Source organism: Poromitra crassiceps (assembly GCF_964638095.1).
Source record: "Poromitra crassiceps genome assembly, chromosome: 21".
NCBI classification, from domain to species: domain Eukaryota; kingdom Metazoa; phylum Chordata; class Actinopteri; order Beryciformes; family Melamphaidae; genus Poromitra; species Poromitra crassiceps.
In genome coordinates this window covers 23,189,729-23,242,228 of record NC_139638.1, presented here as the reverse complement: position 1 = coordinate 23,242,228, position 52,500 = coordinate 23,189,729, and the positions used below count along the sequence as shown (strand labels likewise).

General features: G+C 43.1%; 1 protein-coding gene across 1 annotated transcript; it reads left to right on the top strand.

The window, feature by feature from the left end:
* Positions 1 to 12,008: 12,008 nt before the first annotated feature.
* On the top strand, positions 12,009 to 24,891 carry lhx3 (LIM homeobox 3; the record flags this gene model as incomplete). Its single annotated transcript, XM_083657608.1, has 6 exons — positions 12,009 to 12,078; positions 18,860 to 19,031; positions 19,251 to 19,453; positions 22,362 to 22,513; positions 23,841 to 24,012; positions 24,452 to 24,891. The coding sequence occupies 6 exons, from the start codon at positions 12,009 to 12,011 to the stop codon at positions 24,889 to 24,891; spliced, it is 1,209 nt and encodes a 402-aa protein (XP_083513734.1).
* Between the last annotated feature and the right edge of the window lie 27,609 nt (positions 24,892 to 52,500).

Sequence of the window (52,500 nt, the reverse complement as noted above, 5' to 3'; positions counted from 1 at the left end):
GTGTATGTGGTGTGTATGTGGTGTGTATGTGGTGTGTATGTGGGGTGTATGTGGGGTGTATTGTGGTGTGTATGTGGTGTGTATTGTGGTGTGTATTGTGGTGTGTATGTGGTGTGTATGTGGTGTGTATGTGGTGTGTATTGTGGTGTGTATGTGGTGTGTATGTGGTGTGTATTGTGGTGTGTATGTGGTGTGTATGTGGTGTGTATGTGGTGTGTATGTGGTGTGTGTATGTGGTGTGTATGTGGTGTGTATGTGGTGTGTATGTGGTGTGTATGTGGTGTGTATTGTGGTGTGCGCGGGGAGATGTCTTCAACAACAACAAACAGCTCAGAATGAGGATAAATGGATAAAAGAAAAGAATAAAGATGTATGTGATATGATCAGATCAATGTGTCAGTGTGACACATTGACACATGTGCTGACCTATTTGCCCTGTGACACGTGTCAAGATGTCGCTCATTATGTTTTCAAGGGATAAGATGGAATAAAAGAGACGTTTCATTCGCTTTGTTTTGGTGGATGATCTTTGCTTAAGTCACTGCTTTAATTAATGGCTTAGATCCTCGTTCATTCATTTTGGTCTCAACCTTTCCCAGTTCAGGCGACAAAGACAGACTCTTTACATGATTATTATTATTATATATCATTGTTACTCTTTACATTCAGAGGAAGCATCATGAGCCATGTGACTGGTGTCTGTCTGACAACATGGCCACCACGCTGGTATGAGTTCTAACTGAGTGTGTGGTCATATGTACCAGTCTGTCCCTTTGATAGTCTCTCCATGGAAAGATTCTCTAATTTGACTCTTCCAGGTAAAAACAAACAAACATGCACCTAATCTGTTAAACTTTACAGTGACATTTTGTTTTTTTCTCAAAATACTATAATATGCCTGTGGAATATAAAAAACAACAGGTGAAGGAGGTCGCAATGTAACATTCAACATTTTTCCTAAAACTGAAAAATATGTAATTATTTACTTACACTCATGCCAGTCAAAACACCAGTGACTTTTTGTATGTCCACACACACACACGCCCACACGCATGCACGCACGCACACACACATACACACACACACACACACACACACACACACACACGCACACACACACACACACACACACACACACACACACACACAGTTAGCTATCTTTTTTATTAGAATTGGCTAATGTTGTCTGTGGTGGCGGTGTCAGTCACGATTGTGATGTCATCAGTGATGTCACTTGAGAAATGTGACGTCATCAGTGATGTTACTCGAGGAACTGTGATTGCCCAACTGTGATGTCACTCAGGCAGTTGTGATGTCATCAGTGATGTCACTCGAGCAACTGTGATGTAGTATGAGCCGATGGCGCACAGTTGCACAATGGCGCCTAGGTGGGTGGGCGGTGTCTGTCTGTCTGTCTGTCAGTCACGATTTTTGGGAGCCCACGGAGCGGGGGAGTTCCATAACTGCAGCCATGGCGCATCCAGAGTCTCCACCCGCACAACGCACGAGAATCCTAGTAAGCTAAATTATATGGAATTATTCCAAACAACGCATCATGCATCATAATACAAGTGTAGACATAAGCATGAACACTTTCTAAAAGAAACACTTTTTAATGAAGACTTGTGCTACATACTGCTGTAAATGTAGGTCTTTTGGACTCACAGTGCAATAGTTTGGTTTGAGAAGTTGGGTTATTCTGTACAAGCTGTTTAGAGTAATAAAATTTTTATGGAATACTACAAATATACTCTGATGGCAGACATGGTGTTGAGCTGCACCAGCTAACTCTCTGTGTACTGTCTACTGTGTGTGGCCTTACAAACGTCACCAGTGACTGACATGAGGGTAATGGGCAGGGGGGAAAGATTGGGGTGAACTGTTTCTTTAAGAGGCAAACTGGCAAAATGATTTATTCGATGCAATGATAAGAGCATCAGTTTGAGGTATTAATGATGTCCCTGATCTTATGTGGCTTGCAAAAGACTTGGGAGGTGTCTGTCCTCCTCCTTTGTCTTGAGAGGGTGGGTGGGTGGGGGTTCCTCCACCCACCCCTCCACCCACCCTGCCTTCTGGAGCCTCCTCCTGGCTCCATCACGCTCCTCCAAGAAAGTGGGTCATGAGTCTGAGACTAGATGGGGATTAGCCACCGTCAGGCAGTCGTGTGCCGGGCGGCCTCTTAGCCATAATATTTAACCCCCCCCCCCCCACACACACACACACACACACACACTAGAAAAGAACGAGAAAAAACATGGCCTCCAGCATACGCGCATGCACACACACATACACACACACACACACACACACACACACACACACACACACACGTCCATCCATATTCACAAAATTCCCAGTTGACCCCCAAATCACCCCTGCACCCCTACCCTAACTTTGTCACGCAGAATAAATCACAAACTCACAGTGATGGTATAGGCAAGGAACTGTCCCCCACTATGTTGCAACTGGTACTGTAACATTCCAGGAAGTCATTAACGTAGTAGATATTTATCAGATGATCAGATCAACATGTATTATTATTGAAAGAATGTAGGGCAAATAGAAACAAAGTAAAAGAAAATGCTAAACATGCACCCAGCAACTATCTCTTCCCCCCTGCCAGAATGTGTGATTTGACGAGTATCGTCGATTAATTGTTTCTCTAATTTACCAAATCCAGGCCAGCTCAGCAGTAATGACATCTAATGGTGACACCGTGATAAATGCCAGCTATTAAACAGCTGACCCGCGTGATCCTGACGGCCGGCTGGTGGTCTGCTCTGCTCTGACACGGAGTATGATTCATCAGCAAATAAATGACTAATAATAAATACATTCATTTTGTCGCAGAATGATGGCATCCATCATTTGAGAGCAGTGTCGCCCTGTACACTTACTCAACAATGTCCCAACGCAAAACCATCTCCACCTTTCTCCCACCCAGGGTTCAAGAGAGGGGTATGGCCAGTGAGGGAGAGTGGAGACAGAAGAGAGAGGTTAAAGGGACAGCTCACCCTAAAATCCAAAATACATATTTTCCCTCTCACCTGTAGTGCTATTTATCCATCTATATCGTTTTGTGTTGGTTGCCTGAGTTTTGGAGATATCGGCCGCAGAGTTTCTGCCTTCTCTCCAATACAATGGAACTGGATGGCACTCGGCTTGTGGTGCTCAAAGTGCCAAAGAAATACATTTGATAAACTCAACAACAGCAATGTCTCTTTCCAGAAATCACGACCCCGTTACTCAAGATAATCCACAGACCTTGTTATGAGCAGTTTCATGGAGGAACTATATTTTCTTTTGACCGAACTACATCCGCTAGCTGCTAGCTAGTTCCTACATGAGTCTGCAAGAGAAAATAGTTCCTACATGAAACTGCTCACAACAAAGTCTGTGCATCATCTTGAGTAACCGGGTCATGATTTCTGGAAAGAGACAACAATGCTGTTGAGTGTTTCAAATGTATTGTTTTGGTGCTTCGAGCGCTACAAGCCGAGTGCCATCCAGTTCCATTGTATTCAAGAGAAGGCAGACATCTCTGCGGCCGATATCTCCAAAACTCAGGCAATTATCCCAAAATGATATAGATGGATAAATAGCACTACAGGTGAGAGGAAAAATAGGTATTTTGGATTTTAGGATGAGCTGTCCCTTTAAGTTAAGAAACGTTGAGTAAAAGCTGGATACTGAGGGTAAATTGTGGGGGGTTAAGGGAGACTGGTTTAAAGAGGACATGAACCATTTGTTCATGTGACTCTAGTTAATTTACATTTCATATCAGATAAGACAGGGCACTGCTTTCAAGTCTGAAATTTACCTCGAGTCAAAACAACCACAATCCAATGCAGAAACACAACAGCATATATATGCTGTGAGCCTGTTAGAATTCATGGCGAAAAGCTGGAATGTTGTTCTATCAAATCTAGGTAAATTTCAAGACTTGAAAGCAGTGTCCTGTCTTGTCTGAGGTGAAATGCAAATGAAGTAGAGTCACATGATCAAATGCTGATCAAATATGATCCAATCAAAAAGGTGATCATTTGTAGCAAAACCCAACGAGGAAATAGTTTCTTGTTTCAAAATCAGGGCTCTTTAATGTTGCAGACAGGCATCAGTCATGCCCTCATCTGGTTGTTTGGGAGCAGATTGGGAGGCTGGCTGACTCTGTGTCTGAGAGGCTTCATTACACACACAAGGGCAGGACAAAGATTTCAATTACAATTCAATTAAAATCAGCCCCTGCCAGCCACCACCTCCGTGAATTTCTCTAGCAACTGGTGTCAGATTCTTGCCATAGAAATTCCAGTGCTTTGCTTATGATGACTCGACAACTGTCTGATTAGGTTACATCTTCTAAGTATGTTGATAATGACCAATGATATAGCAGCTTACAATACTATATAATGGTACATAATATGATCAAAGGCGACAGGTTGAAATTATCCTTCTTTTCTATAATTTGATATGAAGGTTCAGTTGCAGCGTGCAACATGATTTGGGGCAGTAGTAATTCCAATCAGAATCAGAATCAGAATCAGAATCACTTGTATTGCCACAGTATGCAAGTTACATACGAGGAATTTGTCTTAGTGTCTGTATGCAGCGTAGCGGTCACATCAATATACACAGATAAGAAGTAGGAAGATAACTAAAGACAATCACAAAGTTGCAAGTGCAATCAAATCGAGTAAATATATACAATATGTACATGAGTGGTGAAGTGTTTGAATGTGAGTCAAAGGGGCAGAACTGTTTTATTATATGCTAAGCTAAACTAACATGATAGCTGCTAACCTGCTTCTTCACCTTTTTTCTCAGCTTCAGCTATCCTGATAACATCTGATGCCTCTGCTCCATCGCTTATTGTATACATGAGAAATATGGCCATTGCCTCCCTCCCTCCCTTCGTTTCCCCCCGTGATTTCTTTTTTCAGTGAGCTTCCTGATTATGATTTAAGTTGGTCATTTTTAGATCATATTATAGCCTATACATCTTGCCTACTACCAGCATTAACGACGTAGCTGGGTCGTCAGGATAATTAATAGCATCGATCATATATTGATCAATTAAGTTAGGAGAGCTCTTGGCTAAGTCTTCTACGAAAAACTACCGCCTACAAGCCAGGCAGACCTCACATGATGCAGGTCCGCATCTGTAAGGAACACGCTATAGCTAGGCCGCGAGCAGCACTGCCTGAAAGCTTTGAACTCTAACCTCCGGCGCATTGTGTCTGGCTCTCCGGTGGCTTATCAGCGCTCTAAAAAGCTGATACTTCCCAGCCGGAACAAAAGCCGGGTCAAACGCAACATAGCAAAGCCCCACTCCCCCAGACGGTCCGTCACGGCTACCGAGCGGGGCGGCCCCCCGGCCCCCCCGTAAAAAGGATGGTCAGTTGTTGGCCTTTTTTTGTCTCGAGCGTGAAACTAGGGACACATGTTGGGTTGTAAAAGTGTCAGGGCCTGACTGAAGGGCCATTGTGCCGGTGTCCAGCGGAGGCAGCGACGCTTTGTTCCCTGTGTTGTTCGTCGTTAGCATATCAATATTCAAAGGGGAGGGTCCTGGGCAGAGGTGGCAGCCTCCTGAAAGGCCGGAGTGCACCCTCGCACACAAGCCATGAAATCTGCATTGAGCTCTGGAGGGCCAGCTGTTGAGTTAAACACAGATAGAGATCATTGATAAGAAGACACGAGTGTGATGGAAGAATGGATGACTTTACAAAGATGAAGCTGAGGTTGAATCGTGGCTCTATGTAGCGCCGTTTGTCCACGCTCTGATTCCCGCTCTCATCGTTTTCTCTTTTTAAAAATATACGAAGAATATTTCAAATCTGTGTTACAGTGGCATGTTCGGGAACACTTTTGACCCATTTCTACAATTTGGGCCTTTCTTAAGTGCCGCCCCTTTTTGCGCTGTGCTCCAATAACAGTTGGGCAAGCTTGTAGCAGCCTATGGAGCCACTATTCATAGTATTCCCATGATGTCACAAGCCTTTTTCCTACCAATATGGCGCTACAATACACACAGCTCATTGGCTGTTAAGTGTCACTTGATTGTAATCACCTGTTAATTGATCACAATCACCTGTTGTTTTCCTACCAAAATGGCCGTGTGGTGATGTAACAGAATACTATCAATAGAGTGTGTGATGTCACATTTCAATCTAGCAGACTTTCCAGGGTGCACTCTTTTTTGCTAAATTCACACATTTTAAAACAGGGACAGTTCACACAACTTGAACACTATACACATATACATCAAACCCTTCAGCTACTACAATACAATACAATGTATATTTTTTAATATAGTAACGTTTTTTTGACACTCAAGTGTTTGACTGTCAGCTGTAAGCTAAAAGTACAGTTGGGGGGCGGGACTTAGGATTGGTCACTTCTCTACCCCCTGGTCCTCTTGGGGGTAACAAAGGGTTATAAATGGTGTCACTCGTTTTGCCCCACACCACCCCTCCACACCCCCCCCCCCCCCCCCCCTTCCCCTGCTCAAGCCAGCTGACCCCCTAGACTGGCAGGCCGGGGGACAGTTAGCCGCTTGTGTGTGTGTGTGTGTGTGTGTGTGTGTTTGAGGGGCAAAGCCAGCAGAAAGTGTCGGTTACTCCGAGGGCCAAGCGGAAAAGCGGTTGGGCAGTTTAGCCAGCTGCTGGGGGAGCTCCTAGGCCTGGTCAGTGAAACCTCGCACAGATGGAGTCATTTCAAAACAATGAGAGAGATGTACGCTCTGGTTGCAAACTGGAAGCTGTTTGCTCAGCGACTGCAGAGCGTGCGCCACTATTTACACAAGAGTCCATTTAGAGGTGTTCAATGAGGTACTTTGATGGCAATTATTGTTGATGTTAAGTGGCTATTGAGATTTATTTCGTAAGGTTGTTACATCGACTCTTAGGAATTTTAGTTTCAGACAGGCCTGAGATACTTTCTGTTTCCCAATATTAGTCTAACCCCATTGTTGACTTGCTATGAGCCACCTATCTTAAACCAACAGCAGCTGTTTAAGACCTGTCGGAAGATTAATATATCTGAATAATGGTAGCAAGTGTGCTTTTGTCCTCTGCTCTTTTACATATTCACTCCAAGGGGTGATGGGTCACTGGTATGGTATCTCTGCTATACCTCCGCCCATCTTTGAGCCATGTTTACATTCTCTCTCTCTCTGTCTCTCTGTGTCTCTCTGTGTCTCTCTCTCTCTCTCTCTCTCTGTCTCTCTGTGTCTCTCTCTCTCTCTCTCTGTCTCTCTGTGTCTCTCTCTCTCTCTCTCTCTCTCTCTCTCTCTCTCTGTGTCTCTCTCTCTCTCTCTCTCTCTCTCTCTCTCTCCAGACAGCAACAGGCCGAGGTGTCCTGGGACTACTCTGCGAGGAGTAACCAAGCCTGGGTAATGAGGCGTGTGATTGGTCCCCTCCCTCCTGGACAAGGCGAGTCTTTGGAGGACATGATTGATCGTGACAGGCGCACAATGGCAGCCTGGTGTCAGAGGGGTGGCATGGGTGCACATGGACCCCCCGCAGCCGCACTGAGTTGCCCAACTCAGCTGTGCATCAGCAGTTACATACTTAAAACACGCACATACATGTACACACATGCACACACATACACATACACACATGCATGCACATACACACATGCACGCACATACACGTACACACATGCATGCACATACACATACACACATGCACACACATACACACATGCACGCACATACACACATGCACGCACATACACACATGCACACACATACACACATACACACACATACGCGTACACACATGCATGCACATACACATACACACATGCACACACATACACACATGCACGCGCATACACGTACACACATGCACACATACACGTACACACACATACACGGACACACATGCACGCACATACACACATGCACGCACATACACACATGCACACACATACACGTACACACATACACACATGCACACACATACACCCATACACATGCACACACATACACACATGCACACACATACACATGCACACACATACACACATGCACGCACATACACATGCACACATGCACACACATGCACGCACATAAACGTACACACATGCACACACATACAAATACACACATGCACACACATACACATACACACACACACACATACAAATACACACATGCACACACATACAGAAAGAAAAGGCACATGCTGAAATATGCACGTTAATATTCAGCAGTGGTTCTCAACGTGGGGTCCGGGGACCACCAGTGGTCCTCGAGGGGGTTCCAGGGGGTCCCCAGCAAATTGATGCTTTGTTCAACTTTCCTTAGTTATGACGGTTAAAGAATGTAGAAAGAATGAAAATCATATCTGACTATGTAAATATTCTCAGATGTGGGTCCGAGAGACGGAATCTCATCAAATGAGGGTCTGAATAAGTTAGGGTCCTTGATTTAAAAAAACGATGTAGCTTACCTACAGTATATCATGCACAAAAGTAATCACATGATGATACCATACACACCAGTTTAATGTTTAACAGTAGACACTCATTGATATTTAGACTGAGTTGTGCAAATGAACACAGACCAAAACAAAGGCCGATACATTGCAACCTGTTCTTTCAAAATAAATTCAAATTGGCACTATACTAGCTTTGTCCATATTCATTTGACATATATATGCGCCAACTTTTTACAAGACAGCAATGATTTTATTGCCGCAAAACACTTTCAAATTAACTTCTTCTACGAGAACCTCTGCCATCATAGGTAAATAATTCTGTGACATCACCAAAAAGACCTGCCAACTGGCGCAACCTATAAGAGAGATCGTCCAGCGTTTTCCCATGAGGGAAGCAGAATGGATGGAAATACATTAGCAGGTCTCAAGGTCTCCGTTGAAAGAGCGTTCCTCTAAATGCTTCAGCCTCCTGCCTGCACTTTGGCTGTTTAACTCAGGTGTTTAGTAGCAATTGGTTTGTGGTCCTATAACTGCTAATGGCCTATATGTTTTTGCTGACTAATTCAAAAATGCTGCATCGGAATTATATGTCCATTTTTGCAAACTCACTGGAAATGTATATAGCTTCAAGAATTCATAGTGCTGTTTTCCAAAGAAAAAAAAACGTTGCCACCCCCCCCCCCCCCACACACACACACACACACACACATTATATAGAACTGTTGTGTTAAACAATTGGCAGAATGGACATTAACCCTGCCACTTTCACTTTGTTATGGTACGGTGTATCAGGTTTGAGGGATCCATAAACCAGGGGAGATGAAGATCAATGCATCTTGAAGGGAAAAGGTTTCATATGCAACAAATGTATTGTTCTTTTAAAGTGCGCCTCGCCTTTGAGGGATACGACTTGTCTAATCCAAACAGCTCTTGTGGGTCTCTTGAATCTTCACACATGTCAGGTCCAGATTCAAGATCTAACCATCTATATTCCAAGATCTAACCATCTATATTTCAAGTTCTAACCATCTATATTTAGTGCAAAGGCCAGGCTCTTTATGGAGGGCCATTAAAGGTTGATTGTGCAGCTCTCTCAAGTGGGACCCAGGTGTACGAACACTTTGCCAATCTGCTATGATGATACTCTATGGTCAGAGAACGAACAAAACAGGATATGTTGCATAGGGGCTTGAGCCCCATGGAATTCATGCCAGGGAGCTGAGGCTGCCAAGAACACAAAGGGGTCTTTATAGCACGGTCTTTCTCATTCTTATTTCTGTTTGTCTTCAGTACTTCCTCCTCCACCTTTCTTTACACCATCCATGTAATGTCAATTTGTTATTATATATCCATGCTAATACTGATTCTAATACCACGGATACAACAACAATAATAATAATAATAATAATAATAATAATAATAATAATAATAATAATAATACATTAATAATAATAATAATAATAATAATAATAATAATAATAATAATAATAATACATTGTTTTAAAAAACAATAATAATTATACATTATATAATAATTCGGGTGGCATAATGTCCATTTATTTATTTATTTATTCAAAACATTCTTCCTTGAGCTACAATTAGGAACATGCATTTATTTAAATAAATAATGTATAAATCGTTAGAAAAATCATCTTCACTAATGACCGATGACACTCGGGGTTACAGGGGAACAGCAGAGAGAGTCTGAAAAGGATCTCGTCTCATGGTGAAAGGAAAAAGAAAACAGTTGTGCTGTTGTGCTGGGAGCATATATACAGTAAGCTCCTTTGAGGCTGCGCTGGCTTATGTTTGTGCAAGGCTCCTTCCAGATTTACAACAGTTTCTTCCTTAATCTGCATTACGCATCAGACCGACTTGTTGACCGGAGATTTAGTCATGGCATCAAAACCCAACCTTGGACATTGATCAAAACAAGCGTCCACTATAGGCTACTTGATATAAACTCAATTGACAATTATATGTATGGGAATTGATGGATGGAGGGAGGAGGGGAGCGTTTAAGGTAAAATGAGAAATGGAAAGCAGTTGATTTCTTTTCAAGTTTCCGAGGTCTTAATTGCCCTGAGTGGACTAATGAATAGCTAGGCCTAATTGGCTTAGACCACTTATGGGCTGGCCTGCTGGGCGAGTAAAATTGAATCAAAGCTGTATAGCACCACCATGTACGTCAGAGTAGTAATGTGCGTTATGGTGATAATTGGCACAAGGTCAAAGGCATGGCACTCGGCCGAGCAGCCCAATAATATAGCCTACAAGCAGGGCAGTAAAAACTGAATCTATAGGAGGAAAGTGCATAGCAAAAAATATTCTTGAGTATCAGTATCAGTTTCACTCACTATAATTTATCAATGTAAACCATTAGGCTTACGTAAACCCAAAATCAGTTGATGAAAGAGCTTTGCCATATTTTTCTGAAAACATTTTTCTTCAAATGTCTTCATTGCAAACACTGCCGGCAGTGCCGACATCAACAGTAACAAAATCATGTTTTGTTGTCACGCAAAAAAACTCATTTAAAACGAGGGAAAGTGCATGCCTTCATTCGTGAGACGATGTTTATTCTTATTATAAGTAGACAGTATAGCAGCAGTAGTAGTAGTAATTTAGTAGCCTATTATTATTATTATTATTATTATTATTATTATTATTATCATTATCATCTTGCTTTTTATATGAATGGTCTTAATTTATTCTGCTAGATTCACTCATTAAAAGTTTGGAAGTCTCGTTTCAATGTGACAGAAAATGTGTAAATTAATTAAGGTGTAATCGCGTCTTCACCACGTCCATCTTTTTTTCGTTAACGTAACACAACGGAACGCAGACGCTCCTTCCACCTGTATCCATTGATGCGCTCAGACAAAAGAGCTACAACACAGCAATGGAACAACAACGTCCAACTGCCCCATTGTGCGCATTGACAGACAGACGCGTGCACCTCTATATACGTGTGCGTGTGCGTGTGCGTGTGCGTGTGCGTGTGCGTGTGCGTGTGCGTGTGTGTGTGTGTGTGTGTGTGTGTGTGTGTGTGTGTGTTAATATAGGGCGCTCGCCGCCACACGCGCGCCTCCCCTGGCTTTCAGCACCCTGGACAGAGGCAGCGCTCGCGCAGCATCTCCACTCGAGTCTCGAGCTGACATTGTTATGCTAAAACTATAGCGGTTGTCTCATTGTGAGGTCAGCTGACACTGCTAATGGTCAGACATCATTGCACTGCACTGTTGTCACCCGCCCCTCGTCTCCTCCTCATCTCCAAGCCTGCCGACACGGAATCAAACAGCAACTTGGCTGCTCCAAACTTCCCGTGCTGCTCGGCGGCCGACGCATGCAGGTCCAGGACAGTTCGAAACGCAGCCATTCACCCTTTCAGCTCAACGTGCGTGGTGTCTCCAGAGGATAAACCACTATAGGACGATACGGCTTTGATTGTATTTCTCATAGCGTTGTTGTTAACATATAGCCTAAATCATATAGGCGCGCTATCTTTCTGCGTTGTCTTCTTCCGTCGCTGATTTCAGCAACGTTGGACGAGCATCTTCTTGCACGATGTTGCTTGAACACCCGGGTTCAAGCTGTCAAAATTCCGGAAATTTCTCCCGATACAGTTCTGGACAAGGTAAGAGCTCGATTTAATCATTCGATTCTTAATATGCATAACGGTTCTTTTTTGTATTTATTTATTTATTTATTTATTTATTTATTTGTTTGTTTGTTTATTTATTTATTTATTTATTTATTTATTTATCTATTTATTTATTTATTTATTTATTTTGTTCTCCCTGGGGAGGAAGACAGTGAGTGAAAAATAGGCTACAGGTTCACGTGCTGCCTTTTTGTCCCCTGAGGTCGGTTAATGGGTCATAATTAGGCGTGAAATAGGGGATAATGGAGCAGATCAGCACAGCAAGAAGAGGGGGCTCGCGGTTGTAGGCTACTGTGAAGTTCAACAAGCCTTAAATGGGCCTTGGTGTCCGAAACAACTCAAAATATAGTTTCAAAGATGTTTCAATATAGTTATGACAATTCTGGGGTTAAAATTTGTTCGAACCTGATGATAGGCGCTACAAAAAAAGTGAATGTGTAAAGACATGGCATAGACCTATCCATCATCCAGCAAAAAAGTTGATCCGGGTTGCGTTTAAAATGCACGTCGAAGCTTTTAATTATTTTCACCAGCAAATCAGCAAGATAGGTAAATTTTTGTCCGGGCTGTTTTGAGGCGTTTACTTCTTTGCGTTGCGTGTGGGAGACGTTATGAATCCGTAATGAGCCTCTCATTGTTGGAGAAGCATATACGAACAGATGTTATGCGCGTGTTGTCATTTCACACCGCGCCGCCCGTGGCTGTCAGTGACTGTTGCCTGTCACGGCAACGTGTTCCGTCTGCAGAGTCTCAAGACACCTGTCACAGGAGAGAGGCACCGGCTTGTATGGAGACCCCTGTCAGAGTAGGCTTACTAGGCCTATAGGGGTTTTCAAAGTCTGTGACTGTGGGCCTCCCCTCAGACCAAGCTTGGAAAGCCATAGCCACAGCACGATTCAACATTGCATTGAGCCAAGATAGCCTGCTGTTGGACATACTTCTAATGCATATCTGTCCGAAGGCATTTTATTTCTTCCATCCTGAGCCTCCCTTGAAACTGTTTGGAGACCCCCTGGAGTATGTAGCCAGCCGTACCCTGTGGAGGCCCGCCTCCCACTTTGAAAACCTCTGCGGCTATAGCCATAGAGTCTGTGGGAGTCTGCGGAGAGAGCCCAGCTCTGTGCGGCCGCGGCAGCCTGTGCGGGGAGAGACCATTGAGGAGAGACTCGAGAGAGACAGCCTGGCAGCAGCACCGAGCTGCTGCTCCCAGTCTGCCCACGCAAAGGTGTCACGTTCCCTGCCTGACAGCTGGGACACCTGAGGTCACTCGGGGAGGTATATGACGGACCCCAAACCAATGGACGCATTCATCCTCTTCAATATGAGCAGAGTGTAATCAGTGGCTCGTCATGGGCCTTCAAAGAGTGGATGATGCATTTTTAACTTGCATACTGGTTTATTACTGTTCACCGTCCATAAACTGTTCCATCGTGTGATGATGGCCTTTTTCTGGCATCACATTTTTATTGACTAAAGGCGACATTGATTGTGTCGATATGGGGCGTCCCTTATTAACGCCACTGCAACAGGAAACTTGTATTTTTTGTTTTATTTAAACCCTTTTGCGATTTAATTATGCCCATGCGCAACACCGACTACACATAAAATAACTTTTCGGATCATGCCATAAGAATAAATAACTAAATAAATCCTACAATTTATGATAACGATAACAACAACAACAACAACAACAACAACAACAACAACAACAACAACCTAAACAGATGACAATTATTTAGCATCAGACTTTCTCCGACTGACCATTACGTTGATGGTCATTTTATCGCTGTGTTGTCATATTACTGTCGAGCTCACCCTTAAAAATTGAGCGATCAATAAGACATAAAAAATTATTACAAAGCTGAAATCTAAGGGGGCACCCGTGGACCCCCACACCTTTCTCCAAAACGTCTTTCATATAGGCCTATACCTTTGAAATACAGGCAAATAGGTCATTGATTTTAGATTGATCAGTGGTGCAGGCGCGGTGGCACTAGCCGTGATTTCCCCAGGCGCTCCTTTGTGCCAAAGATCAGTGTCAATACAATTCATCGGGGTGTTGGCCCGATCAACATGTTATTGAGCAGCCAATCGCTCCCCTAAATAAACACTTGTCTTTGGCCAGTCAACACACTTATATGAAGTGTGTATGTGTGTGTGTGCACACGTGTGTGTGTGTGTGTGTGTGTGTGTGTGTGTGTGTGTGCGTGTGCGTGTGTGTGTGCGTGTGTGTGTGTGTGTGTGTGTGTGTGTGTGTGTGTGTGTGTGTGTGTGTGTGCTTGTGTGTATCATGTAGGCTACATGCGTGTGTGTATCATGCACATGCGTGTGTGCCAACTGGTTCTGAAGAAATCTGATGCAAAAGCGTGAGATTATATCCATGGATTTAATTTAAAACACATTGCTGTAAATTAATAATTGATACAGCTTTGCATACTTTGATTTATTTCAATGTTGTGTCGAATATAGGCTAGGGCATGTCCCTTGTAAAAAGTGACGTTCATCTATAGAATAGTATAGGCTTATATGTCATCCTACTATTCTTTTTTTGAAGGAAGCGTGACAATACTTGGAAAGAGCACACACATTTTACAAATAACCGTTTTCTTTTAGGCTAAAAGAAAATATACAAACATATTTTCAGTACAATGTCATTTATAGTTCCATGACAGAAAAATGTAATCTTATAAATAAATAAATAAATAAATAAATAAATAAATAAATAAATAAATAAATAAATAAATAAATAAAGTCTCCACTCATCAGCCTATATAATTGCTACGCAGTAATATTTTGTTGAACTCGTCGTTGTATAGCCTATTCTCTCTTATCTGCAAAAAAAGAAAGAAAGAAAAACGAAAAAACAAATATCTCTTTGTGCATGGTGGCCAAATTATGTTCATGCAATAATAGGCTATATTCTACTCAACGTTTTCTTTCGGTGAACCAGTGGTGGGAATATATATAAGTGATATAAGATATAAAGTGATATTTTCACTTGGAGAAAATCAACTTTTCTTGTTAAGAGGTTTGAGGAAAATAGGCTAAAGGCATATTTGTGATATAGCCTGGCCTACCACTGAAATTGAAAGAGTAAATTGCTAGCCTACACATTTTTTTAAAGAAGAAAATAACTGCCAACTGTGTACGAGTCACCAGGCCCGACGTTGTATGGGGCCTGACCGGGCCGGCCCCCCCCATTCCCCAAACTGGCCCCATTATTATTATTATTATTATTTTGTGTGTGTGGCTAAAAACGTTTTTCCGTTTTTCTGTTTTAAAGTTTAAAACGGAATCTGGCTGTCATTAGGCATTGATTAACTGCATGCTATTGCTAACTGTTACTTTGAACATCCATTTGCAATGATTCTGGCTGGATATTAACTATTGTAAATTTGTCACAATGAATGCAATTTGTGCACAATGTGTGAATACATTTAATATTAATTGTTTAGGTCTAATTATTTGTAAAGTCACAACACATTAGAGATGTGTGTAGTTCTTCATAGATTTAGCCTCTTCATTTTGCTCTCAAATGCACCAGGTTGACGAATTTTACTTTAAAATGTACAAAATCTTCTTCCGGGGGAGAATCCCCCTGGACCCCCTTTAGGTAGCTTGGCCCCCCCAAGCTAGGGGCAGGCCCCCTCTGTAATTTGGGTCTGGAGCCGGGCCTGCGCGTCACTGATACCCAACAAGAAACTCTGGGCTTCTCCTCTCACCCTGCCATTACTTCTTCTTCCGGGTACTTGGTATAGGTGATGTTAATCTATCTGCCCGTCGCCAAGGTAACGGCGCAGCGTAATCCTGCACACACTGACGGAGAAAAGCAAACTCCGCCGCGCGCACAGGCGTCTGCGTGTTCGCGTTTGGGCTCGTGCTGCTGCACATATTTGCCTGTTTCGCTAGGCTACATGCGTGTAGGTCACAAATAAGATCTGTTGCATTAATAAGCGTAAATCATGAGCAATGGATGGACATAGTCAGCGCAATTCTCCAAAAGGGGCACCGGAGATGCTCCTTACATTGCTGGCGCACAGTGAGGAACTACGGAAAGGTAATTATTCACGTGAAAGGATAATTAATTTGTTCGTTTTGCACTGTTAATTGATGTGCATAATATGCTATATGTAGGCTACTTTTATGGGGAGGGGTCAGGGGGGCTATCTAGCTACATAGGCCTATGTGGGACATTTGTTGACAAGAACTCCCGATTAAATCAATCCATAGCTGCGATGTAAATATAGGCTTTATCAATTTATAATAAAAAACGCATCGTGCTCAAGCCAATGACACGTGCTCCAACAGGACGCCTTCACCAGTCGTTTAGGTTACTTTTTGGATAAGTCTCTTGTCTCTCCAATGATACAGCTGTCGTGGCTACACCTGAGACGGGTGATCGAGTCTCAAAACGTGAATCTGCGAAATGACATGTTGCTCCGCAAAGCAACTTTTATGCAGCCGGTTTAACCTGGATTTGTTTGCTTAAAACGTTGGTATCACTATCACTATAGTGTTAGTGTAGCATCCTGAAGGAGAATGAAAGGGGGAAGCTAATGATGTTCTAAAAACGCGTTTATTTATTTATGTATGTATTTATGTATTTATTTATTTACTTATTTACTTGTTTATTTTTGTCTGCCTCATGAAGATCACTTGAAGCACAGTTTCCCCACCTTTTTATTTGCCACACTGTCCAATTTTAAAAATTGGAAGGAGGATTTATGGGTGCAGTGATGTGGTCTCTAACCCCAGTTAGGCACTTTGAATTTATGTAAGGGAGTTCAATTGGGCCTCTCAGCGGGCAACTATAATTGTAATATTCCAAGTAAGCCTATAAGGTGAGCAAATTGGTTGGACACCTTGGGTTGTGTCGTGAGACTGTGCTGCTGCTTTCTAGTTTTACAGAGCGCGTTGAATTAGTAATGACTCGGGCACACCTGTTCTTCACTTGTGCATGCTTGCCGGCGGTGATGCCAGAAGAAATGTCTCGTTAATGTTTCATAAGTCGCCCACAACAGAACAATAGGAATGCGATTCCTTGGACGGATGGAATATGAAGTGGTTGGACCTTTTTAAATTAGTAATAACGTGAATCGATCTGGCCTATTTAGGCTACGTCGTCATCGTCTTTTGTCGCTATGTCCTTAAATAATAATCGAGTTATTTCTTCGTTGTGCGTTAGGGTAGGTTAAAGGCCTACCTGAAATGTGGAGCTTTATTATGTAGCTATACCTGAAACATGTAAACGTATAAGGCCTGGTTAAATATGGCTATACAGGCAAAAATAACAAATGTATATTCGATTGGGATGAGCATGCTAATTAAGTTGATGGTGTGCCTTAGCCTTCATAAGCATGATTTCATTCAAGATGAAAATATCATATCGCACTTACGTCTGCAGTTGTGTTCTGGTCAGGACCTCCATCACGCCGTGCCTCCTCAATCTTTTATTGAATATCAAATTTGTATGACAGCATATAGCCTATACGTTCAAATTATAATATAGTCGTGGTAACTATTATTTGTTTGTTTACGCATCCGCTACAGAAAGCATGCTAATACAGTTTAATGCTTTAATTCTAAACCAAATTCTAAATCTAAATAAGAGAACGTATAACAACTTGATTCTTATTAATTCCATAATGCCTGCATTCTTATTCTATTATTTAATCCTTATATTTCATGGTTTCAGATCGAATTGTAGGCTACTTAATTTCATGCGTAAAAAGCAGCAGAACATCCTCTCAGCGTCTGATTGTCGCTGTTGTCAGTCTGAGTTATAAACCTCATTCCCACAATACGGGCTGGGCTGAACTCCTCCGTCAGACGTGATTTTACGAATGTAAATAACACAATATATTTAATTATTATTATTACTATTATCTTAAGAGCTTTATGATTTGTGCCACAGCGCATTCATGAGAAATAAGACTTTCATTAAGATAGAGATGCAGGGATGGATATCAAGAAACTTTGGTAAAGTCTCTGCATCGAATATCATTTTCTGCCAAACAAAAACGGCAGAGAGGACATGTAGGCCACGTGGGTGGTCGCTGTGATAAATTATTAGACATTGCCATTGGTCACCAAGCAATTTGCACAGACGAACAGAAGCTTCAATGGTCCTCAATGTCCCACCTGTGTGGGGGGGGATGATAGAGTTCTGTCAGGGATGTTTGAAATCGACGATGACAACAACGATGATGATGATGATGATGCTTGTGATTGTGTAAAAGTTGGTGAAGATCTGGCAGGCCTACTATTTGGGCCTATAGCCTACCTGAGATTATGATCATCTTTTTATCGTGGAATTGTTTTAGAAAACAAAAATTAATTAATTCATGGCATGCGAGAAAATACGTTTTTATTTCGTTCTGGCGAAACAAAGGGCAAAATGCTATTTAAAATGGCATATTCAGAAACTACACCGTTTATCACTTGAATGCAGTGCAGTTGATATTTCCTAACGCCCATTATTTGTGCTTATTTCTATTTTCAGTTATAACGCGTGTATAGTGTCTGTCGTTTTTACATAATCATGAAAATATAGGCTTTAACTCACTTTTCAGGTGGACAACAACAACAAAAATATATAGGCTATTATGGCTACTGCTTCATTAACGTTTATTAAAAAGGGGTAAAAATGTGTTCCCATGCTGAATATTTAAGGAGAGGGCTTTTTAAATAACGATATTCGTCTGTTTGTGTGAATAATTGGCGTGACTGAGTTCTTCCACCATGTGTCCTCCAGAGATCCCAGTATGTGCGGGCTGCAATCAACACATCGTGGACCGCTTCATCCTCAAAGTGCTGGATCGCCACTGGCACAGCAAGTGCCTGAAATGCAGCGACTGCCAGGCACAACTGGCCGAGAAGTGCTTCAGTAGAGGCGACAGCGTCTACTGCAAAGAGGATTTCTTCAAGTGAGTAGCCTTCAATAAAATGACAGTTATTTTAAATGCCTATATATGGGCCGCCTAGGTCTAACATATTTTTCGTTGGCCTGTTTTCTCTTTTTTTGAAGATCTTGTGGGGGGGGGGGGGGGGGGGGGTGGGTCTCGTTGCTAAAGCCGCATGATGTTTAGGCTAGAAAAAGAGATTAAGTTCCAAATATTGATGGTAAACTTCTGATTTCCAAAAAGGAGATTCGGGACCAAATGCGCCGCCTGTCAGCAGGGGATCCCGCCCACACAGGTGGTGAGGAGAGCGCAGGACTTCGTCTACCACCTGCACTGTTTTGCCTGCATTGTCTGCAAGAGGCAACTGGCCACGGGCGACGAGTACTACCTGATGGAGGACAGCAGGCTCGTGTGCAAGGCCGACTACGAGACCGCCAAACAGCGAGGTGAGCAGTGATGTTGAGTATTAGTTAATAAGTAACTCGTTACTGTAACTTGACTTATTTTTGCAGTAACTAATCTAACTAATTAGGCTACTTCAAATTTAGTAACACGATTACAATTACTGAAATAGTAACTGACTGTTAGTTACAGTTTTCGGACTTGGATCCGGTTTCTGCTCATCATAGTCCAGGAAGAGACGCCGCCTCCCTGACCTTGACCTTGCTTGATATTCTCCCCAATAGGCAATAAGCAGCATTATGTTCAATCAGGTACAATGCTGGCTATACAATTTGACAGTCTTTGTGTTGTATTAATTGTATTAACTTGCATTAATAAGACAATCGAAGCAGAGTTTTAAAAGTAACGCATACTTTCCCCAATTCCTTTGAAGTAACTAGTAACTTTAAATTAATTAAATTACTTTTTGAGAGAAGTAACTATAGTAACTGTAACTAATTACAAATTTTCAGTAACTTGCCCAACACTGGATGAGCATTATGTACAATTTTGCAAGTCTGTTCAAAATAGGCTAAAGGTGGCCTAGAAATGGCACCAACCAAGTTTTGTGCTTCTCGACTTCAACTGCTTTGAGGTCACCCATAAACTTTGACCCACCTGTGCTAATTGCATCGTAGCCCGCAACCCAATCGATAGCAAGCTGCATAAAATGGTGTGTGTGTGTGTGTGTGTGTGTGTGTGTGCATATGCGTGCAAGCACATACACGGGCAGAGAGAGAGGGGAAGGGAGGGGTGGTGGGGTATTGGAATTAAAATAAAATTTAATTGTTTAAGATTTATGTACTGCGAACTATTACCATATCAAATTTATGCAGCCTTGTTTAGTGCTTGAATACTAAAGGATATTCAGGCAGTGTTAGGAAGAATATAGTTGAAATACTAAATTTCTTAGTTTAAATTAACATCTTAGCATAGATAGGGGTCTATGTTAGCCTTACTTGTTTTAATGTGGATTTTGTAGCCTATAGTTATATGTACATCTGTCCTTAAGAGGGAATACAATTATGCAAGGATGAACAATAATACCTCCTATTTTATGCATTGTTTACAAACATGAGAATGAAATGAATGCATATAGTTATAGGCGAATATACCAGGTTGTCTTGCATTTCTCTCTCCCAATTCTGTCTGTTGCTACATTTTTTCAATCCAGCCTTCAGCCATTCTGCCCTCATTTTTTCTAAGCTATATAAAACCATTCATTGATTCAGTCATTAATTGTGTATAATATTTTGCTTACATCAGTCATTTTCATTTGAAAACTGCCCCGTTTAAGTGGTAAACCCCTCACTTTTGCACCCCTGAAAATGATATATAAGCCAAAAGGACAGTGGGGTTCTGAATAGGTGAATTTGCAGTATCTTAAGAAAGCTTAAAGAGAGCTCATAAAGTAAGAAGCACAACATCATTTTGTTTAGGCCTTTGTTTACACTTGTCAGTTCCATATTACCTTTATAAAAAATAACTATTGTAATAATTTTTTAGAAGGATATAGGTCACAGCAAAACTATAAAGTATAGATAACAGGAACATTTTATGATTATTATAGAGATGCCATTGGTGATTAAAAAATACAACTAGCTTACGATGATGTCATATAGTGGTTTCTTATTACTACAGCCTATTGAGTGACTTGTTGTCAGACAAGGGCATTTGGTTTTCACATGGATGTTTACAACTGGCTGAGTTTTGGTTTCACTATTATATTTACACAGTTTGCTGCAGGTTGAAGTGCTTACAAACGCAATTGAACTTGTTTCACTGTGAGTTTCCCCAACACAGTTTTATATGCTATAGAGCCAGCAGACCTCCATACACCGTTTATATCAATAAAAAGTCTCCTAACGCCTTAATAGCTTCAGTGTAAATCCCTGTAGGCTCAGATGGTGATAGCACAGCCTGGGCCTTGGTCAAGCATTATTTCCCCCCATCTGTTTGTTTGAATTTACTACCAGGTGCTGATTTACGCAGGAGTTACCGTGAGTTTTCACGAAAAACACACACGTTTATTTTACTAATGAGAGGGCGCAATTACTTAGGCACGATCCATTTGGATGATGGCGTTGTATTTTCTTATGTAGTTGCAGGCACGGCCCACATGCACAGACAGGATGCACAGCAGGGCCAAATATACAAGTTTGATTTATGTGCAAAAGGAGAGATTTATCAAATCATTTTCAATTATTTTAAGCTGCATTTATGGCTATTGTCAATGCTGATATAACTGCAAAATATCTGTTTGAATGTTTCCATTTCAAAATGGATAGGTTACATGAGCTTTGGTTGCTATTAGAGATGCACTAGATTGCCCAATTTTCTCCCTAATTGTAATTGGCCAATTCCCCCTGCCAAGCTGCCCGGTCATTGCTCCACCTCCACTGCCAATCAGGAGAGTTGTAGACTAGCACCTGCTTCCTCCGATACATGTGCAGTCGCCAGCTGCTTCTTTTCACCTGACAGCACAGAGTTTCACCGGTATAGGACGTTGCAGGTGGGAGGATCACGCAATTTCCCCCAGTTCCCCTCCCCCCCAAACAAGCACCCCCGACCGACCAGAGGAGGCGCTATAGTGCAGCGACCAGGACACATACCCTCAATCTGGCTTCCCACTCCACAGACATGACCAATTTTGCCTGTATGAATGCCCGACCAAGGCAACGGGTTTGAACCTGCGACCCTTGTGTTGGTATAGGCAGGGAATCTACCCGGGCACCCTGAGGGATAGGTTATAAGTAGTATTGAACTGAATTCTCTTATTGGGAGTATTTCTGGGTAATTAAATTGAAATGAAACTGGGCCTGGCCCCCCCCCTCATGGACCACTTTGCCAGCCAGTGATCTGTATCTGTTGTCACGGTGACTTGACGTTACATCTTCTCCATTCACCTTTCAGAAGCAGACTCGACGGCAAAGAGGCCACGGACCACCATCACGGCGAAACAGCTGGAGACCCTGAAGAACGCCTACAATAACTCCCCCAAACCCGCCCGGCACGTCCGTGAGCAGCTCTCGTCAGAGACGGGCCTGGATATGCGGGTCGTGCAGGTAAAGTATATTATTATCCATTAAGGCCTATTCCATTAGTGTCCTGACTACATTATCAGGGCCACCATTGTGCTTGAAATGACACTATAGGTACAGATAAGTGTGTGTCTGTGTGTGTGTGCATGTGTGTGTGTGTGTGTGTGTGCGCCGTGCGTGCGTGCGTGTGTGTCTGTGGGGGTGTGAGGTGAGGGGGTGAAGGGGGGGATTTACGGCTAGATGGAGTAAAATGAAGTCCACATGAAAGTCAGAATGGTTTAAGTGCACGCTCGTTAACAATGCTATGAGGGCCCCTCGCATATTGTCTGTGAGAGAGCTTCACGTGGTCCACTAGGTGCCGGTCATATATATTGTTTTATTTGCAAGGACAAAAGTAGAGACGGAAGAAGCTACTAAAAAAAGCTTCTCGTTATTCAAGCGAAAGGAAAAGGGGGTGACGAGGGTTCGCTCAGGGCGGCATATCATTAAGGAACATGTAAAACATCCTCTTGTCCGGCTCGCGATTGAACCGGATGAAGTTGTGCGTGTCGGATGATAAAGCAATACAAAGAATTAGGCCATTCACACACGTATGCCATTTCATAGGCAGTTTACATTTGGAGGTTTGTGTCGTCTAAAAGGCCGGAGCTAAATTTATAGATCAGAACTAGAGAAGATCTCATTAAAGTCAGTGCGCTACAGATGTGGGTAACAGGAAAGCTAACCTGTCTGCTCCCTGGGTTAAGGACGACTTGTAGCTGTCGCAAAGTTAATTACGTGCGCGTGGTGATAAATGTGGGACAGAGCAGTGTTTAGTGTCACCGTTTCAGTCTCTCCCACTCGGATTCAAGTGAACCGCTACTCTCCAGGCAGTCCTTGGAAAATTAATTTTGTTTTCATGTTTAAAAGCATGGTACAGTATCTGGATGAAGGGAAGAGCATATAGGACTTTGTCTTGTATGGCTTGTGTTTGAGAAATGTCCTCATGAGACACAAGAGAGGTCATCAAGACTGAGATAATAATATCAGACCTTATGTATATAATGTAGCTGCCTATACTTTATATTTATAATTTAAAACTTTTAATATACTTAAACCAAACATTTATATATATATTTTTTTTATCCGTACACTGCTATAATATGTAGTAAAGAGTTAGAAAGATAAAAACCCACCATCAAGTTATGGCTACACATTTAGACATTTGATCAACAACAGCATACAACAAGGTGAAGCAATACAATAAAATAAAATAAAATTCCATGTTTCAACTGCACATCTCAGATATTGCACGAAAACCTTCCCTGTAGGTGTGGTTTGAGAATCAAACATGTCTTCCTGTCCCCTGCAGGTGTGGTTTCAGAACAGGCGAGCTAAAGAGAAGCGACTGAAGAAAGACGCGGGCAGGCAGAGGTGGGGTCAGTACTTCCGCAACATGAAGAGGTCGCGGGGGAGCTCCAAGTCAGACAAGGACAGCATCCAGGAGGAGGGCATGGACAGTGATGCTGAAGTCTCCTTTACAGGTACACACACACACACACACACACACAACCTTAACATGCAACACACGCACGCACGCACACGCACGCACACACACACACACACACACACACACACACACACACACACACTCGTAAGGGATTAGTAAATCAGAGATACACTCTGAGGCCAATCCCAAAGGTGCTTTAAAAGTAATCAATAACATTTTAAAATCAATTGTAAACGTACAGGTAACCAGTGTGAGATGCTAAAATAGGCTTTATGTGGACTCTTCTGTTGGAATTTGTGAGTAGTCTTGCTGCAGCATTTTGAACTCAAGTTTGAATAGTAGCATCTGATTTGAGTAGTATCTCCTAATGCAAAGACGTTTGCACAACGCAACATATCTGTGCATTCCTAATTTCAACAGATAAAATGCAACCGCAATGTCTAATACTTCCTGTTTCTTTCTCCCTGTTGCAGATGAACCACCCATGTCAGATCTCGGCCACACCAACGGCATCTACAGCGGCCTGAGCGAGTCCTCCCCAGGCATCGGGGGCCGCCAAGGGGGCAACAACAACAACCACGGCCCGTTCCCCCTGGAGCACGGCGGCCTGACCTCCCAAGACCAGTTCCACGACATCCGCTCCAGCAGCCCCTACGGCCTGCCCCAGTCCCCGGGCTCGCTGCAGCCGCTGCCCAGACACCAGCCGCTCATCTCCAGCCTGGTCTACCCGGACTCCGGCCTTTCTATCATGACCCAGGGCAGCGGGCCCGGGATTACCCCTGCCATGAGGGTCTCCATGGGGGGAGCCAACGGCCCCAGTTCGGACCTCTCCACTGGCAGCAGTGGCGGCTACCCAGACTTCCCCGCCAGTCCTGCCTCCTGGTTGGATGAAATGGACCATGGGCAGTTTTGATTGGCCAACTACAAGAAATGGGAGGTGTCGTTTTTTTCCCCCTTCTGTGTCTTCTATTGGATTTGAAGAATGGGAATAAAAATAGTCACACAACGGGACAGTGATTGTTTAAAAGACTATGCTGGACAGTTACTGGTTTGCTCTCCTTGGATCTCATTATATCAGCTCCATTTGATATCTGTGGTCTGGAAGGAAGGACTAAACAGTTGAAAGGACAAGAGATGTCCTTCATTAAAAGCACTTGGCCCTAACAATAGTCCTTCACCAGTATGAACGCTATGTAAAGCAAAAGGAATCTGTCAAAGATGCTCAGTTTTCAGATATAGCTCTACGCTTTTTCCTGAACATAGCGACCACAGACAGAGATGTCATTTTGGATTTTCGCCATTCTCATCTCCTCCCACTGCTCTTTGTTATCTAAAATGTGTTCCGATGCAAATTTTGGTTCAACGTTCAGAGTCTTTAAATGTGTGGTTGTTGCCAAATGTCTATATATAATGGTTTATCATTGTGGAGACTTTATTTTTATACAACCCCCCTTCTTGGACATTGATAAGAACCCAGATATGTGGACTTTGTATATTCATAAACAGGGACATAGGCAAAAATGTAGATGTTTTTGTCTCTTAACCGGCACCTAGGGGTCCAACTACTTCTATGCATTTGTGTGTTCTCAGATGTATCTCGTTCATTTTGGTTCTACTGAAGCGACTCCAGGGGAGCATTGCTGTTGCCCCCGGGCTCTGGTGTATGTTTGTTTGTTTATGTGGAAGATGTTTTATGTCTTATTTATTCCCTAATGATGGTGGTTCATTAAGTGATGCAGGACTTTAATAAATTTGTCACCTAAATCCAAATACAAGAAGCATTCATTGCATCATATGCTATCGTTTTCTCTTGCAGTTTTCTAAGCTAAATGTTGTAGTCGGGTAAAGCGTAGGGATGGGGCCGATCCGATCCAATATCGGTATCGGGTGCCGATATTGGCACTAATTCACGGATCGGATCGGAATAACTTTTTTGCAATTCCAGCAGGGGGTGCTGGCCGTAATTTTTCACATGTATAATAGTATCCTTCTTTGCCTTGTATATTTTCTTAATTTTGTCTGCTTTTTGCAAGGTATATTTTAAAAAAAAACGTTAATTGGCCAAATCTTTGCCTATAGGCTACTGAATATTCAAGAAACATATTGGTATCGGCATAATATCGGTATCGGCATATATCCAAATTCAGGTATCGGAATCGGATCGGAAGTGAAGAAATGTGGATCGGTGCATCCCTAGTAAAGGGGGTATTCAGAAATCATCGGAAAGGGGGTACTAAAGCCAAACAAGTTTGGGACCCACTGTACTTAAGTTATTGACAGCTCACCTGCTCCGAAGTCATGCGCAGGTTTTGGAAAATCCTTGAAGAAATTGGTGGGAGTTTTGGCATTTGTGGCATTAGTCCTTTATGTTGAGATCTTCTCCATATTCTCTTTCGTCGTACACACGGTATCTACCCTATAGATCTGACATGGTAGCACAGATAGTGAAACCAGATCAAGTCGAAGGGCTCTGGCTGTGCCTGCAAATTGAGCATCTGGCTAACCACCAACAGTGTATCAGGGGTTCAACGGCTCTTTAGTAGTGAAATGTGATGCAGACAGAGAGGCAACTCATCAATTCAGAGATTACCGCCTCTTGTTTGCCCAAATGCCCCTATGGGAAAGGAATCTTCAATCCATTAGCTGAGGACGGATCAAGTGCCGCTTGCGAATTTCCTCATTTGTTTAGTTATTCAAAGTCAGGTTCAATTAAATAGATTAAACCGTATGTGCGTGCATGTGTGTATGTGCAATTGTGTGTGTTTATGTATTTGCTTAATCACTCGTACTACATTTTGTCTGTGTGTGTGTGTGTGTGTGTGTGTGACCATTACTGTCTTTCATTTTTTTTCCATAGGTGACAGAGGGACTTGCGGTGTCTTCTGTGCCTTGCATCACATTTGTCACATTTAAAACCCGTGCTGCTCCCCTCTAACAGCCAGACCTCATCAATCTATTTCATTTTATAGATGTGCTCTCTTGCCATCTGCAAGCAATTTGTGGAGTGTTTCAAAAAGACACTAAAAACAACCTCGTAGCTAAAGAAGACATTTTTGGGGGATTCCACGTGTACAGTAACTGAATCATCTTATGTGTGCATCTAATCTTGTGGATTGCTAATGTGGGTTGCATGACACCATTCAACCCCATACAATTATATATATATATATATATATATATATATATATATATATATATATATATATATATATATATATACATATATACATACACACACACACACACACACACACACACATATATATATGTGTGTGTGTGTGTGTGTGTGTGTGTATGTGTATATATATATATACATACACACACACACACACACACACACACACACACACACACATATATATACACACACACACACACACACACACACACACACACATATATACATATACACACACACACACACACACACACACACACACTCACTCACCGTATATATATATATAGATATTGTGACAATGGGGTGACTATTGGTTCTTTCACATAATATTTACACAATGAGATGTTTGATAACTAATCATCTGTAATGTGGATCTAATGGCTAAGTGGGTAAAGGCAAATAATAGAACAGCTAGAACATCCTGGTATCGCTCCACATGCAGCCTTTAAAACCACTTACGCCATATCACGATATTACCATATCCAAAATCTAAGACGACATATCTCGTCTCATATCACGATATTGATATAACATTGAAATATTGCCCAGCCTAATTTGCACATGTAGGTTTGTGTGTGTGTGTGTGTGTGTGTGTGCACGCGGGGAGATCTGTGGAGTATGTGCCGTGCATGAAGGTGATAGCTAACTCAACCCTCCTCTTTTCTTTTTCTTTTTTTCCAAAGTAAAACATCTGACTTCCTCTCCCATTCAGGCTGGGCTGCCTCTTCTGCTCCTCAGGTTCCCAGTACAAGAAAAGGAATACCAGGGAGACAGGATATTCGGCTGAATCCTGCCATCTGAGTGCTAGGTATCGGCGTTGCCTCGCAAAAGCGACAGGTGCGTAACCTGAGCCCCGCAGTGTTTGGCAAAGGACAGTAAGGGGGTGAGAGTGAAGTGTCAAAGGCTGTGTTAATCTCCCTGAGACACCCGCCTTGGTCAGTTTACCAGGCTGTTTCCATTTGGGGTTAGACGGGCAGATTTGTCGTCGACTCAGAGAAAACAAGAAGTCTTACTTTCCACAACTGTCTGTCTAAAGCTGTTGATTGTGTGGCTCTGCAGCTCAATGGGGAGAGCATGGGGAGAGCACTACCAGGGTTTAGCAGCCCAATTACCAAAATGGCCACCCATGTGAAATATACACTTGAAGGCTTCGTCAGCCCAGTCGGCAGAATAAAATGTTGGCGTTGTACGTTTCTGGACTCCACGGATATGTCAAATGATGAACATTTCTGAACCAAAATACATTGTATATCACATTTCTAGATATGTGGATATTAAGGTTATACACATCATATAGTCTGTCTCATGTTGAAGTACGTCACTGGTGCCTAAGGGTGAAGGGGTTAGGATCGGTGGACCTGTTAGCATTTCCGTCTTGCAAGCGAGAGAGTGCATGTTCGACTCCCAAGCGAGGCACGTCATGTTTTTACTAGCCATAACCAAAACCAAGTCGCTTTGTTGCCTAAACCTAACCAAAGATTTTCACTGTTTTGTTCAAATCTACAGTGAGATTGTAGACGTAAAATGGCACATTTTAGAAACTTATTTTCTAAAAAACACACCTAACCTCAACCCCCTCAACCCCATGCTCTTCCCCGACCTCTCTCACCCTCCTGTACCTAGACCCAAATCCCAGCCCTCCTCCCACTAGAGTCAGCCCCCAGCGAGCCATGGTTTGGTTTGGGAGGCTTGTGCTAATTTCTCAGAATTCTCCGTCTGCTTTCCAGGAAATCAAGGTGCCGTGCACGTCAACATCCGACGCACAAGGTGTAAATAATGTTTTATTCTGGTGATCGTTGGTGAATTTGTCATACGGTATGTTTATTTCTTAGTTCTTACAATAGTTCATCACACAGCAGGTGTGAGGAATTCTGGGCAAAAAAAGAGGGATTTTGGTGACCATCAGATGAACTCTTCTGAGAAAAGAAGTGGGATAATCCCTCCGCACTCTCTCAGATTGGCTGGAAATCCACCTGCTTTGGAGGAAGTAATTGGATGAAATGACTGAAAGCTATTTGCAGAAGGTGACAAACAGAGTGTTTTCGCCGTAGTGTTGACAGTTAGTATGTTGGTTGAATGTAGGCAGCTTCACGTTTTGTCAGTAAATAATGGGAAAAATTCTAAGAGAGACAGAGAGAGAGAGAGAGAGAGAGAGAGAGAGAGAGAGAGAGAGAGAGAGAGGGGTTGTGCTTGTGTGACTGCAGTGACTGACATGAACGTTAATTGAAACTCATTCTTGTGCAGAGGCTGGCCCTAAACGCACTGTCGTGGTGGTCCAGTGTAGAGCTATTGAAGGTGATCATGTTGATAAGATGATTGTGACAACGACATATGAAGACAATGGCATGCACAAAGGTCATTAATAGCAAGCCATTACACATGTCGGGAACAATTATGTAGTTAAAACGTTTTTTCTACAATGAGCATCAATAAAATGCTCTGTTGTGAAATTGTGTAGTTTTGTTCCAAAATTTGTTAACAGCCATTTGACAATTATTTAATTTTCTCTTACAAAGTTATTGCTGTATGTGGTTTCTATAAGCAGAAGTGTTAACATGTGCTCTGTGTACAATGCCGTTTCTGCTTGATGAAACACACACTTAATAGCCTATTTTAATTCCTCCAAACTGCTGTTGTCTGTTATTCTGTTTCACTCCTTTGCAGTTTTTGTGTTTCTGCTACTTTCAACCTGTGATGAAAAAATATATATATACTAATTTGAAGATACACATTTTGTTAAGCCCGTCTTTGGATACTATCCTACACATTGCTTCAGATGGGATATTTATTTCAAATCTAATATTGGTCAGTAGGCTATGTCACAACTGGTAAGCTAACCCTAACCCTAACCCTAGGAAGGAGTAAACTGATATTGTATCCACATACAATAGATACATCATTAATAGATGAAGAAAAATAACCTGTTAGTTAACAATGTCTATTTTATGTTGTGTGTTTTTTTGCCACCTGATGCTACTGTATGTAGCCAATGTTAGCTAGCAGATGCTAGCTATAATCTAATCTAGTATTAGAAAGCTAACAATGTTGGCAAACTAGTGATTAACCTTGATTCAAATTCCCCTAACATATTATCATGAAAAGGTTCAGCGATACAATATTTGTTTTCGGGGCTACAGTAGCTCCTCTGACAGGATGTGGCAGAAAGGAAGACTTTGATTGGTCCTTTGTTGAAACATGACGTTTGTGATTGGATGGGAATAGAAGCTAGTAGGCTGCCATGCTGAAATGCAGTTTCTGATATATAATTTAATATCTTTAAAAAAAGTTGTTTTTTTCCAACACCACACAATGTAACATTCAACGATTAATGCTATGTGGATAAGTCAATTTTGATTGGGGGGCGGGGGGGGGGGGGGGGGGTCTATAGCATTCAGATTGTAGCATTTGCAAAGGGATAGCCTACTATGACATTATATAAAACAGCCTAGTAAAGTTGTGTTATTTTATTATTAACAAGCATTTTCCATTCTTTGGGGCAGTGTAATAACATTTCAGTTCGGTACAATACAGACTACATTTTCCTCCCTTAACCGAAGGGAGAATATAAACATGTATTCCTCACAAAGGGGCAAGTGCTGGGAGATATGAAATGACTCAGTATAAAATCTTATGGTATCCTTTCCACTGTTACGGTGCCTATTGAGCTCTATTGCATTGTATTAAACTGTTGCTTTTGACTGTCCTTTTTCTGTGAAGGACTCTATAGGCCTGGCTGTCTCTCTCTCACACACACACACGCACAGGCACACACACGCACAGGCACACACACACACACACACACACACACACACACACACACACACACACACACACACACACACACACAGCGGCCTCCTCTCCGTTGCTGCTCCATTAGGTCTGAATTGTAGCTGTGACGTGTGGGGCCCAAGGGAGGTGTTATTGTCAGGCCTGATTTACTCAACACCATCTGACACGAGGCTGGGGGCGTGTTTGTGTGTGTGTGCGTGTGTGTGCGTGTGTGTGTGTGTGTGTGTGTGTGTGTGTGCAAATGTATGCGTGGAGGCTGTGGCTGTGGTGTGCTCTTTTTTTCATTTTGGGACCGCTGGTACCATTGGAGTAGAGGGAGGGAGGTAGTAGAGGGAGGGAGGGAGGGAGGGAGGGAGGGAGGGAGGGAGGGAGGCTCAGTGGATTACCCCTGTGGTATCAATCAATTAAGACAAAGTGTTAATGAATAAGATCCTGTAGGGGGCGGGGCTTTGTGCTTATGTGGGAAATGGTAAAGGTGGTGAGTGGTGGTAAGACTTTAGGTTGGGGGAAATGACAGAGCCGGTAGAGCCGGTAGAGTGCTGGGAAGGAAGAGATGAACTCGGCAAAGGAAATCTTTCATTTCATTATGATTGGGATTTTGATTGGGATTACAAATTCACTTCAAGAAGTGTTTGGCAATTGTGATTAAGAAATCTCTTTGGTTTGTTTCTCTGGGTCTTACATTTTTTTTTTTTTTTTTTTTTTTTACAGTAGGCTATCAGTATTTATGTTGACGCTGCATTTTCAATACAAGTCTTTTTGATACTTTTGATTGTATACTTGATCAAATGCTTATTTTTGCATAATTTTTAATAATGGATACTTTAAGGAAGTAGCCTGCAGAACAATACGGTTTTAACGTTTGAATTGCATTCAATATTGATATTTAAGATATTCTAAACAAAATTAATTAAACAAAATGTAGTTATAGGGGGAGAATTGGCCAAGTACAATTGGGGAGAAAATGGGGGTGGGGGGTGTCAGATTCTTTTTAAATAATGAACTATATTGAATTTCTTTTTTTTACAATACTAGGCTGTAAATTAATTTGGCAATATCAATACTGTAGAATTACAGTATATTGCTGGAAACTGTACCTACCAGTATTTTACTGTAAATTGATATTGATAAATACAGTAATATAATGTATTTCATTTTTTACAGTACTAGGCTGTAAATCCATTTGACAGTATCAGTACTGTAGAATTACAGTATACTGCTAGCAACTGCCAGTACTGTAATTTAACAGGGACATTTGTTACAGTGTAAGAGTGAATGTGCTATGTCCTATTTCTAAATTGCAAACTACTGAATAGTTTCAATATTAGTATATGTGTTCGGAAGGTACAGTATATACAACTATGGAAGTACAAAGATGTTCTCATGACAATGCACACACACACACACACACACACACACACACACACACACACACACACACACACAGTAGGCTATATACACACATACAGTAGGCTACACACACATACAAACTGCAAACACAGCACACACCAACAGGATACTTGTGTTTATGCTGCATATTAATGGCGGCAGCAGCATTAAAGCGATCTAACTAATCAACATGGCCATTAGTGCATGTTTTCACTGACAACTTTAATCAAATCTATCATGGCTCCGCCTCTCCATTACGCGCTCGGCGCATAATTATCTCTTCATTTCATTCTTAGACTGGAATCCAATATCTGGTCATCTGTCTGCAATGGTTGACTGAAAGGCATCCGGCAGCGTTCATATTGAGAACGTGTATTAGCTAACACAGCCCTGCTCTTCTTCTCGCGGCTGGCATTTAGATGCTTTTCGTTTTTTATGCAAACTGCAAAGACATTATGTCAACATTCACCTATAGCCAATGCAGAGTAACATAGTGAACATACTGAAATACAGTAGCAATACTATGTTTGTTCAAGCATGTTATTACATTGTTGAAATATGTTCTAACAAATTAGCATTTGAGTTGCTGTAATTATATAATTGCGTTTTAGATCAAAAAAAATTCGATTCCTCCACTCCATAGCATGTTGAAACAATGGAGACTCCAATGCAGTTTTCGTGCCCATAAAGTCTTACAAGATTGCCAAACACTTTTTTAATTTTATTTATTTATTTATTTCAGATTTTCTGCAGTTTTCTCCCCAATTGAACTTGGCCAATTTCCCCTGTCCCGGTCGTTGCTCCACCCCCTCTGCCGATCTGGGGAGAGCCGTAGACCAGCACATGCTTCCTCCGACACGCGTGCAGTCGCCAGCCACTTATTTTCACCTGACAACAAGGAGTTTCACCTCCAGGACGTAGCGCGTGGGAGGATCATGCTATTCCCCGCGAACAGGCGCCCCGACCGACCAGAGGAGGCGCTAGGGAGTCATACCCCACCGGCTTCCCAGACACAGCCAATTGTGTCTGTAGGAACCTCTGACCAAGTCGGAAATACTGCTACCGGCGGGAATTGAACCTGTGTCGCCGCGAGTCCTTTGACCTCTACACTACCCAGATGCCCCGATTGCCAAATAATGTTGATTTCTTTCTCATTATTCTATTTTTGGTGGACACGTGACAACTGGATTTTGTTTTCCCCACACGACACACACACTTCCTCCTTATTCCTGTCATCACGATTCATAATGGCACGCGTTGATTTTCTCCACAGTGGGATAATCGCCTTCTTTCTCATTAAGAGCCTTGGCTCCTGGTAAGGACCATCCCAGGGTCTTTGGCATCTATGAGGTGTTAACAGCTCCCCAAGGGAGCCTGTCTGGCTCTCACATAACCCTCGACCTCCCCACACCCACACACACTAAACCACTCAGACTCACAGATGGTCGCCACCGGCAACAGCCATCACACTTTTCAATTACCACTCTGCCCAGGAAAAGGCCCATAGCTCAGCTGTCACTGCTTCAGCGACATGGAGGCATAGGAAGGTGTGAGAGGGGACGGAGAGCTGAGGCGTAAGGAGGATGGAGAGTCAGAAGATGAGAAAGGAGAGAGAGGATTCCTGCATCCTAACATGAAGAGCTGGGTAAAGAATGCAATAAAGAAGATGGTAAACACAGATGCTATGGGGCTGGGTATCGGTACTCTATATACCTTTAATGTAGGGACCGAAATAACCCAGCTCCAAGTAGCATCAACACTTCTCCAGTCAAACAATACCTGCATTCCATCCTTTTTGTACAGAAGGAAATAAATTGTTACAATGATACAATTGCTATTTTTGTATGGTTTTGTTCGCAGCCAATCACCTAAAGGCGGGATGTCTGCTCATTTCCCCAATAGAGACACTGCATGAAATAGGCCACGCCCTCGGCATCACGGGGGGAAAGCTCTCCGTTCACTTCCACACACCAGCGTCATATTCCTTGAATTAAACATAGCTAAAAACTGTTGTGTGGTGGGGCTGCGCAGACAACAAATGTAAAAAATCGCCAGTTTAAGTTTTTTTGTACTCCCGAGGAAAACAAGGAAGCCATTGAAAATTGGCGAGAAGAAAAATGTGGATGTTGCTGTCAATGAAGTAAGTTGGAGTGTTCATCTTCCCTATATATGATCTTTGTGTGCAACACCCGACCATGCACGCGACATAGGAGAACGCCAGGATTGGACAGGAGTTCGTGTTTTCCCCAATTTTGGGCGTGGTTTCTGAATGATGACGCGCTCCGCAGTGTCTCTATTACCTGCATCATGTCGTGATTGGTCGAATACCATTGAACTTCCTTTCCGGTCTGCCCTCCGGCCTAGTGTCCTCTAGAGAGAGAGTGGCGTCAGCGGAGGACCAAAATGCGAGACTCATTAGCCAATGAACAGCCAGGAATGGGTCTCGCGCTACTTTTGCACGCTAAAATAAAGCTGATAATGTACAATTTGATTAAAGGGATGAAAAACCCTTTCAGAGTACAACACAAACTGTCTATTTTGCTGCAACTCGACAGTGCTGCTTAATCCAGGACCTTACTTCCTGGAACTCTTGAGAGTAAAAAACTGGTCCATTGGAGTGAATGGAGATGTCGGGACTCTTCTATCTACATGGCTCTGCTCCGGCCTAATTTTAATGGACAAATGCACAGACTGTCTATGGAGCATTCAAAGACTGTAGAAGAGATAGTCTGGCTGGAGAGACTAAGACACACGCACGCACATGCACACACACACACACACACACACACACACACACACTCACGCACACACACACACACAGCACAAAGCACATCTACTGTGTACGTCAGTCTCCGTCGCAGCAACAAAGAGGTGTTCCTCCTGGCATCACACTGTATGAATCTGCTCTGATCTCTGGCTAACGGAGGCCATAAATCACTTAGTGTAATTGTTGTTTTGGAAGCCCGGGATTGAAGTAGGCCTAGAGGAGAAAGAGGGGGTAGTCCAAGGCAGCACTCCTGGTGCCTGTGAGATGGAGAGAGGGGAGGAGAGTCGGGCTGAGCATCATGCAGAGGCTCAGCTTGTTAACATTTTCATTTGAATATTGCTTTATGGGGGAAGGGGGACGATTAAGCCCAATTTATACTTGGTCTGTCGACACTTTTGAAACCGTCGCCGACAGAAATTAGGTGGACACTTTCAAGTGTCGCCGAGTAGTGTCTCCTACCAAGTGAAATGTCTAATGTCGCTGACTACGTCACATAGCACCGCGCTAGTCTGATTGGCTATATAGACGGCACGTGCGCTTGACTTCCTTGTTTTGGTTTTCGCTCTATTGAAAAGAATGAACGTGTCCCCACTATTTTGATCAGCCTGTCCTTGATGTATGACTTGGTGAAAATCACAAAGAACACCGTGACCAACTTCCCAGAGAGAGAGAGGAGGTGAGTTGTGTGGTTGTGTGTCGTTTATATGCGGCTGCAGTCAAGTACGTTACAGTATATCTTGTTTCTGAGGTGGTTTCACTGTACAGCATTGCCTCTCTTGGCTGTCTGCACTAGTTCTCTATAGCGTTCGAGTGTCACGTGACCATTGAGCCTAGAGGAGTGTTCACTGAAGCATAAATGCAGCAAGATGAGCGACACTTGATTTATGGTCGGCGACCATGTGTTGAGCGACACTTTCCAATAAGTATAAATTAGGCTTTAGGGACCTTAAAGAGTTTTGTTGCCCGTCACGCATTATAACACGTTCCAATGTCTGTCGTTGGTTCTATGACTTACAAACAGCTTAAAGTTGGGAAGCAAACCAAAAATTCCTGTATAGTGCCATTTTCTCTAATGTGTCTCTATTCACTCACCCATGTTCATCACAGAACCTTAAAGTCGAGGTGAACCGGAAACGGAATGCACTAGCGCGAGCGTCGGAGACTGAAAACAAATTGAGAGGCGGACCATACGGTGTCGATGATTTGATTTGACAATTCTGTCGACTGGCTTTGGCATTGGTCAATCATGGCGTGTTCCACCCCCAAATCGAGTGGGATTCAGCGTGTTGTCGTGCTACACGAGTGGGATCCGCGGAGTGCCAGGCAGCCAGCTGCTTCATGCGGAGCGAGCAGACAATCCGATGCATGGGTGCTGCCCGCCCGCCTGGAATCTCCGAGGGTCGACCCCTGACAACCACGCTCTCAAGCGCGTGCCTTTTACGCTATTTCTGTAAATACGCTATTCCTGGAATGCGCGTTTTAACGAGCCAGTTACATTTCTTTGCATTCTTAGAGATTATAGTTTTTGTTTTTTGTTCATGTTTCATACAATTGGCCAAGTTAGTAGTTAGTTTATGGGATAGGAATTCTGCCAGATGACAGGCACAAGATTTGATTGACAGCTGCATGTCGTGATATGATTGGTTGAAATGGGGTAGAAATTTGATAGTACTAGGTGACATCAGCAAACTGTACATTACTGTTATCAATGACATCTTGAAAAATTTACTTTTGATGTGAAAAAGTGTGAAAAAAGAAAAGAAAAAAGAAATTAGATTGTTGTCATTTGTTTTGCATACATTATTAAATAGGTGCACTGCATACCCAGGTATTTGAACTAAAAGAAAAGAAAAGTCATTTTTGGGTTCAGCTCGACTTTAAAGGAGAACGTCACAGAAAAACAATGCGGATTTATTTTGCACATGATCGCACACATATCCAAAATATCCCAAAACTGTAGACAGTTTTGCAGCATTGTTTTTCGGTGAGTTTCTCCTTTAACTATTAACCATAGCCAAACATCTACTCATGCTGAGTCCTACTGAGTGTTTCAAGAGGGCAACAGGTCATCAGCGAGGCCAGAGACAGGGGCCAGAGCTTCTCTCTTTAGACCTGCCACAACAGGGAGATGTACATCACTTGTTGCACAGGGCCACATTTTAATGGTGAATTTGAATGAGCTTGATCTAATCTCGTAAGATGACATATAGTCCATGGGCCAAGGCTGAAATTTTGACATATCGGTACCACCTGAGGTGACCGCACGATTTTGTTATTTTTGTCTTCCTACATGTCTCTAGTTTATATTTTGGTATGATAACCCTTCCGATTTGGTAGCTTAAGGATAGTTATCACTCTGTAAACAAACCTACCCCCAAAAAATGACAAAACCCTGATTTCATCATATCTCCTGAACCACACATGATAACGCAGAAAATGTGATGTCTACCCCTATGTTTTCATGGTCAGGGATTACAATGACACCCTATACAACATCATAAACTGTTCACATGAATAGTTAATGGTGAATTCAGTGGTGTTTTGGTGAATTCAGTGGTGTTTTGAGAAGGATACAATGCAATTAGTCCATGGTCCAATGGTGAAATCGGTACCACCTAAGGGGACTGCGCAATTTTTGTATTTTTGTCTTCCTACATGTCTCTAGTTTATATTTTGGTATGATAACCCTGCCAATCTGGTAGCTTATTGATAGTTATCACTCTATAAAAAACCTTCTCCATAAATGACAAAACCCTGATTTCTGTGTATTAGTCCAGATTATATGTGAAAATCATGTTCACTTTTTCATAAAAGCATGAAACTTGGTACGCATATAGTTTGGGGCCCCGTAAATCTTCCGAAATTAAGCCATCATAAAAATGCTTTGTGGTGGCCATTTTAATTCCACCATAAGTCAATTATGTAGTTTGCATCATATCGCCTGAACCACACATGATAACACAGAAAAGGTGATGTCTATCCCTATGTTTTCATGGTCAAGGCTTACAATGATACCATATAGAACATCATAAACTGTTAAAGTAACTAATCAATGGTGAATTTAATGATGTGAGAAGTTAATCACAGTTTCTGATAACTGATGGTATAATCTCAATTCCATGACCACTCTCTGACTAACATTTTTTGATGAGTAATTTGGGTTAGGGTTACTTCTTTGGGCCTTTTGTTAAAATAGCCCCCAGGCCCCTCCCAAACATCCTGCGACTTTCTGCCAGGTGGCCAAATCCAAGATGGCCACTGGTACAATCTTGAAAAATTTACTTTTGAACCAGAGCACCTAGAATAATGTATGAAGACACTTTTCAGTGTAAGCCAACCACAAAGAATCTGATTCTGACATCAGTTTAACAATCTGACATAATTTTGACCCATAATTCCAAGATGGCTGCCATCCAGTAGCATGAAAACTTAACTTTTGAATGGCAACATATATGTAGGCTATGTGGTGTTTGGGGTTTATCATTTTTAGAGTAAGGACGGAGATTAACAATGGTGAATTATAGCTATTTTAATTGCAAATTCATGCCTACCAAACATGGTTTAGTAATGACAATTATTGTGTTTTGAGGGTAATTTCATAATTACATTAGTCTCGCTGGCCAGCCTCCACTCCCTACCGGGAGAGGAGTCTGGCGCCACAGAAACAGGCAACTGGGATAAGCCCTCCCCTGCTCTACAGCTGCTCCCCATTGGAGCGACTGTTTCAGTGGCTGCCGGATGTCTGCTCCCGGCTTATTACAAACTGTCATTGGCTCCGACCACGTCAATCAGAGCAGCTTCCGCTCCCTCCTCCCTGTGTGTCGCTGTAAATAGTGCCCTGCCGCCTCAGTGAAAACAACAACGCTAACTAGCTAGCAAGCCAACGGCAGAAACCTACACGCTAGCTTGTTGCTACATGCTGAAAAGGGCAAGTTGGATTGTTGCAAACTATTTTCCAAGGGCACTGCCACTAAGCGCCGCCCATCGCCATCCCACTATGGAGACCTGCGTGGGAGGGGAGGCTGGCCAGCGAGACTATGGGATAGGTGAAGGTGAATAGCCTATGTCCATTGTCCAACAAGTTTTCTCAATTTTCTCAATAATTTCCCTCTTTGTGATGTGATAAAAGTTTCTCAGTGAGTTATAGTTGATTGCCTCACTGAATTATCTGCTAATATCTCATTTTAGCAGCAGAATTTGATGTCCTGGCGTGGCACGTCCGTGTGTAATGACATATCCAAAAGGAATTTTACTCTGCACTGCACAGCATAGAGATTTTCGCGTAAGAGGTGCTTTTCTTTAGCGCGTAAGAGGTGCTGCCCCGTATTCTCCGCAGAAACGCCTGATTGTGGCACGACTATGTCCAGTAAAATTATAACAGGCATGCGCTTGTGCACTCCCCCAATTTGCATTGCGCGCGGCGTACCGCTTTTGCGAAGATAGGGCTCCCGGGACTTGCAAGAATCTGGTCAACTTCTCCTCTCCATGCAGCAAGGGCTGATTTTAAGTATGCAATGAGTTAATCAGAGGCAGGCAGACTGTAGGGTGCGGAGGGTTGGGGAGGCCAGGTCAAATGGGAAGGAGTTGATCTCATGTATGCAGGCATGGCTCAAAATGGACGCGAAAAGGTGCAAACACACCAGACGCTGAAGTGACGAAGCATCTGGAAGCGCAGCCAGTTTCATTTTGGCACACTTGTTAGCACATTAGACCGTTCAGTCAGACCAGCCGTGATGCGGCCGGCTCGCCCCATGTAGAGATTGTTTCGGCGTCTGATCTATTTTTGTGTGAGACCCGCGAGTGATTGTGTGAAGCCAGATAGGAAGTCAGTACAAGTTGTCACCGGCGCGGAGCAAAGCAGTGCATCTGGTGTGAATGGCCAGGGTCCTGCTCGAGCTGAATTTACACACAGTGGCACTTTGCGTCTGCAGCATCACAATCATCTTCCACCCTCCTCCCTGCATGCATGCTCCATCCCGCTCTGACTGACTGGTGGCGACCATTTATGGATTTCGTTTCCACTTGCTCCGTGTCGAATCTGTCTATCTCAAATGCCTGTGCCACTGTGAAACAACAGCATCAACAATGCTAGCTCGTTGCTACATGCTGAAAACGGTTGGATCTGGATTGTGCAATAAAGCAGGCCTGCTTGATACTTTTGGTGGATAGTTGTAAAGTTGAGCGGAGCCTTTTTCCCCTATACCAGGGTGGAGGTATTAGCAGCCAGACTCTGCCATTGTAGGGAGGGAGTCTGGCAAGCGAGACTACCCGCGGAGGAACTCAAGGTAGGAGCTGCTGAGATGGAGTGGAGTGCTCCAAGGCAGTGATTGACCTGGTTGTGGTCAACTTGTAAACCTCCACGAGTTGCTGTAACATTGTGTTTTTGATGAATGTGTGGCCTTATTCAACTCCAACAGCACATACAGGAAGACGCAGAAGAGCAAGCGCATCTAGAAGCTCTATCTCCAATCTGTAGGGCTGCAAGAACCCTACATCACTCTCGTTGACATGGGCATGATCTAGAGGATGGCAACTCCGTCAGCAATTGGATCGGCAGACACAAGATGGCACCCCATACAAGTGGTCGGACTATGTCCACAAGGTGTCATCCATCATCCTTGCCCGCCATGGTGATGTTGACATATCATCTGTGTGATCGACCGGTATGACACAGCATACTTGGCTAAAGATGATGAGCGGAATCTGATGATTCAGAATCTATAGCTACAGCTAATAAAAAGAGCTTATTTTACTTATCTACATTCATTAAATATTTTAATGCAAGAAATCCTGGGGGTAGTTGGTACAGCAGTACCAAGGTAAAATGGGTGTTGACATTAACATCTTTTCAGTGAACATAATTCTGAAATGACTCCCAAAACATCCACCATTGTTAGGCCTTGGCCACACTGATCCGTGGTGTCTGTCCGTGTGCGTTCATTTCTCTGTTCACTTCCATTCATTTTCAATGACAGCTGTCCGACTGTCCGTGGAGCACTCAGAAGCGTACGTATCCAGAAAATTTGCATACGTTTTGATGGACAGAAAGTTGAAGAGGGATGAACTTTTTCTGGGTGGACGTATCGGATGGTCGGATAGTCACTGTCCGTTTAGCCAATCAGAGTCGAGGTCTGGAGAGGAGGCGTTCCAAGATTTGTTTCAACTTTTCAAAGAAGATGGCGGCCGAGGTGCTGAAGGAGGTTATAATTAATGCTGTGTACACCATCCCGCTGTTGTACAACGTGATAGTCAGTGTCACCGTCTGATTTCACCATCTAATCTGGTCATTCGGTGGCATTTTATTGCCACATAAGTAACGTAGCGCACAGAGCTAGCAGCTAGCTGACACCAGCTTTCTTCTTCTCTCGGTTTATAGACGGGTCGCTGAGACCTTCAAGGTGCTTACCGCCACCTGCTGTAATAGTAGGTTACTTGTACATGCAACGGACATAAATCTATCCGTCTATCCGTTCTGTCCATTTTCTGACAGATCAGTGTGGCCAAGGCCTTAATCTCCTTCCTTGTGGTAAACCCCAAACGCACAGTATACCTTCCCATTCAAAAGTTACATTTCCACAATACTGGATGGCAGCCATCTTGGAATTCTGGGTAAAAACTATGCCATAATGTCAAACTGATGTCAGAATCGGATTCCTCGTGGTTGACTTACACCGAAAAGTGTCTTCATACATTATTCTATGTGCTCTGGGTCAAAAGTCAAATTTTTAACAAGGCGCCAGTGGCCATCTTGGATTTGGCCATCTGGCAAGGAAAATCCCAGGATCTTTAGGAGGGACCTGGGCGCTATTTTAACAAAAGGTCTATAATAAGTCAAATCACTCATCAAAACATCTTAGCCAGAGAATGGTCATGGCTTTGAAGTTACTGTCAGATACTGTCATTTCCTTCTCACAACGTCATCAAATTCACCATTGATTAGTCACTTTAACAGTTTATGATGTTCTATATGGTATCATTGTAATCCTTGACCATGAAAACGTTGGGATAGACATCTCCTTTTCAGTGTTAGCATGTGTGGTTCAAGAGATATGATGCAAACTACATAATTTGCTTATGGCAGAATTAAAATGGCCGCCACAAGGCATTTTTGCGATGGCTCAATTTCTGAAACTGTACAGGGCCCCAAACTATAAGTGTACCAAGTTTCATGCTTTTACGAAAAAGGGAACATCATTTTCACATATCATCTGGACTAATACACAGAAATCAGGGTTTTGTCATTTATATGGGGGTAGGTTTGTTTACAGAGTGATAACTATCCTTAAGCTACCAAATCGGCAGGGTTATCATACCAAAATATAAACTAGAGACATGTAGGAAGACAAAAATAACAAAATCGTGCGGTCACCTCAGGTGGTACCGATTTTTGCCTTGGCCCATGGACTAATATATCAATTTGGCAGGCACAGGACTAGAAAGAATCGCACCAAAAGAGACAATACTTAAAATGTTGCTATAGCATAAATCTCTGTAATTGTAGGACTTCTTGTTCATGTCCGAGAGCATCACGCTAGTATCTGTATCTCTGCATGTTATGTCCATCTGATAAATGGCGTTCATTGTATCCATCTTCGGCACGAGTGTTCAGCCTCCCATCGGACTAATTTTCTCACCGTGCTATTTGTCTTTCACAGAGAGAGAGAGAGAGAGAGAGAGAGAGAGAGAGGAAGTAATCCCACTTCAGCAGGAGCCCCCCCCCCCCCCCCCCCCCAAGGTCGCCGCCATCAGTCGCCAAACACTCCATCCGCGATGGAACATTTGTTCCACCCGTCTCCACCTCAAGCCGTGGTTGTTGTTTTCCTTCTGTTTTTTCCATAATTTATGTCAAAGCATCGCCTTATCTCTGGAGAGATGGGTGGTGAGGGTGGGGTGTGTTGGGGTGGGTGGGTGGGTGGAGAGGACGAGGGGGTGGAGAGGTCACACACTTAATCCCTGGGTCAAGATGTATTTATTGAAGATTAATAACCGAGCAGAAATCTCATCATGCTCTCGATGATTTTATAATTTGGTTTCTGGGGGTGGGGAGAGGGGGGGGGAGAGAGAGAGAGAGATCAGGGGCAAAGACTATAGAGACGCAGCAGAGCCATTGTTAAGAAAGCGGGGGGGAAGCAGGTTACAGTATATCCTACATGTTTTTTCATGTTATGTTTTTTAATCTTAAATTCATATAGCAAAAGGTTGGGTTTATGTGCTTTACAGAGTGCCACTTGGAGGAAGTAACACGCACGCACGCACGCGCGCGCGCACACACACACACACACACACACACACACACACACAGCACACACACACACACACACTACACACAGATAGCTGACCTCTCTCAATAGGATACTCAAAAGACAGCTTCACCATAAATATTTCAGCAGCATTGAAAGGAATATCTGCCCTACAGTAAGTCTATTTAAACCGCAACATCTTCTCACTTGACATACTGTAACCAAACCTTAATGATGTGGTAGGACAGCATCATTTGTTCTCACCTTTGCTGTGTGGCTACATTACAGTCATCAGCTGGCCTGGGATGTGTTGCCCCAAAAACTGCTCATGCCAACAACAGCAAAACAAACAACAACAACAACAACAACAACAAAAAGGTACTTACCTTAGGCTACTTCGCGGGTGTAGGGTTCAACCAATATGACTTTTTAAAGACCGATACTGATATTTGATGCGAATATGATCAAAATTAACCATGTCCATGCCAAAAAAAGTATCTGAAATATAATACTAATAATACTACTACTCAGCCCCGTAGCCAGGGTTTGAGAAATACCGAGGTCATTTTAACGCGGCGTGGGGGGCCCAGGAGGGGCTGTGCCCCCCGGATAGAAAGTTTTGTCAATTTTAAAGTAAAATGCTTCAATCTGGTGCACTTTGAGAGCAAAATTAAGAGGCTAGATCTATAAAGAACTACAGACATCAGGTTAGATTAATATCCTCTTTACTGTGCTGTTGCTTTAAAATGATACAAAAAATAAATGTCTCCCCAATCCCCATATAATATAATTTATATTCTGCATACAGGTCACATGGCAGAATACTGCTCAATACAATGGCCCATCTACACAAACATCACTTTACAGGGGAGTTACTTACCCATTCACTTCAATAGAATTGTCCCCAAAGTCTAGCACCAATCTAGCCTCAATGCAAAATCTGAATGTTGTGAGTTATCTCTCTTCCTTCAATAGCACACAGAGAGGAAGCAAATTGTTGCATTTCTGATCAACTGTCGCATTAAAACATCAATGACAGATGAATAGATCGGGGGACCGGGGCTATTTTTCTAAAAAAAATAAATAAAAAAAAATGTTGGTGTGTGTGGAAAATACCGAGGTCATGACCTCGGTGTCCTCAATGGTAGCTACGGGCTTGCTACTACTACTACTACTACTACTACTACTAATAATAATAATAATAATACCATTATTGTTACAGCTATGATAATAATACAAACACATTCATGCATAATTGTGAAAATTTGATGAAAAAGTGACATCAGAATGAATTCAGGTTAAGGGTGTCCTAAAACTAGAATAGTATTGATTAAATCTAAAATAAACACACTAGCTGTTATATTAGAGGTGAACAACACTGACTGATATTATCGGATTTTTGATAAAAGGCCAATATCGGCCCAAATCCATAATAATCCAAGCATAGAACAGTATATTTTCCATTTAATCCAAAGGAAACCATATCTCAGAATATTGCATCCAGCATTTGTTGCACACATGGACCAGAGACCAAAAGGATGGAGACTGGAGTGGAGCGACAGACCTTTCTCCACTGAGCAACAGGGAAAAATGGCAAAAAGATAAAATGTCACCTAAGGGTACGGGTTCAAAGGTCAAGGTTCAGCCTCCGATCCAAATTTATTTATACCCCTAATAATAACGAGTGGATTGAATAGATTGTTCGTCCCTGACCTTGGCGATCAACTGAACCGTACGCTACTATATCAAAGCAGACAAGCAGACATGTCTGCATCTGCACAGGCTGACGGCTGCCACAGTCAGCCCAGAGATGGAGGGACGGGTGAGGGGAAAGGGAGGGGAGGGGAGGGGAGGGGAGAAGAGGGGAGGGGAGGGGAGGGGAGAGGAGAGGAGAAGAGGGGAGAGGAGGGGAGGGGAGAGCAGGGGAGGGGAGAGGAGGGGAGAAGAGGGGAGAGGAGGGGAGGGGAGAGGAGGGGAGGGGAGGGGAGAAGAGGGGAGAGGAGGGGAGGGGAGGGGAGGGGAGAGGAGGGGAGAAGAGGGGAGGGGAGAGGGCGATGTGGAGGGAGGAGGTATGCAGAGCAGCAGTGCTCGGGGGTGAGGGGGCACCGCGTTTGCATTTCCTATGGAATGAGGAGCAGCCTGAAGGGTGTGTGAAGGACACCGTGGAAGGGCAGAGGGGCTGTGTGTGTATGTGTGTGTGTGCGTGTGTGTGTGTGTGTGTGCGTGCGTGCGTGAAACAAAGATCAAACAAAGCTGGAAATCCTCAAAAGACCTGATGATAGTGAATATCTTGGTAAATGGCCTGCATTTATATAGCGCTTTTATCCAAAGCGCTTTACAGTCAGTAGGTACATTCACCCATTCACACACACCGATGGCGGCAGGTTACCACGCAGGGTGCAGTATCTTGCCCGAGGGCACTTCGACATGCAGACTGGAGGAGGCGGGAATCGAACCACCGACCTCTTTTATCCAAAGCGATTAGTGGACGACCGGCTCTACCTCCTGAGCTACAGCCGCCCCCATATCTTCCTACAACCCAGTCGCCAGAATAAACCGTCGGCATTGTACGTTCCTGCCATCCACAGATGCGATCGAAAATCACGTTTCTGACGGAGAAATATGTCGCATATCACATTTCTAGATACGTGTATATCAACGTTAGAGAGGCTGCTATTGAAATAGCGTGGTGGCCAGTAAGGGCTTTGTGGTCGGGGGGTGGATGGATGGTGCCGTAAACCAACCCGGGTCTCATCCCATGGCGTACAAGTAACACGGGTTTCCACTTTCAAAATAGGTGCATTGTGTACGCCAAACTCAAAGTTTACGTGCAGTGAACTGCAGATGGAGACCAGAGGGCGGGGTGGAGCCCTGCCTGGCGAGTCCAGCCACTGTGAGCCGCGGGGGGGAAGACTCGGTGCCGGTCGTGTGACGCCGTTCGTTTCCTGGTTGAAAACGGCGCCGGTTTTGTTTAGGCAGGTAGAACAACTTGGTTCAGGTTTGGGTTATTACGATTTGGGTCGGGTTTAAAAACAGTTCAAACAGGGTTAAAAACTGGACACGTCATAGGGCTCAAACCGATGCTCTCCCGACGTGGAATTTGGGAGTCGGGAAAATACGCTACCCATCCGCCCATCCCACCCCTACTCCCTTACATGACTGTGGGTGGCTACTGAAACCACCTCCAGAGGCTCTGGCGGTCGCCTCGAGGCATATCCACTGCACACAATTGGAGTGTATTAACTACACGTAATTTGAAAGTGGAAAGTCGTGTTATTTCTACGCACTTTAAAGAGAACGGACTTGCCTTTCACACACCGGAGGGCCGCGTTCGCGTCCCAGCGTGTTCAAACTCGCTCACCGTTAAGTTAAGTGACATTTAACGTTTTTGACTAACTCAAAAATCATAATCCTGACCTTAACCAAGTTGTTTTACTTTACGCTTTGTTTCAAGTTGACGTTGCGCATCCCTGGTTTGCAGATACGTAAAAGGCCGGCGTTGTATTCTGGTGACTGGGTGGTCTGAAATGATCGTGAATACCTTCCTAACGATGACAACATCCACAACATACTTCCATTTCTCCTCTCCATACATAAACGAAAAAGAAAATAACCAGAGTACATCGCTCTTGAGACAAGAAGGCCATCCGTTGAATCCGCGGGGGCATCAACCATCAAAGGGCCATCCCGGGTTACATTAAATGTATTTAGATCTTACAAAGTGCTCCCCCTTGACTCCATCACTTGTTTAAATGACTTGAGGAGCAGAAAGGAGGATGAAGAGGAGGGGAGGAGGAGAATAGGAGTGAAGAGAGAGAGAGAGCGGCTCGGGGGGGATTTACGGTGACAAAATGCCGGGGTCAGGCAGGGTGTGCGGCGGTGATATTGATCAGCGCGGCGCGCGGCGCACGGCATGGCCCGAACCCTGACCCTTAAATAGCGAATGAATCTCAATCCAATAGACTGGAGTGTCTGGCCTGGGTCTCGCACGCACGGGCGCGCACACACACACACACGCACGGACACACACACACACACACACACACACACACACACACACACACACACACACACACACACACACACACACACACACACACACACAAATATATACACACATACACTCACCAGCTCACTGCCAAAGCCCACGCCGCTCCCAACCACCTCGATCGATACCGGCTGAGTATGATTTCCACATTATGGATTGGCAGTCTCCTCATTAATAGCAAAGGTGTGCCTCTGTGTGTGTGTGTGTGTGTGTGTGTGTATCTGTGTGTGTGTGTGTGTGTGTGTGTGTGTGTGTGTGTGTGTGTGTGTGTGTGCGTGCGTGCGTGTTTGTGTGTAGCTGCAACTCAATCGCCAGAGTAAAATGTTGGCAGTTTATGTATCTGTAAACCAGCGATGCTGCATGGAGGGATACAGAATATCAACGTAAATTTGAAACAAAACGTTGGCAAAATTGTTGGTTCTAACTTGTCTTTTCGCATGTCTGCAAACCTACGATCTCAACGTAAATTTAAAACAAAAGGTTAATTTGAAACCCTTGCTGCCTTGCCAATATTAATTAATAAAAGCATGCACAATAAATAAAAAAAACTTTAATAACTTTGTGTATGTTTGGGCAAGTAAAACAAACTTGGTTAAAGGCTCTATGTGTAAGAATCTGAATTTCTGAATCTTACTGACACCGGTGGCCGTTGGGGTAACTGCAGTCAGCAGACTGTTGCCCCCGCTCGCGCACATGCTCGCACCCTGTCAGCACGAGCCATAGCAGCCAGGTCAAACCAGAGGTGCATGAATCTGCCGTTGGTCGCTTCACAGCTGATAAAGTAATTTGCGAACACCAACCTGGACAATTTATCGGCCAGATCAGCCCCGGGACAGTCGAGTCGAGTGTCTAGATGAATTAGTGGACGCTATTGTGGCGCGTTTGGTCGTTTCTCTTGGTTTGCATTGTCTTTGGGGAGGTAGCCTACTCCTGGAAAGGATACTGTAGCAAAAAGCTGTGTATCACAAAAAGGCACCAGACAACCAGCAGAAAAGCTGCCCAAGTTGTGGTAAAGACCAGCACAAGTGGAACATGGGGAAGTGGCCAGCTAAAGGATCAGTGTGTTCCTACTGTCACAAACCAAACCACTAGGTGGCAGTGTGTCGCACGCGTGCAGTACGCTCTGCAAGTATTGAGCCAGGATTCGCCAGATGATGAAATTCGGAACATAAATCTGACAGACTGATAGCCCTGAAGATGACAAATGGACTGTAAACTTGGAAATACTGTCTCAGGAAGTGCCGTTCAGGATCGACAAGTTGCCAAGTGTAACACACTGACCCTACACAGCTACCAGTTACTCATGCACTGACTCAGGTGAACTAAAACACTCGAGCAGAGTAATCTGCTCGTATTCCAACCACAAGCTAATACCTGCCGCTGCCGTTGATCTACAGATAAAACACAAGACGTGTGTAAAGTGATGAGTGCTGAATTTGAACATGGTGAACATGAGAATGTGCTCAGTGGTGTTTCAGCCCGAGGCTGTAAGCCTGATTGTTCATCTTGACTCATTAGAAGCTGGTGTCTCCACCACCCCAACACAGACAGAGCGTGCCAGCTGCTCTGGAGGAGGAGTTTCAAGAACTTCCATAGGCACCCTGCCAGGAAAATACTACATGATCAAAACGTATCCCAAATGATATTATCCAGCGAGAAAATGGTACGGAATAAGATACAAAGATGCAAAAAACAAGAAAACAATATGAGAGATGAAACATTACAAATCTAGCTAGCCTGTTTTAGTGAAATAAAACTATGTTGAATAAAACATAGTTAAAAATATAAAATATAACTGTGTTGCATGAGACTTGATTCTTTTTTAAATTGCTTTGTGTAACTGTCAAGTTGCATGGAAATGATGTTTCATGCAATTTGCAACCTGCAACTAGTTGCGTGAAAGTTTCGCCGTGTAAAGCCAGCCTGAGGAAGTTAAGCACTAGTACACACACTCCTTCCAAGTTATTGTGTGTCAAATCACATTAGCTAAAGTTCACTGTGAACGTTTAATTCTTTTGATTTCTGCAGTCTTGATAGTCAGTTGTCAGTACAAAATAACTTTAATAATAATAATAAACCTGGGTTTTTTATAGCGCTTTTCTAGGACTCAAAGACGCTTTACAAAAAACAAACACTAAAGGGGCGGGGACGACGTAAGTGCAACAGACAATGGACAAACACGAGACAGGCACACAGGGATAGGCAGGGGGAGCTAGGAGAAGGCAGTGGAGAAGAGATGGGTTTTGAGACAGGATTGGAAGACAGTTTGAGGGAGTCTGATTCTCTAATTTCTGGGGGAAGAGAATTCCAGAGCTTGGGAGCATAAACAAGAAACATGCAGTTTGGGTTGACACAAAAGTTTGACATTGAAATCCAATGCAATGTGTTAAAATGTTTAGTTTCGCTAAAGAGGGGAGATGTAACATTTTGTGTGTTAGCACGCTACTTCATTTCATACGTATAGGCTACTGCTTTGCTTTCTGTAGCTGTTCTGTCCCTACGCAGCACCCGTAGCTCTGTACACAGTAGCATAATAAACAAGATGGCTCCCGCCTAAGACAAGTGTCCTGTGTGTTAGTACTTTACAGTGTCTGTGTGTGTGTGTGTGTGTGTGTGTGTGTGTGTGTGTGTGTGTGTGTGAGTGTAGGTCTAAATGTGAGAGAGAGAAAAAGATATGCCCCCGAGCACAGCCGGCTCAACAACAGGCCAGATCCCCTCATTGACATGAACCATTCGGTTTATTGTCCATTTTGTCTTGTTTGTTAGTTAGCAAGATTACGGAAAGAACTACTGGTCTGATTTCCATGAAACTTCCATATTAATGTCTTCTTGGTTCTGATTATTCTGAAGCGACAGTTTTAAATGAGGATTAGCATTATATGGAAATTAGAGCTGTGAACGATTAGGCGATTAATCAATCAACAGAAAATTAATCTGTAACTATTTTTTTTATAATCGATTAATCGTTTAGACTAATTTTAAAGAGAAAAATACAAAAATTATCTTATTCCAGCTTCTTAAATTTGAATATTTTCTGGTTTCTTTCGTCTTCCATGACAGTAAACTGATTATCTTTGGGTTAGGGACTGTTGGTCAGGACAAACGAAAACATTTGAAGATGACATATTGTGCTTTGGGGGAGATTCACTTTTTCCCCCCACAATTTTGTGACATTTTACAGACCAAATGACTAATAGACTAGTTGAGAGAATAACAGATTAAGCGATAATGAGAATAATCGTTTCTTGCAGCCCTAATGGAAATACTGTAATTAAATCCCATAATAAACATAATGCAAATAAGGGACATTTCTGATCTTCTTTTATGTTTCCCCATAATGTTAATTGAAGTTCAGATCAGCCTGTGCTGCGCATTCCTCCTTAGGATATTGAAAACGATTGAGATTGGACCTTTTTCGATGGACATTATTCAGATTGCCTCCCTGCATAAGTGCATGATGGTAAAACGTGCTCCTCCGGCCCCAAACATCCAACTGTTTGGATTATTCTAATGTCCATGAAAGCCTCTCCCCTTTATTTAATGTCCTGGCCCACTTTGCATCTCTGTGATCTTGATGCTCCCTTCTGACCACACACACACACACACACACACACACACATGCACACACACACACACATGCGCGCACACACACTCACACACACACACACACGCACACACCACAAGCATGACAAAAACAGAAGGCTTTACTAATAATAACCAACTGCTCTATCTCCTTAACCTCCCTCCACACACGCACACACACACACACATGCATGCACACACACACACACACACACACGCGCAGTCACGCACACACACACACGCAGACACACACACACACGCACACACAAGCCTTTTTACGTAATGAAATTACATGGAGTCATATGTTACATTGTCGACGAGAGTTATGGCTACATTTTACATAAAATTCACATTGGGGGGCATTGTCCAGGATGCATGTGTGCATACGCATTTACATCTTAGAGGGTATTAAAGAAATGAGCAGGATGCAGTAAAAAAAGGAAGGAGGGGAAAAAATGAAAAAGCAGCCGGATTTCCTGTTCCTGCGTCTCAAATCCTGGCAGCCATAAATAACACAAACACACACGCACGCACGCCCGCGCACACACACACACATGCACGCACAAACACACACATACACACACACACAAACAAACACACTCAAACAGGGTTGGGCGATATGGACCAAAAATCATATCTATCATCACGATGATATACCGGGATAGCTCAGTATTTGCTACGAAGTGGGCAAAATGTTGGCTTTCACACAATGAGATTTTTGATGTATAATCATCATCAGTATGTGAATATAATAACTAGGTGGGTAAAGGCAATTAATAGAACAGCTAACAGTTTGGTAAGTTCAGAAAATGACATCACATTACTGTGATGCAAATCTAACACGATAGCTCTCATATCACGATATCTATATATACAGTAATATCGATATATTGCCCAGCCCTAACACAAACACGAGCACACAGAAACACTCAAAATCAACCCTGTATTCTTTTTTAAAACATGACATCACTGATGATGTCACATTGGGATTGATGACATCACTGATGATGTCACAGTGGGATTTATGACATCATGGATGATGTCACAGTGGGACACAGAAACAGAGCCCGAGCTCCCATTTATATGTGGGAATTTATCTGTTGTAATTTCGGCTTGTTTTGTTGTCTGTTTGTTTAATTGCTTTGTTTGAACCTGCCTCCTGTTCTTATGTCCTGCTGTAAAGCACTTTGTGAGTCTGGTTTTGAAAAGTGCTATATAAATAAAGTGTGACATACTTACTTACTGACGATCTCTAATCCAGCAGGGCGCACTGGATTCCAACAAGCAAATCTCACATTTCTAAACAGTGGATTATGCTTTTCTTGTATTACTGTTGGAGCCAGAGGAGAGTTATGGGGTTAAGACTGAATTGACAGGATTACTGGAAAGCCCAGGGAGGGACTTAAATATGAAGGGAGGAATAATAATAGATATAAATTATGTGAAGATAACCGAACGAGAAATCTGAATGAAGGAAGAGTTCAACATACTGGGGGGAAAGGTAGACGTGTGTCTGACAGGACGGGAGT